At 47.0% G+C, this 70036-nt stretch overlaps 4 protein-coding genes across 5 annotated transcripts in view; 1 reads left to right on the top strand and 3 right to left on the bottom strand.

The window, feature by feature from the left end:
* SLC25A37 (solute carrier family 25 member 37) overlaps window positions 1-8293 on the top strand; it is an 11267-nt gene extending 2974 nt beyond the window's left edge. The window contains exons 2-4 of the mRNA XM_052701989.1: window positions 2189-2417; window positions 4310-4366; window positions 5229-8293. Coding sequence (XP_052557949.1) covers window positions 2189-2417; window positions 4310-4366; window positions 5229-5749 — 807 coding nt within the window. The 3' untranslated portion in view covers window positions 5750-8293. The remainder of the gene's footprint in view (window positions 1-2188; window positions 2418-4309; window positions 4367-5228) is intronic.
* A 5731-nt stretch (window positions 8294-14024) lies between these two features.
* On the bottom strand, window positions 14025-18025 carry NKX3-1 (NK3 homeobox 1). The gene is made up of 2 exons (XM_052702013.1): window positions 17747-18025; window positions 14025-16048 (listed from the first exon to the last, which is right to left on the bottom strand). Exons 1-2 carry the CDS (start codon window positions 17958-17960, stop codon window positions 15687-15689), a joined length of 576 nt encoding a protein of 191 aa, XP_052557973.1. The 5' UTR covers window positions 17961-18025; the 3' UTR covers window positions 14025-15686.
* Window positions 18026-19168: 1143 nt separating this feature from the next.
* Window positions 19169-22356, bottom strand: NKX2-6 (NK2 homeobox 6). The gene is made up of 2 exons (XM_052701973.1): window positions 22192-22356; window positions 19169-20538 (listed from the first exon to the last, which is right to left on the bottom strand). The coding sequence occupies exons 1-2, from the start codon at window positions 22301-22303 to the stop codon at window positions 20069-20071; spliced, it is 582 nt and encodes a 193-aa protein (XP_052557933.1). The 5' UTR covers window positions 22304-22356; the 3' UTR covers window positions 19169-20068.
* A 9155-nt stretch (window positions 22357-31511) lies between these two features.
* Window positions 31512-41736, bottom strand: STC1 (stanniocalcin 1). 2 transcript variants are annotated; one of them, XM_052702011.1, is made up of 5 exons: window positions 41448-41736; window positions 39181-39323; window positions 38213-38424; window positions 34683-34900; window positions 31512-33256 (listed from the first exon to the last, which is right to left on the bottom strand). In XM_052702011.1, the coding sequence occupies exons 1-5, from the start codon at window positions 41563-41565 to the stop codon at window positions 33180-33182; spliced, it is 768 nt and encodes a 255-aa protein (XP_052557971.1). In that variant the 5' UTR covers window positions 41566-41736; the 3' UTR covers window positions 31512-33179. The 2 variants fall into 2 exon arrangements, with proteins under 2 accessions (XP_052557971.1, XP_052557972.1); XM_052702012.1 differs by having other exon boundaries at window positions 31512-34900.
* Between the last annotated feature and the right edge of the window lie 28300 nt (window positions 41737-70036).

The following is a 70036-nucleotide window of genomic DNA, read 5'->3' as shown; positions in this document are numbered from 1 at the left end:
ATGTGAAAGCAGGTGGATGCCCAGCAGGAATGTAGAGGTGCTCGAGGTGCTGCAGTATTGCATGTTGCTTGCTCTATGGCACTGCATGCTCCCAGACATCTCTGATGCTCCGGCTCCAGATGCATGCTGCAGTTGCACTGGTTTTGAATGCATCCCAGCAATGCACTGAGCTGGAATCAGGCTCAGTTTTGCAATGTGAGGGTGGAGCTTTGAGTCTGCAGCAGTGCACAATCCCTGCTGCAGCTGGTGGGTGCTGCTGAGTCATGGTGACAGCAGCATGGGACCTCGTGCATGCAAAGCAAAAGATGCAAGCTGCTCTGCATCTATTTTTTTAAGCACATTGCGAGATTCAGAGCTATTGTTTCTTTTAGAGGAAAACTGAGCTTTTTAGGTTTGTTTCCAGTTGTTTCCAGTTGCCATGTGCTCTATACCAGGAAGCTTTGCTCGAGGCAGCGAAACTCCATTCCTCAGCGCAGCTCCTCCATGCTAAGCAGCCTGTGAACTTTCTCCAAACACAGGGCATGTTTTGCTGCAGCTGTGTAGCTCTGTGTTCACCTCATGCATTCTCAGCTGCAGGCATCTGTGCAACGGGACCACAACTTTTGCATATTGAGGTGGTGTATTTTCGGGGAAAGGCAATATGTGGTGCAAAAAGGGAGAGTTCTTTCAGTTGCATTCGTCACCCCAGATGCTTACAATCTGCAATTCTCCTAGCTGCTCACTCGCATCACTTTGCAAATGCAATTCTTGTGCATTTTCTAGAACAGCTACTACAAATGCAGTAGGTTGTTACTCACACACTGCTTTACTGCTCTCGTTAACAGTTTGGCTTATGATTCTGGGTTAAAGTCTGCAGTTCAGCCCCGATCCCTTGATCTCAGAGCAGTGGCCGTGGAAATGCCTTTCAATTCTCAGGCAACCAAAGGGATCCAAGGTCCAAATCAGCAGCACGTGGATTTGGTGTGTTCTCACCTCGAAGTGCAGCCCTGGGATTGCTGCTGGTTAATTGCAGAAGTGAATTGATGAGTCCTTGTGCAGAAGCACAGAGGGATGTGGGGGATCCTTCCTTCTGGGGCTGCTGTTTGCATCACTATTGCACTTCTGCAGAGCCAAAGATATTAAACCAGGGATTTCCTGGAGGGATTACTTGCAGTGCTGCAGCCCCACTTGCTGCGCTGCTATTGCAATATCAAATGCTGAGTAGAAAAGGGCTGATTTTCACCCCTCAGCAAAAAGGGTCAAGGTGTAAAGTTGGTGCAATGCATTTCTGGGCTTAAACTTGGTACAGAAGCAAAGCACTGTCTGCAGTGCTGAGCCTGTAGCAGCAGACCTGACCTTCAGGGCTGCCTGCTCCCTTATCTGCTGCTTATCACCTCATTCATGAACTGCTCTGACCCTAAACGGATGAGCTGGGTTCAGCACAGTGCAATGTGTCTGTGGGTGAAACTTTGCTCCAAAGCTTGAAGGTGTCCCTTGAAAGCTGCCGGCCTCTTGGGAAACTTTGGAAGGTAATTAAAAGGAAGAAAAACTCCCCAGGGATTTTTGAGGAAGGATGCAGGTAACACCAAAGCCATGGAGCTGGTGGATGACCAGAGGGCAGGTGATCTCCAGCAGCCATCCTTGGGTCCTCCAGGGGTCAGATTGGGCCTCACGCACCTGATATGGACAGGGACTCATCTTTTTGCCCTTCAAGGAAACCCATTTCCCAGTCATGTGCCCTATAGCTCCATGTGGGCATCAAAGCAGTGAGCAATTGCAGGAGGAACACGCTGGGGCAGAGACAGAGTGTTGCAAGCAGGAGGCAATTAGAGCCCTGGCTGTGTTTCTTCACCTTTGTCTTTTGAACAATTGCACTTAATTCCCCGTGCATAAACAAGAGCAGAGGTTACACATCCACCAGCAGAATTCTGACATGTTGGTGTTGCAATGGAAGCGTGGACTTTGTGGGGTTGTTCTGGCAAAAGTGTGAATAAATGGGACGTGGCTGCATTGGGGTTCTGTGGGCGCTCGGGGGGCTCTGAGCAAAGTGGGTTCAGCAAAAGAAGGCAAAGGATTTTAGGGTGCTCCTGTGTGGAGCCAGGAGTTCGACTCTGTGATCTGTTTGGATCAGCGGGGCCCATATGGGTGTGAATCCTGGAAGTCTTACATACGTGACTGAAGCCTCTCTTTCCTGTGTGCTTTCTTGCAGACACGGATGCAGAGCCTGCAGCCCGACCCCAAGGCCCAGTACCGGAGTGTGTATGAAGCCCTGAAGAAAATGGTCCTGACTGAAGGCTTCTGGAGGCCTTTACGTGGGATCAACGTCACCATGCTGGGGGCTGGCCCTGCCCACGCCATGTACTTTGCTTGCTATGAAAAAATGAAAAAGTCTCTCAGTGATACCATTCAGCATGGAGGAAACAGCCACTTGGCCAATGGTATTTTAACATCTATTTCATTGCATTAAAAAGTCCTGTGATAAACCTTCCTCTTGTTTGCTTTGCACCAAGCAGAGAGAGCTGGGTGGGCTCACACAATAAATAATTGGGGGGTTTTGCTCTGGTTATTTGACACAGAGGTGTAGTGACAGGCAGCATCCAATGAGGCATCCTGACATGTTGAAGAGGTGGTGCAGAAGATGCTGTTATCTCACAAGCATCCAGCCTTGGGCTTGCCTGGGCCACATTGAGTGAAGAGGAATGATCTTGGGCTGCTTATATGTAGGTTGCTCTGAATGTAACACCTTCTATTTATTCCCATGGAAACTACAACATCTACAGTAAGTGCAATAACTCTGCTTGACAGAGCAAATTCTTAGCTACAAAACGCTAGTTTGCAATTCAGTCAGCACTATCAGCTGTGTGTTTTCTCCAGCAATGAACAAGCCATGCTAATTAGCCATGCTAATCAAAGCCTGCACCAGCAGAGCTGCCCCCCCCCGTGGCTGAAATGGCCCACCCACCCCTCCCTGCATCACGCCCCTGTTTGGCCTTTGTAGCATCAATGAATGTCAGTTGGTGCCATTTTTTTCCCCCACTCATTTGTTCCACGTGCTTTTCTGTGTCAGGTGCTGTGTTGTCACACAGCAATAAAATATAATGGGGTATCAGAGGTTCAATAAAAAAAAACCAACATCCACCTCTGACATTGCAAGCCAACACCATCAAACTGGAGGCGTTACTTTTGGAGCAGCCCTCATTAAAATATGTAATGTATTTAAGCAACAAAATTTAATTTTTAAATTTTTTATTAAGACAATTAAAAAAAAAAAACTCAATGAAACCATAAAACCAACTGGATTTTGGATGTTGTTTTTGTGAGACTGATGCACCAATCTCTGGTTTGATGGAAGAAATTTCAGTTCTTAGTAAGGTCTCAAGAGGTTCATTAGAGATTTTTGATCTAATTTTGCTCTTCCTGTGCCTCATTGTTGACAGTTATTCACAAATGTACGTGCTGCCAAAAGTGATGACATGAATAAGGCAGACTGTGTGGCGAGGGATGTTTTTCTTATAAAAGTCTGGTAAAGAGACATAATGAGATTTTTGAGCTGAATACCTGATTGCAGCTCTGTATTCCAGTTGAAAAAGTGTATTTATTCGGCTGAAAATGGAGTTGCAAACATTGAATTTTTCTTCACAGTCTTGAAACAAATCCTCAGATTCCTTTATGGAAGCTGAAAGCCTGGCTGCATATTTTTTGCTGTTCACAGGGCTGTGTTTAGGCGCTGCATAAAAATGCATCAAATTAATAAAATCAAATTTGCCATTATTTGAGTTGCCGTGAGGTGACGGCAGCAATATGTGGCCATGCCCAGGTGATTTGACCCAACCAACTCAATGAAGAGCAGAATATCCTTTTTCCTTGCTGCTTTCCTGTGCCTGCCCTTCAAGTAGCTACAGGCTTTTGGTACCCATGGGAAAGCTGAGCTCTGCATTAGTAAAAAATGACTGAAAGTCAACGGAAACTTCAAAGGGGAAGGTGTGGCTCGAGGCCGTCCTGCAGAGTCGTTAATGGCTGGCTAAATGTTTGCAGAATCTGTGCAATTAGTGCTTAAATGGCTGAAAATGCCTAATTAAAGATGCAGTGAGCCAGTTCTAACCATTGCTCATTCTTCAGTCCGGTGTAGGCTGAGTACAGCTGGCGAAGTCTTGTGTAGGCAAAGCCCTGTGAGTTGCTGGGAGAAGCCAACGTGACGCGGTCGGAGCTGGTTTGTGTTGGGCTGCCCTGCTTGGGTTTTTCCATACTGGAAACCAATTGTGTTGCTGGGTGCTGTGTTACAGGTCACTCTGTGCTCCCTGGATTGCTGAAGGATGCTTTTGTCTTGCAGGTATAGCTGGGAGCGTGGCCACGTTGCTCCATGACGCAGTGATGAATCCAGCTGAAGGTAACTGTGACCTGCACAGAGACCCTGAGCAGCCTCAGGGCCACCCCAGCTCTTTGCTGGGGGATGCTGCTTATTTTCTGAAAGGGAGAAATCCTGCCCAGGACTGCCTGGCTGCTTTAATTGCTGGAGCCTGAGTCACGCCACGCTCTGCCCATAAACTTTGCTTGTAGTGGCTGTGGTTTTTCAAAAGCTCTGGGCAAGCAGAGCTGGTCATGCTGCCCAACCAGTAGAGCAGCAGTAGGGTTCTACCAGCTGATGGTGGACTTCGACCAGCTGCTCTGCCTTCCTGGGGGATGTCTGATGATAGGAGAACCAACAGTAAAATGCATCTAAAATCAATTGGCTGGACTGCTGTTGGGTGTTAGTGTACTCAGCTCCTGAGCTGGACAAAAAGCAGTGAAAAACTTCAGAAAAACTGTTTTTAATGCTTAAAATTCTTTTTAATCAGAATAAATAACCTTTTACTAAAGACATATGTTGCCACAAATGAGCTCTCTTGCCTTATCCATCCGTCCTAATTCCATTTTAGCCTGACATGAGATCTCCTTGTTGATAGCTGAGTGACACGTTGATCCATGAACGTGTAGAGCTACCAAACCAGGGCTGAGCTGATCCCTTCCCATGCTTTCTGGGTTTTAGGGCAGGGGATGCAGAGGGTGCGTGGATCCTTGAGCTCAAAGTTTGCATACATGGAGTGGATCACTGCAGGAATGCTTCTTTGTGGGTTTGGAAGGGGACGCTGGGTCTGCGTGGCTGATGCTTGGAGCAGCACTTGGACCGGGTGTCGGGATGCCTGTTAGCAAGACCCTCATCTAATTAATCTTTATTCCTTTGGTGCCACGTTGGATGTTCCCTGGAGCAGTGGTGAAGCAGCGGATGCAGATGTTCAACTCCCCCTACAAATCCGTCTGGCAGTGCGTGAGGACAGTGCAGAAAACCGAAGGCTTCGGTGCCTTCTACCGCAGCTACACCACCCAGCTCACCATGAACATCCCCTTCCAGGCCATCCACTTCATCACCTACGAGTTCATGCAGGAGAGGGTGAACCCACGTAGGGAATACCACCCGCTGTCCCACGTCTGTTCGGGGGCCGTAGCCGGAGCCGTGGCTGCCGCCGCCACCACCCCGTTGGACGTCTGCAAGACCTTGCTCAACACCCAAGAGAACAAAGCGTTGAGTTCACTTAACATCACCGGGCACCTCTCGGGCATGGCCAACGCCTTTAGGACTGTCTATCAGCTGGGGGGCATCGCGGGGTATTTCCGAGGGGTGCAGGCACGCGTCATCTACCAGATCCCTTCAACGGCCATTGCGTGGTCGGTGTATGAGTTCTTTAAGTACTTCCTCACAAAGCACAAGCTGGAGAAGGGCTCATCCCTTTGAAGGACGTGATGCTGTGCCCTCTACTTGTGCCAGGAACACGCCAGGTCCCGGGGGGGGATGAGGGGGGTCGCAGCTGATGCCGCTTTCCTGTGGTCCTCAGCCACGTGTTCCCCTCGTCGCTTAAACAATAGTTTATGAAATACTTATAATAATATATATATTTAATAACTTTATTTTGGAGAGCCGAAATAATTGATATATATATATTTTTTTCTTTAAGCTTGAAGTTGTAGTTTACTCCTCACCAGAAATCCTGGGTTATACAACCTAGGCTGTTTTGTTTTGTTTTGTTTTTACAGCAGAATACCCTATCATAGAACTTTTATATAAAATATTAAATAGTTGGATAATGTTTATCCTTTATTTTTCTATATAGGTATTTGGTTGTTGTTGGTTTTGTTTTTTTTTAATACAATTACAGCTAGATGCTGAGCTGCTTTAAAAGGGCTAAATTCTTCCCTCACGTGCAAGGAAGACATGAAAGCATTTATTTTTATAGCCTGATTGGCTTTAATTACACAGCATTTAGTCCCCAGGCAGTGGTATTGTGTGAGTGTCCAGGGACTGGGGAGACTTTCTAGGGGCTGGGGGAGGAGGAATGGGGACACCCCTGTGAGGGACTGAAGGACACCAGGAGAGGCACCTCAAAATACCTGGGGTGGAAAAAAAGCCAATTTTTTTACAAGGAGACTCATAAAGATGTAGAATTGAAAAGGAGAGTATTTTTCAAACACTTTTCTAAAGGTACATTTTTATGGTGTGTGATAGCTGGAACTGGCTTTGTCCTCCCTTAACTTATTTGTATTTTTTCACTGAAGCCCTGATTCCGCTCGCAGGAGGGAGGGTTTGGGTTTGCTGCTGCAAAATGCTGGGATTTGTGTTCAGCAGTGTTGTGCCTGCTCTGAAGGGGATCCGCCTTATGGCTCCTGCTGGGAATGGCTCTTTCCATCACATCCTTTGTAGAAATGCTCATTTTTGGAATATGGCCCTCGTGTGAGGGTGGAGAGCTCCAAAATTCCTCTTTCCCACTTTGAGAGGGCAGATCTACACCAGTTTGTTGGCTTCTCTCAACTCGGTGCCACGCCACGCAGAGTGTGGTTTCTTTGGATGTCTCAACCTGTTTCTTTGTGTCATCAGCAGCCGATGACAAATTTGATTAATTTGGAGGATAGGAGGACACCACTCGGCTGATCTTGATTTGCACCTGGGGAAATCTTGTTCATACGAGGAGCTCACTTTCCTGGCAGCAGCTGATGATTGGGGCTGGTCCCATCCCCTCACCGCTGTGCCAGTGGCAACTTCTGCTCTGCCACGGATGTGTTCCCAGCTTGTTTTTGACACGTTTGGGTTGGCAGGCATCCCATCAGCCGGGGTGACACGAAGCAGAGCCAAACCTTCCTCTCCGTTATTTGGAGAAGCTGCGTTGACGTGCATCTCCATGGGCGGTGCTGCCTGTGCCTTGTGTAATCACAGTTACCTCTGTGCCAATGATGCAAGGAGGTCCTCGATGCCTTTTTGTCACTTAAGCTGAGCGAATCACTGTGTTGAATGCACCCTTTGTCTTAAAGTGCAAAGCTTAACCTCAATTTGCAGAGTTTTGGCTGGAGAAAGTCCCCAGCTCTCTTGCACACCAGGGTCCTCTAGGCTGGAGATGCTCCAGCCAGCTATTGGGTTTGGATGTCTTTTTTCTTTTATTTCTATTTCCGTTGACTTTAGAAACCGGAGAGTCACTAACAGGAACCAGAACTGCACAAACGTTGTCCATTGGGGAGGAGTGGATGAAAATCTTGGGTCATTTTATTGCTAATTGTGGCATAAGGTGGAAGTTAACAGCTCTTTTGGTGCAGCTTTAGGTGGCTCAGCCCACAGTCCTTGATGCATCGTCCTCTTCCTCTGCTTTGCTTTACATCACTGTGGCTTTTCTGCACTTGGAGAGAGTTGTGGGTCAGGGCACAGAGGCTGAGCTCGTTCCATTGGCTGTGTGCTGAGCATCCCAAAATGAGCTCCCCATCTCTGCCACTGTCCAGAAAAATGCGTGCTTTTCTGGTTCCCTCCCAATTGCTGAGCAACCAGGTTGCGTTGGGAGCTTGCTGAGAGCAAGGAGCAGTTGGATGTTCATAGATCTCTGCAGATCACCTTGGCTATTGGGTAAAACCAGTTGGAAATGGAACAGCTGTGCCCAACTGGTCTAAAAATTGCAGAAATTTAATGGGTTTCCTGCTGTATCCCTGCATTAAAGCCTCACCACCAAAGTTCTTCATCTCTCCTTGTGTTGTTTGAAAGTTTTGCTGCGAGTCTGAACTTTTATTTTAACCTGGTATGTGAATCGTGTACTGCTGCTTTATCTGCACCAAACGCACATATATTTAAGGGAGGATGAGTAACTTTGTCTGCAGTTTTGTTGTTGTTATTTTTTTTTTGCCTGCCTCGGAATTTAATGTGTTCTCTTGATGCATATTTAACATTGCAGGAGTTCGTCTGTGAGATGCTGCTACAGTTGTGTCACTGGAACTCAAGGAAATAATAAAACATACATAAATGCTGGTTTTTGTCTTCTTGGCTCGGGGCTCGTGGTTGTTCTTGGCTGTGTGCTGGGGAACTGGTGCCTTCTAGTGGTGTCCCGTGGTGTGAAGCTTTTCACTACCGCTCTCAAGGAAGCAAATGCTGTTATTCATTTATTTGTTTTGTCTCACAGTAGTTTTGGCCTGCGTGTGGGTTGTGGGCTCCTCTGGGAGCTGATTTGGGAATGGGTTTCCTTCTGCTGCTGAGATATGCAGAGTGAAGATGCACGTTCTGGCTGCTGGGCAGCAAAGCAGAGCAGCTTTTCCCACGTGCAAGGAAAACAGATGGGGTAGAAGCACCAGGTGCTGCTGGGTTGAAGGTAACACCCATTTCAATGGGGAATGTGTAATTTGCAGGGCAGTTCTTCCCTCAAGAAAGTGGAGACGACGAATTCCTTGGTACAGCCTCCATGACCCATTGCCGTGGCTGTGCCTCTCCCCAAGATGCTGATGTCGGATCTCCCTGTGTCTTCAAACCATGGCTTTGGCATTGCCTGCTGTTTTGCAGGCATGGGAGGGCAGCTTGCATTTTTATTTTTTAACCTTCAGTGCAAACAAAGGAGGTGCAGCTGCCCATCAGTGTCCCAGGGTGGAGATGTGCTCATGAGACAAGATAAAAGATAAAGTGCTGTGGAAGCTCTGCAAGATGTTTTGGACTCCTTTATGTTTCTATCTGTGTTGTAGGGACAATACTGAATCCCCTTTCCCCATTGTAGTGCAGTGCTGAGAGGTGAGGTTTGGGTTTGGAAGGGCTGGTGATGGTGGATGTTGAGTTTGAGTTGGTGGATATTGAGCAAAAAATAATACATATATATACATATATCTGTAATGATTTAGAAAGGTGTGGGGATGCTATGGAGCTGGTAACAGACCTCAGTTTTCTCTTGCAGCTGCAAGGAAGGCCCTGTGATTTTTATCATCTGATTCCGCTGCATGGAGGAAGTCTGTCTTCAACCCCAAAGTGCTCAAGCATGGCTGAAAGCATGATGGGTCATTAGTGAGACAAAGCTTTCATTTTTCTGTGAAAAGTTGCATGTTCCAGAGAGGATTTGTTTCTCTAATTGACACTAATGGTTTCTTTGGAACCAGTACAGATTATTGTGTAAATATCCTTTGAGGGTACTTTTGTAATACGTGTTATTTATCCGATAGGCTGCAGCAAGCCCTTTAACTTGTAGGATTTCCTGCAGCAAGGAGCTGTGGGATGGTGGGTATCTGCTTTGCTCCATTCTTTCATTATGTGGAAGCACTCAGTGGGCACCAATAAATAAACCCCTTCCCCTTATCCAGTCTGCATTCTACCAACTCCCAAACTGATGTCTTTCCTTGGGGTCTGTAGGTGTGTGAGATAAGCAGAAAAGGAGAGAAATGCACACTGTGATGTTTTGGATGGTGGTGCAGGCCGTGCCCCCGTGGGCTGCAGTGCTTTGTGCCATGCTGCGCCACCAAAGCCTTTGGGGTTCCCACTGAAGTCATTTGATTAATCCAGGATCTGGGCTCTGTTTGTTCACCGCGTGCGATTATCATCTCGTTTGCCCAATTCTTTGTTTCTCATCAAATATTGTTCCTGCTCTAAAGGGTAATGAACATAAAGGCAAATATCTCACCTTTTCCCTCTTGAAATCTCATTAAGCTGCGTGTTTACCTTGGATGACAAGATGCAGCACACGGAGTGAAAGGTTTTCCGGCCACACCTTCCCCTGCTATCTTACTTTGTGCACAAAAGGAATAAAAACATTTGTATTTATTCGCCAGGCTTGACTCCTTTCAAAGCCAAGGGGATCCGTTTGAAAGTGTTTTCTGCTGGGCTCAACAGGTGTAAAGCTGTTGTAAAGCACTGCTGAGCCCTGGTTGCAGGTGGATATGGAAGTGAGAATTAATTTCAGCCCTGAATACTGAGACATTTTGGCAGGTCATCCACCATCCATGTGCACTCCCAGTGCAGAATCCTGGCTTTGCTTCTCTTACTGATGGAGAGAGATTTCAAACATGAGTCGTTTTGATGGAGGGCAAGAATTCAGGTTTTTTCCATTTTCCTTTGGATGTGTTACGATTTGCACAGCAAAATCGTTTGGTTTTTTTTGCCTGTAGGAAACTGAACTCCCCAAAAGATGGAGGTCTGCATTGGCCACCATGGCCCAGGTGCACTGGAGCACTTTGGGTTGAGCTGCATCTTCCAAAGGCATCACAAAGGCTCCCCAGCTCTTGCCTGTGCTGATGGAGCTGAGGTTGTGGCTTTAGGCTTCAACTGGGTCTGAGAAGCATTGCTGTTGGCTGCAAAGGTGACCATTGTCAGCTCCATGTATAATTAAGCTTATTGAGTGACTGGTCTTGGGCTGAGGTGGGAAAGTATCTGAATCGTGCTGGATTTGGTACCTCCTTATATTTGCATCATTAATGACATGTCATCATCAGCATCAATAGTCATAGGACAAGAGGTAATGGCTCTAAGTTGTGCCAGGGAAGGTTTAGATTGGATATCAGGGGAAATTTCTTCTCAGGAAGAGTGGTAATGAATTCAGCAGGCTGCTCAAGGAAGTGATGGAGTCGCTGTCACTGGAGCTGCTCAAGAACTGTGAAGATGTGGCACCGAGGGACGCGGTCTGTTGGCATGGTGGGTTGGGCTGGGGTTGGGCTTGGTGACCTCGGGGGTCTTTTCCAACCTTAATGACTCTGTGACACTACGGACGTGGTGGAGGTGGCTTGATGGTTGGAGATGATGGCCTTGGTGGTCTTGTCCAACCTTTATGATTCTACGTTTCTCATCTATGCCAATACCCAGCAGCCAGATAAGGGATTCATACACCAGGTTGGTGTAAATGGAGCTCATGCTCTGCTCGCTTCAGACCCAATGCTTAGAAAACACGTTTGATTGCAAAACCTGTTGCTGGCACCGCAGTGTTTGCAAAGCTTTCGGACATCCTCCCGCAGAGGAAGCTGTGCTGGGTGGACCTGAGAGCAGTTCTGCCCTGTGCAAACCCCACACATCTCCAACACAGCACCCTGCAGCCCTGGCTGCCCCCACCCAGGCTGTGTTTGCAAACAGGCTTGCCCTAATCCCTCTGCTTTCCGCCACGGCACAAGGAGGACCCTTTTGTGTTCACCTGCCAATGGGTGGGAAAGTACCACAGGAAACTCCAGAGCAGCGTGTTTCCTTGCTTCTAGCCATGCTCTGTGCTCATTCCCAGGGAAAACGGGCTGACTGAGCCCTCAGAGGTTGCGCTGCCTGGGGCTGAGAAAGAATCTGCTTTTCCTCCAAGCTGCTTGCTGCAAAAAGCTGTGAGCACAGGGAGTTGGTGGGGAGCCCGTGTGTGGTGCTGGCTCTTTGGACCCCAGATCACGGCAATGGAAAAGGAAAAAGTGGGAATAGAACTGAGCCAAAGCAGCCACTGCAGCAGCATGAGCATTACCTCCCTTATCAGCCCTCATTACTATTAGGCTGTGATTTCTGCATAGAGAGACAACATGATGGCTTTGGAATATGTTTTTGAATGAAGTGCCTAGATGCCCTCTGAGGGATTTGGGTGCTATAGTGGTTTGGATGTCCAGGTGGGGCCATAGAGAACTGACATGGTGCCCCCTTAGCCCCCACTGTCTTCTTTTTGGGATAACACAACAAAGCCAGAGCTCTGACTCCAAATATATGGCTCTGAAACCCTTTTTCTTTTCACTTTTCCTCCAAATCTGGAGATTTCCAACTGAAATGTAGCCCATTCGTGTTCAGTCCATAACAGAAGAAAGAGGAGGAATGTGCCTTGGATGCCTTTTTGTGGAAGACAATGAAGGAGATTCGCACAGGAATGCCATGGGGGCCAATCTGGAGAGCTGTGTTCTTCCACATCCCAAAGGGCTCTAAAAAAGTAGAAAAAACCATAGGTGTTTGTTTTCATTTTCTCTCCTTCTCTGTTCTTCACTGTGGTGAAAATCCGCTCAACTCTTCCTATGCCTCCATCACTCACCTGGGTCCCTGCGAGGTGCCTGGACCACACAGACGAGCTGAAATCCCATTGCTACAGCCAAAACTCACATGTCGCAGTGATTAGCAGTTCTCATTTCCCCAGGGCAGGCAGAACCAGCGCGTCCCATGTTGTGGTGGCAGCGATGGCACCTTGGGGCTGCCTTGGGGCAGCTCTGAGTGTGAGCTGTGCGGTGCCTGCCGCGAGACATCCTTGCTGCAGAGTGGGATTAGAAGGAGATTAAGTGTTTCTTTGGATGACAAGAGCATCCAGCATAAGAATAGTAAATATTGAATATCCTCAAGGGTTTTGAAGAGCTCTAAATCCTGGTGCTTTGTGGATTTGCTCACCTCTCTCCTCGGGGAGCATCCACACTCCACAGAAGATCTGCTGTTTTCCCCTCCGAAGCACCTTCCTCATAACTGGGTACCAAGACTGGGGGAATGCTGCTCTGATAACACTTGGGCATCCTTGCATTCTGCATCCCCTGCTCACAGCTCCTGCAGTGGAACCATTCCCACTGCTCTGCTTTGCAAACATTGCATAGGTCAAGACTAAGGTTGTTGTTGGCCTCAATCCCACGCATTCTTGCCAAGTATGTGGTTTATTGCATGCAAATGTTAGTCAGCAGTTACATTATCCAAAGGCAACCCTATTTTCTGTGTTTTTGTGCGTGTGTGTGCTTTTTTTTAAGCTTTAATAAATGATTTGGCACAGGGGAGTTAAAAAGTTATGTCAGCATTAGGCAGAGTTTAATCTTGATGGATGCGTTCGCGGCGGAGCGTGAGGCTAATTGACGGATGTTAAATGATGCTTTCTGTTTCTGGCCACGCACAAACAGGAGTTCCTTTTTGTTAGGGCTGATTAAAACCCTGTGCTTCCATTGGCTGGGTGGGATTTTCCTTTTCCCTATGAATCAAGGGGCTGGTTGTCACCAGGAAACCTGCCATGGTGTTCCCATTGGGGTTGGTGCTTGGATACTCTTGGGTTATTTGGTCATCAAAAGATTACAGCCCTATAGGATGAGAAGTAAGTGGCCTTAAGCTGTGGCAGGGGAGGTTCAGGAGTCACCGTCCCTGGAGGTGTTCAGGAAACATGGAGATGTGGCACTTGGGGACGTGGTTATTGGGCATGGTGGGGGTGGGTTGGGGTTGGGGTTGGACTCGGAGATGATCTTAGAGGTCTTTTCCAACCTTAACAGTCCTGTGGTTCTATGGGCATGGAGGGGTGAGCTGATGGTTGGAGCTGATGACCATACTGGTCTTTTCCAACCTTAATGGTTCTGTGATTCCTAGAGTTTGTCTTTGTGCTAAGAAAGGACAAAGCCCAGCTGCAAGACTTGGGCATCTCCCTGGCATCGCCTTGGGCTCTTAGGGCAGAAGGCAAACCTGGGAGCAGAGCTCTGGGCAGTGCTTTAGGACCAAAATTTGGAGGCCATGGTGACTGAGATTAAACTGTGGGATTGCAGGAAGATTAGGGGTGATAAGAACGTGTTTCACTCTTCCTTTTGGGGGAATGGTCACTTGTATAATGCTCACCAGATGAAGGGCAGTTAACGGGATGATGGATGAGTGATGTGGGAGTGCTTGGTGCTGGGGACGTAGGAACAGTGATGAGCAGTGATTTGCTAATGGTGACAGTGGTGCAACATTCACAGTAGGTATTTGTTTGAGAAGATGGTGGTGATTTCATGGCAGAAATAGGAACTAGTGAGAAAAACCAAACCCAGAGCAAGGAACCGACTGAGGCAGCTTGTTCTTAACAAAGGTTCTGAGCTGTTTATTCCAGAGGACAGCACGCATGGGATAAAACAGTATCAAAAAATATGTACAAAAAATAGCAACTATGTGCACTGGGCTTTGTATCAGCAAAGTGAAGTGTGGAGCATTTGGGTGCTGAAGCAACAAAGGGATGTTTTAAGGGGCTGAAACCACATGTGGAAAAAAGCTATGGCACAAGGAGGACAAAGCTTTTCCCAGTGAGCCATTCAAGAAGTTGAGTTGAAATCTACGTTTCCCATCGATGACAAATGGGGTCAGTTTGGTCCCTCCCAACACAGCAGTAGATTTTTTGCGGCGTCAACCCCATCCTGTTCTTTCTAAGGGTGCAAGCATCGTGTCCCTGCGTTCAGCAGCACCCCAGGGTGGATTCTGCAGGGTGTCCTCCCCTCGAGGAGCACAAGGACTCCTTTGTTCCAAGCAAAGTGGATGAGAGCAGGGCTGTGCAGGAGCCACATTGCAACACAGCCCGAGAGCAGGAGCTGGGAGAAAGCGTTATCAGCAGGTAGGAGTGACTTTGGGATGGCTCAGACCGCTGTCCTCCAAGCAGAGCCAACAGCTTTTACGGCGTTGGCAACTGAGTATCCACCTCAAGTTTTGCTTTGCACATTCCCTGCCCCATCCTCCTACCCCGCAGCTCCGTATTTGCTACGTGTGTGTGCGAGCTTTGCAAGCAGAATTGTCACCCTGCAGCCTTGGCCCTGGGAGGTTTGTGGAAGCTGAACTCTTTGAGCTGTTGCTATTTTAACCAGACTGTATGTGAGCGTTCCAGCAGTGGCAGCACCCGGATATGCAAAACCCATCTGTCACTGTGCTATTGTCCCCATTCCTGGAGCCTGCTGGCACGGATTCCCACTCTGCAATGGCACTGGTGGCATCGGGCAGCCCCAGCAGCACCTCTGTGCCCATTGGGAACCTGAGGGGCTTTATTGCTTGCAGCAAGGTGGGGCTGAATGCCCCATAAACCCAACACATATAGAAACCTAGGAGAAAATATGCCACGGATGGATTGGAGATGGAAATGCAGATTTTTTTTAAAAAGATAACAACTAAAAATCACATGATGGAATAGCTGGTGCACGGGGTGAGCTGTTGTGTTTCCCCCAGTTGGTGGGAGGAAGGGGGAGGGAGCAAAGAATTGCTTACAGAGGGATGGATGGGGAATTATTTCTTTACAGGCATACACCATTTCTTGCTTTCTGCCCCCAAAATCATGCAGTGTTCGATCACTGCAGGTGCTGTTAAAAGCTTTGGGGACGTTTAGTTTGTAGGGCTTGTTGTTGCTCTGGCTGAAAGCTGGCAGTGAGAAAGGATGGTGATGCAATGAGAGGGCGCTGAGCATCGCGTGGGATTCTTCGCTGCAGATCGAGCCTTTTAAAAGCTTTGGGGTTTTATTATTAATAATAGCAACAATAATAATGGCAATAATAATAATCTGGATTTTTAATTTTTGATAACTTCTGATTCTTTAGCTAAAACCCTCACGATGGCAGAGGCTGGCGCTGTACTAGAGGACACAGAGCATCACTTGAACTTGACGGCGCATCTCTGAATCAACAAAGCCAAGGGCAACATGGCAAGGGGGGCTGGGGAAAAAAAAAACACAACAGCATTTGAGGGGAAAACACACCAAGCACGGCGCTCACCAGGCAGCAGGGCTCCAGTAACACAAGCAGGGCAGGCAGCGAGCGGCCAGCAGTGGGGCTGGGGGCAGCACAGATGCTTTGTGAGTGGTCCCGACCTCCAACCCGGAGCCCCCCACTCTCCTCTTGGTCTTGTAGCGGCGGTTCTGGAACCAGATCTTCACCTGCGTCTCGCTCAGCTGCAGGTTCTGGGCCAGGTGGGCTCGCTCGGGGGCTGACAGGTATTTCTGGCGGCTGAAGTTCCTCTCCAACTCCAACACTTGGCTGTGGGTGAAGGCTGCCCGCGAGCGCTTTGCTGGCCGGGGGGGTCGGGGCAGCACCTTCTGGGGGGGGTCACGGCTGCATGGCGGGGTCTCAGCATCTGTAAGGGGAGAGGACTGAGCTGGGAACTCGGACTGAGCCCCGACCGCTGGGTTCTTTGGGTTTCCATCACCCAAATTGCTTCTTCCCTCAATATTTTCACCACCCAGACCGCCTATTTCCTCCTTTCTTTCTTATCTCTCCCCATAGAGTGAAGCATTCATGAGCCACTTTCCTCCATGCTTTCTAGTTGCCCAAACCCCTCATCTCCTTGCTTTCAATCACCCAAATCATTCATTACCTCCATTTTCATCACCCAAGTCACTTGTTCTGTCATTTTTCCATCACTGATTTCCTCACCTTTCTTGTTTTCCATTCCCTTCCATAGAGCAAAATATTCACAAATCACGTTTTCTCTTGCTTTTCACCACCCATATCATTTATTTCCTCTCTTTTCGTCGCCCAAATAAGTTGTTTTCTCATTTTTCCATCACCCAAATCTTCACCACCCCACTTTTTTCCTTTCCTATCCTTCCACAGAGCAAAACATCCTCACTGCCTCAGAGATCCACATTGAACTCTCCTCTTGATGGAATTACTCTCATCCATTTGGGAGCTGTTTTCTCCCAAACAACCCCTCTCTTAGCTCCTACAAGGAAAAACCAACCCCCAAAAGGGCCATTTTGCACTGCTGGTGACATCTCAAGGTGCTGCTGTTGCATACAACGTGCTATTGGGATTTTTACAGCATCACCAGTAGCTGTGCAAACCTCTCCAGCCCTTTATTTACACCGCAATTCTTTTCCTCCCAGTGGATTGCAGCCAGTTTTTGTGTTGGTTTTTTGCTTTTTTTTTTCCTCCTTTTGTCACTTCTGAGTCTATTTTCTTAAGAAGTGAACATAACACTCGAGATGGAAAAACAAAGGGCTGAATTCCAGCCCCATTGAAATCCCCAAGCTGCATTCTGGGTGATTTCCAAAGGCTTTTAATGATTTTTCTTAGTAGCCACCTGGGAGGATGTTTCAGAACTCACTTTTTGTAGGAGCTTCTTTTAATAGAAGCGACACAGAAAGCCCAAATTCCCCTGGCAAGGTCTCCCTTAGCAAGCTCCATTTTGCTCTTTGCTCCCATTGCACAGCTCAAAGCTGCATTGCATCTGGCTTTTCATGCAATTGCATGCAATTTGCAGCACCCTGCTTCAGCAAATTTAGCCACTGCATGCTAAAAGGAGGTGCTGCTGGGGTTGCTTCTGTAGTAAGGCTGATATGCATAATGCACAGTATGTGCAATGCAGCAGAAAAGAGCAGAGCATTGCAACTGGAGCTGAGAACCAGCATATACAAACAGTCTGCAATGCAACAGCTAGGAGCAGAGCATTGCAACTGGTGCTGAGCATGCAGGAAAGCAAACAGCAAGCACAGCAAAGCCCTGCAATCAGTGCATGGCGAGTGCAGCTGCAGCAGCACCACCCAACAGCTGCACCAAGGGTTGCATTTGCATTAAAGGGAATCTTAAGTTTGCTATTGCAGAAATGCACCCTCTGGGCTTTTTATTAACCAAAGGTGCAGGCAGCTCCTGTGCTTTGAGTTATCTGAAGTGCCTGAAGAAAGCCTTGCATGCAGTTGCCATTTCTCTCAAATGCTCCTTGCATTTGAAGCCTGGGTAACTTGGTTATGCGTGGGTTATTGAGGTTGAGGGACTTCAAAACTGAACCCTCATCCTGCCCTAAGGGTGAGCATCCCACAGCACCCCACCTTACCTGGATTTGCATCGTGGGGCTGTGCTGGGGATACTGCAGGGCCATCCTGCTGCTCCCCATCCTCTGGTATCCCGCTTCGATCCATTTGTGCTCCCCTCTCAACCCCATCCCATAGGATGTCCTGGATGAGGAAGGACGTCCGAGGTCTGGATGAGGTCTGCTGGGGGCTGCTGGAAGCTCTGTGCCCCCCAGGGCTCAGCACCCCGGTGCTCATCCTCCTCCTTCTTCTCCTCCTCCTCCTCCTGCTGCCCGCGGGCTCAGTGCCTCCCCACCCTCCAGCTCAGCATTTATTGGGCCCATGGCCAAACCTCCGGGGCCTGATTGGAGACTGGGACGTGTCTACGCCCTTTGCTGGTGTCCCAGCTCTGCAGGATTTCTGCCCAAGCACGGCAAAAAATCCCTTCTGCTGCCTTGCTCAGGACGCCCATCCCCATCGAACCCTGCTGGGATAACCCCAGGGCTTTTATTCTCCTCTTAATTCTAAAAGCAAGGTGCCCAAAGGGAAATTCATCTTTTTGGGGTGAATGCAGGGTTTTGGGGGTTCAAAATAGAGTTGCTAGGATATGATGGTGCCGCCTTGGATGGGTGAGCAGAACACTTCTTGCATCCCCACCCCAATCCCAGTGGGATGATGCTCCATGTGCTTCGCTTCTGAATGCGGTTTAGACCCAGGGCAAACCCTGGAATGCTGGAGAATGGGGAATGCTGATTGTATATTTTGAGAGTTTTCTTCAAAGCCCTTTGGAAAAAATGGCGAACAATGTATTTTAATCAGCTTTGCAAAGCGGAGGTGCAACGGAGAGATCAAATCGTTGTGCAGGAAGGTGGGGAAAATCAACCCAAATCCCAAGGCTGATTCCTCCTGGGTGTGGACCATGAGTTGCAGAGCAATGCTGATGTGAAATAAATGTAATGATGGTAATGATCATAGTAATTAAAAAAAAAAAAAAGAGCAAAAAGCTCAAGAATAAAAACTCAGTAGGTTTGCAGAATACTGTTATGTGATGTTATGTGTTATCATGATTGCATTCTGTTGTTGGGTGGCTCCTTGAGTTGGACCAAAGGAGCTGCATGGGTTCCTTCCAACTTGGGATATTCTGTGATGTGATGGTGTGATATTGCAGAATATGCATCTTCTCATTTTGGGCTCTTGCACACACGAACAAAACCCACGAACCACCCAAAAGCTGGGCAATGTCCCACTTTCCAGTGAGTCCTTTTGTTCCAGTGATGCTCATTGCATTTTCCTGCAGCTGGACCATCAATCCTGGTGATGTTGGAGCTGTTCATGTGCTCAACTCATCTGTCCATAGGTCTGCCCTCATTGCCTGGCTCAATCCTTTTTTCCTTTCACTGCTGACTGCAGAATAACTCATAACACTGGTCCAAAGCCAGAGGTTTCGGGTTTGCAGTGACAGGGACCCCCTCATGGCCATTTATTGCATTAAATTTTGGCTGATTTGGGTTTTGCGGGAGAGATCTGCCTCATTTTGCAGTTGAGCAGTTTCTAATTTGGGCAAGAAACAGGAGACATTCAAAGCAATGTTGGATGTACCCAGCAGAGCAATCCCACAAACATTGGGATTTTAAGCATCTCCTGACCTCAGCCTTTGGGAAAACCACTCCAAAGATACACAGGACTATAAAAGACATCTTAATACTTCTTAAGTCTCATTCCCAGGCTGAAATACATGTAAAGAGAGATGTACATAGAAATGTACATGTATGGTCCTTTGGTCCAGCAAAGCATTCAGTGCTGGTGGGTTTGGGTCCCTGCTGGCTCAGCACCAACACTTTTTTTGCTTCAGATGTGATTCTCAGATGCAAATTGTGGATGGAGAGGTTAAAATGCTGAAAGGGAAAGCTGAGAGAGGGGAAACACGTATTCCCACCTTTTTTTTTTTTTTTTAATTGCAAATAATAATCATCATCAAGACAAAAGTGAACACCTGCGCTGGTAAGTCATTAAGAAATACGGATATCCCAAAAGATGAGAGGAACTCAAAGCCTTAAATAGAGCATTCATGGAAAAGCAAAGGCACAGTGGTGTGCACAGACCCTGTTTCCTTAGGAAGAAGAGCAGCATCCCATCCCTAAGCATCCCACAGGAGCATCCCTATAGGGTGGGATGGGATAGAATCTGTGTTTGTGTCCTAATAAATAAATGCCTCTGGTCCTGAGGTCCCCGGATCTGAAGCACCAGAAATCCCTTTCCTTGGGCTGGTTGGTGGGGACGGAGGCACCACATCCTGCTGTCCATTACGGCTCCAGATGCCCCCATCCCTTTCCTGGGCCACATCCCAACTGGTGCTGAGCCCAATCTCACGGTATGAGCACCCCAGTGTAGCCCACCCCATAGCTCACCCCATAGGCACCATAGTAGGTGCTATAGGAGTAGGGGCCGACGGTGACCCCATAAGGAGCCAGGTGGGGTTGGGATCCCCCAAAACAAGGATTGCCATCTCTGACCAGCACCGGAACAGCCACCCTACGCGGTGGCAGTGGGTAGGTGGCCATCTCCAGGGATCTATCCTGCCTCTGCCTCTTGCATTTGTAACGCCGGTTCTGGAACCAGATTTTCACCTGGGTGGATGTGAGCTGGAGCACGTTGGCCAGGTGTTCCCTTTCCAGAGCAGAGAGGTATTTCTGCTGCTTGAATCGCCGCTCCAATTCCGACACCTGAGTTTGGGAGAACAAAACACGGGGTTTGCGCCGCTGCGGTTGCTTGGGGTGGTGGCAGGGCTCACTTTGCTGCTGGTCTGTCTGCAAGGGTTGGGAGAGCAGATGTTGTCCTGCAGAGGGAAAAGCCCGAAGCAAAGTGAGACCCCAGCATGATTTTGCTGCCAACAGGGAAATAAATTGGGAACGGGGCCCCAAAAACCCCAAATGTGATGAGATTCCGACCTAGTCCTGCTGCCTCTGAGTTTCCAAAGAGGGAGTCAAATGGGGAAAGAGGCCTCTGGGATAACTTAAATGAGTTTTTCCTATGATATTTAGTGGAAATTCAAGAAAAGAAATCCTTCGTTTTTGCGATCTGTTGCATGAATTTTGGGTAATGCCTCATTTCTGACTTTCTTACCAACGGGTGCTGCACCCGTGGCAATCACAGCCCAGAGAGGCACAGGGAACATTGGGTTTGCTGTAGGACAATGTACCCCAAACCTCAAATCCCCTTCCCCACATCTTACCCATGGGCATGGAAGCACCCACAGTGGTGGGAACACCCCGAGGGATGGAATCACCCACACACAGCCTTCACCTCCAGCACCCCAACCACGTGGATCTCCGAATTTAAGCAAAAAGAAGGATCTGGGAATGAAGGAAGAAAACCTCAAAGATCTAGAAGAAAGTGGAATTTAGGAGGTTTGGTTGGTATTATTATTGCTGATGTTATTATTCTTATTATTTTGCTGCTCAGGGATTGCTGTGCAGTGATTCCTCGCTGCTAAGATGCGCTCAGATCTCTTGGAAACCCTATTATGGTTTGGGGAGATTTGGGGGCAAATGTGATGCTGGAAGGCTCCGGAGTCCTTCCCTGCATGTTCCCACCCTTCCCATCTCTCTGCTGCCTCATCCCAGTGCCTCCCAGTCCTCGAGCTCCTCTCTTAATGGTTTTCCCGTTAATTCCACTCCGCAGCCGCCGGGCTTTAGGGAAACACGAGCAAAGGAATCCTTGCCCGATTTAGCCAGAAGGGAAAGAGGGTCCCCATCCGATTCCCTCTCTGAGCTCTCAACCTCCGAACACCACAGGACGGAAGGGGGGAGGCGGGGGGGTGTCCCCTAGCGCAGTTTTCCTTCTCTCCCCGCGGGGACAATTTAGAGCACATCGAAATAAAGCGTTGTGTCAGCACGAACCGCTCCGAATTGGGATTGTTAGGCAGGATCAGCCTCAGCGCTGCCCGTCCGGGGGAGTTCGGGTAGATCTGGGCATGCGGGGGTCCGGGGGCGACGCTGCAGTGGGGGAACGGGACAGGGTGAGGGGAGAAAAGGGTGCTTATGGCCCCCCCAAGGGAAAGGGATGGAGATGGGATGGAGATGGGGCTGCTTTGTGCCCCCTCCCCGTGTTGAATGGGGTGGGAAAAAGCCCTGAAAGAAAACCCGAAAGAAAACGGAAGGCGGAATAAGGGGGAAAAAAAAGGAAAAAGAGGGAAGAAAAAAAAAGAGGGGGGGGGGGAGGGGGGAGAAAAGAGGGGAGGGGACGAAATGAAACGGGAGGGGAAAAAAGGAGAAAAAAGGGGGAAAAAAATGTAAAAAGGAAGGGAGAAAAAAATCGGGGGGGGGCGGGGGGGGGGGGGGAGGAGAAGAAGGAGAAAGGCAGAAAACGCCGTTATCTCCCACCGGCAGCACCGAGCGGTGCCACCTCATCGGGGCTGAGGTTCCACTGCCCTCAGTTTGTCCGCTCCGGCTGTCCGGGGGGCTTCGAGGGTCCCGCGGCTTCCACTCACCCGACTGCGGTTCCTCCTCCCCGGAGGGGCTGCGGCGGACCCCGGGGGCTCCGGGAGCGCTGCTCTGCTCCAGGCTGAGGATATCCTCGACGGAGAAAGGGGTGGGCAGCATCCTCCGGGGGGGGATCGGTGTGAGCTCCTGGCCTCTGCCCTCCTGTTGCTGCGGCTCTACCTGGGGGTCCCGAGGCTGGGGGAGGGTTAAGGGAGGGCAGGTCGAACCCTTGAAGGGGGGTCAGGATGATTTACCCTAAGCTGGGCCCCCCTATAGCCCCTTTTTACACTCCCCACTCAGCTGGGTGGGAAGGAGCTGGCCCCCTTCCCCTCTGTATTTCCAAAACAAGGGGAAGCGAGGAGGAGGCAGAGCTGCAATAAAACAAATCGAGGCGATTTGAGCTCCATTAAGGTCACATTAGCGAGTGGCTCGGGGAGATAAGGGCTGATAAGGCGGCGGGGCGCAGACCACCTCGATCCTGCTGGTGGTGAAGGGAGGGGGATGCTGTGCGAGCCTCAACCACTGTCGAATTCCCATGCACAGCCCCAGTGCCTCCCAGTCCATTCCAGTGCTGCCCTGATGGGACTGGGCTGGCAGCCCTGCCATGGGTCCAACACGAGCAGCCCCAGTGTGGGGAGTGAGGCCAAACCTTGCCCGTGTGGCAACGGGGTGATGCTGGGCCTTATCTGGGCGTCCGACTCTTTCAATTAAAATTCCTGGGGCTGGTGTTTGCTGATAGCCCTGACAGAGAGGGTGGCTGGGTTGGGCCGGTATCTCCCACACCCTAACCCGTCTGTTTGGAGGGGCTGGACAAAGAGCAGCCCCAATGCAGGGCTGGAATAGGAGGGAAAATAAATGCGGTGGGCTGGGGAGAGAGAGGTGCCATAGGTTCGTCCTCAGCCCTGTGTAACACATGGGTTTGTTCCATCCCTCATTCAGAGCTTGGCATGCATCCATCACTGTGGGACAGCCCCACCACTGCTCTATTTCCCAGTGCAATGGAAAGGTTTGGACTGGAACTATTGGGCTTGCTTTCTTGTGAGGATTTGATAGTGATAAACACCGGGAAATACCCGGAAATGCTTCTCCCTCCTTTTCGTTTCCCTGCATCCCAAATGTTGCAGTCCATTCCAGAGAATCACAGAATCATTAAGGTTAGAAAGACCACTAAGATCATCCAGTCTAACCATCGACCCATGCCTACAAGCACTCTAAATCATTTAAACCAACTGAACCTCCTCTGGCTGGGGGCATCCCTGGATTGTCCTACCCATGGTACCCCGTGGCCAAGTTTGCTGCTGCCCCATCCCCTTAAACCCAAGGAACCTCAGCCCCGCTGCGCTCATTGCCACGTCGAAATGGGACCCAAAGAGCACCAGCAGGCAGAGCAAACAGGCAGTAACATTACACCTTGCCTTGTTGATGGCAGGAGGCAGCCGGCGCCAAGGTAAAATGCTTGGCTGAGAGCGAGACAAGCAGGAAGGAATTGGAGTGAGAGCCTTTATCCGCCCCCAGCGAAGGCACCCAGCAGAGATTGATGGCACTTGGCTGGATGTGCTTTCAGGGCTGCTGGCCTGGGGGAGCAGAAAGGAAAACAGCAGGGTCCCTGCTCCTCATCCCATTCCATGCTGAATTTTATTGCATCCACTCAGGGATATTGATATTGCCTCTTGCTTTAACTAGATTAAGTGAAAGCAGGAAGAGGATCCTCCTGGCTCATCTGAACTGGGTTCCTGTGGAGGTTGCTCATGTGGTTTCTGCTTTCTGGTGTTATCATCGGGCTCATCGAGGTGCTGTTGTGCTGCCGGAGAGTCTGAGGCTCTGGAAATGAGGCTCTGGGATGAGGCAGGAGGGTCTGCGCTCAGAGCAACGTGGGGATGAAACTGCAGAAGGCTTTCAATGGGCTGAAACCACAGCCGGGCAGCGCCGGGTGGTGAAATGTGGGCAGGAGGGGTGCAGGGTAGAATGCCCTCTATTTATCTCTCCCCAACCCCCAATTTTAGCCAAGTTGCTGAGCCAAACCAGAGCTTCTCTGCTGCTCCACGGTGCCATCACTCAGCGGCTGCGGGGCTGCTTCTCATCACCACCCTTTATCTATTCCTTCTGGATTTTGGAGGGGGGGCGAAGGGGGGAACTTGTTGAAATCAGCGCGATTACGCAGACGGATGAGATCCCAGAGCCGAGGAGCGGCGTTGCCCGAACTTTTGGGCAGCAGTGCCCTCTGCTTGGCCGCTGGAGAGATGCAGCTCCAGCCCTGCGAGAGCTCAACACTGAGCAGCGAAGGGAGAAGGGACCAAAAATCCTTCCCCTCCCTCTCCCCCGTGCTCTTTTTCCCATATGAAATGAGGCTGCGGGGTTTGGGAATCACTGAGCTGCACTCAGGAGATAAAAGCACTGCTTGCTGATGGAGAGCAGCGAGTTCTATTTAAATGGGAGGTTTTCGTGTTAGCATGAATAATTCGGTGTGCTGCTGGATGGGAAGAGTTCAAATTCCCCTCTCCAAAAACGACATTTTCAGTGCTTGGGAGATGAGCAGAGAGCAGAGCTTTGTCATCTTTGCTTTTGCTGTGATTAAACCCCGTTCCCGAGGACGCTTGCAGTGCAATGCAATGCAGTGCAAGGAGGGAAGGAGGGATGGGAGCTGCAGGAGGCAGTGCTGAGTGCGAGCGCTGCTGCTTGTTGCAGGCAGCCTTCAGTCGGCAGATGGCACAAGAGCTGTGGTGGAGCGAGTGCGGCAGCTCGGGGAGAGTCTGATGCAAAGAGGAGAAAAAATGGTGAAAAATGGGGAAAAAGGGGTAAAAAATGGGACAAATAGGGAAAATGGGAAAAAGAAAGGGAAGAAGTGGGGAAAAATAGGGAAAATGGGGAAACGATAGGAAAAAATGGGAGGAGATGGGGGGAAATGGGAGAAGATGAAGAAAGTGGGAAAAAATGAGGAAAAATGGGGAAAAATGAGGGAAATGGGAAAAAAAGGGGGGGAAAGGGGGAAACAATGGGAGGAAATGGGAGAAGATGGGGAAAGTGGGAAAAAATGGGGAAAAAATGTGCGTGTCCCCACAGCTTGCTGGAATTCAGCTGGGATGCTGGGATGATCTCCATCCATGACTTATCCATGATACAAAGCCTCTCAACTGTATCTCCTTGAGAACAAAATCTCTGCATCCTCACTTATGAACCTGTGGTACAGATTTACCCCAGTTGTCCCCTTGCGTCCCCATTGCTCCCAGTGCTGTGGTTGGCAAACACTGAGTGTTGCACAAGTGTTTGTCACTGGGGTTTGCTCTCTGCATTGGGACAACGAGAGGTTCATCACATGTGTTTGGTTTGCGGGGCGTTTTGTTTTATTTTTTCTTCTTTTGGTAACCGGAGATATTTATTTAAATCCAGAAGAGAGCATTTGGGTGCTGAGCCAAGAAGCAGCTGAACGAAGGAGAATTGCTTAATTCTCTCTCTGATGTCATCCGCGGAGCCTCCAGGAATGACAGCACTGAAGTGAAACTCTGCTTCGTGTAACTCACAGGGCAGGGGGAAATGCATCATGCATTATCAGCTACTACATGTCAGAGATTTCCTCTCTGTCGCCCTACCCACCCTTAAAGCACACAAAGTGGCTGTGAGCAACTTCCTCCGGCGCTGGGAATGGGTGAATCCCTGCGAAGCGGCTGTGCGGTGCTCTCTCCCTCCTGGCATCTTCTTTGTGATCCCTTTTTAATTGTTCTCATGGTGATTAACAGCTCCACCATCAGCCGTGCCTCCTTCGTCTCCCCGGCACAAAGGCTGCCAAAAGGAAGATTCTCCTTACGAGCACAAGTGTGTGGATTGTGCACATTGGAAGCTCCTGCATCTGTGACCTCTGGAAGCAGAGGGCCAGGGATGCTGCAGGTCCTTTAGACTGATGCTTCCCACAGCAGTTTCACTGCGTTTAGTTTTGCTTTTCCCATTTTTGTGGCCTGGGGAAAGCAGTGGGGCCAGGTTACAGGATGGATCTTTCAATGTCCCACAGATTTCCCCATCACCCCCCAAAAAAAGCCCACTGGGCAAACTTCTGAGGGCTCAGCTCACTTAAAAGACTTTTAAAAATATGACCAAAAGTTTCTTTACATTATTTAAAAGCCTCTTTAAAGAGCAGCTGCCTCCTATTAATACCTCTTGGGCCGATAATCTCTGCTCGGATCTATCTTTAGAGCTCTGCCAGCATTAATGGGGGCTGGAGGTGCAGCTGAACACACAGCAGAGGGAGGAGAAGCAAAGAAAACCATGGTTTTTGGGGTGGGTTTGGAGAAATCAGCCCCTGGCTTGCACAAGGAACCCCTGGCAGCAAAGGTGAGCTATGGTTGCCACAACTTCCTCCCCTTTCCCAGGATGGGTTTTTGGCAGGGAGAAGCACCGAGCCAACAGAGCAATGCTCAAATCCCAGACTTCTGAGATCTCATCAATAATTGTCTTAACACCAAATTTCAGCAGAGCTGGAGGTCTGAAATGCTTTGCAAACATAGAGCAGAGGCTGAGCCCATCACCCAACAACCATCCCCCACTGCCCATCGCCCATCACCCGTCACCTTATTTTCTTTCCTGCAGTTCCTTAAACGAGACCCATCCTTGGCTTGGCTTGGTTACCTTCATCCCAAGGGCAAATGTGGGGAGTCAGGGAGCTCAGATCTCAGCTGGGCTCTGCAGTGCAGGAGGTGGCCAGAAGCTGTCCCACGTCTCCTAGCGCTGACTTGCACAGCTCATGGACATTCCTCTGTCCGATGGCTTCTCAGCATGGGAAGAGCTCATGACCGTGTTAAAACAGCATCCACAAACTGTACGACAAGCAGCCAAGCACATCCAGGGGTGCATGTTAATTTAGAAAACCGTGGCATTATTCATCCCTTCGTATCGTGCCCATCAGGGATGCTGGAAAAGCTCAGGCACGTCACGCCAGGTCCCAGCTTTGCCTCCAATGCCTGCTGGAAATACAAGATACAAGAAAGATTATTTTTTTTCTCTCTAGATGGCAAACAATGCAATTTTCCAGCAATTTGAGAGCTATTTGCTATGCTCGTGGCAGATGAAACATTTCAATGGAAGACCTTAAAGATGAGCCAGGTGCCAACACATGCAGCATTTCCATGGCATGATAGTGCTTGGCAGTGATATTTGGGAGGTGCTGGCCTTTGGCAATGCCATTGTGAGCAAATTGGACTGGGGTGACCGTTGCAGTTGGCTTTGGCCAATGGGGATTTGCTCTTTTAGTCTTGCTGGATACCTGTAGGCTGAGAATTTGCTTTTATCAAGGGGGACAGTGTGAAAAATCCGATGTATTTATGGAAAATTCCTCTGGGTGCTGCCCTTAATCAAAGCACCGATGGTCTCTGAGCAAAAGGTCTCTTGTATTTGACCCTCATTAAGGCTTAATGATGGTGCACGATTCAGGCTCCCAAGACAGAATCTGGCTGCACAATGCTGGGAGCAGAGCAGGACACCTTTCCACGCCAAAGAAAAAAACCAACATTGTCCTTTTGGTAATCTCATTTTTTCAGCCAGCCCGTACCACTCCCCATCCTTAAGGGAAGTTTGCTCCTTGACCTGGGAATCCAGCTGCAAGCTGTGCATCCTCAGGGGTGGGTCTGCCCTCAGCTTTTTCCTCTGATGCCATGATAAAATTTCTGCTCTCTGTCAATCAGAGGGGCTGCAAGTGTGCCTGGCCCCAGTGACGAAGAGGAAAGGGCTCGTGCGTCGTCGGGATGCTCCTGACTCACCGATGGCAGCTCCACCTACATGGCCTCACATTTTCCCATAGGGATTTGCAATGCTGAGCAAAGAAGCAGCGCTCGTCATCGGTCCCTCTTCCTGAGAACAGTGCCTCTGCTCAAAGGAAGGAAAGATTTCCCCCCTTGGACAGGAAAGATCCACAGCTTCATGGCAGGATACGGCGGGCTGAAGGGGGAAGGAAGGGGTTTTCTGTGTGAAAGCAAAGAGAATGTGACAAATCTGAGCTGAAATCGTGGCATTTTTGGTCTGTGGTAGAGGTTGGTGGGCAGGTGCATGGGGTCAACCTCAAGTATGGACCTTAGCATGGGAGCAGTGAGTGAGGGCATGGGGGGAGGGATAAACTCCACAAAACAGCTCAACTCCTCTCTTTTTGCCCAATAATTGATCTTTTAAAATAGTTATTTTGGGGTGCTTTGATGCAAGGCCATGCTCTACCCTGTGGCTGTAGAGATGTATACTAGGTATATAGGGATAATTCCTATATATAGGAAAGGATACGGAGGACCTCATCTAGGTCATTAGCCACAAAACCTGATTTGCCACAAATATGAAACTCAAAGCCCACAGATGCCACATTCTCATCAAAGTCATAGCCAGAGAACATAAGTGAGGCTGAGGAGCACATGCGGAGCTTTAAGCAAACACTGCCATATTTTGAAAAAAAAAAATAATATATATATATATAAACTTAATCATACCAGGTTTTATTATGAGCCCATAAATAAGAATAAATAGTCATCTGGACTGCTTAAGTTCCCCAGCAGAGAGGAAAATGGTGTTGGGCTGATGGCTCCATGGAGCCCTGGGCCAAGCATCGCGTCCGGAGAGGAGCAATGATTTTGTTCTGTAGCAAAAACAATTAAGCTCCAAGCCTTGAGACGAAACAAAGCCCTGAAGGAAACTCATAGGAACCAACAGGATTTTTCTCCTGTCTTCCATAAAATGGGGTTTTGCTTTTAAATCACCATTGTGAACATCTGCCTTTGTGCCCTGAGCTGCAGCATCCATCCCATAGAGGTGTCCCCATGGCCTGGCTCCTCCCCCGGGCTACACTGGCATCTCAATCTGCCAAAAAAAGGAGAGCCAAAGGGGAGTGAAATGAGAAAAAAATTCCCATCTGTGTGAAAATAATTACATCTCCCCCATGAGCTCATTCTGGTTTTACGAGTTTTTCCAGCTGTGGGCTGGAATACAGCCTGTGCCTATCTCAGGTATTTTCTGCCTCAGGTTCTTGAACTTGCAGCACGGATCCCTCTGAATTGTGGAGATAAAAGGGGTTCACACCAACATTATCCCTCATGGCAAAGGCAGTGTTTTCAAGGGAGATGCCAGCATTGGAAAACAGAAATCTGTGGGCTGTCAGCACGGTGAGGAAGAGGCATCTTGGTGGAAAATGCTGATATATTGAAGTAAAGTAATTTGTGTGAACAGCTTATCCTGCTGGATATCTCCATCCATGAGGTAGAAGTGCTGTGTGTCCCTCCCTCAACCACATGCGGGATCCCAAGGGGATGTAATCCCCCAAACCCATCCCCAAGACTCTGGCACTGAAATACATTAAGATATCAGTTGGGTTTCTATAGCTCAGCGGTGAGTTCCCTACGTTTAACCTGCAAAGCCTGCATCCATTTGCTTTTTTCTGCCTTTTCCTTCTTCATCTAACCTTGCACGATGGGAACAACCAGTGCAGCTCAGTTCGTTTGAACTTTGGTTATATTTTTAGCATCCTGCTTCTTTCATATTCCCAGTCGTACCGGCTGAATCACGATGGCAAAGACAATGTCCTTTATTATATTGTGGAAGGGTGGTTTTTTTTTTCCTTTTTTTTTCTGCTCTTTATTTTTCTAAGCTCGCAGGAGGCAGGAAGTTCCCAAATTTCACTCCCAGCCGCTTCATACGGTGTCACTCCAAGTGCCAAAGATCACACTCCTTCTCCTCTGCTCCCAGTCTTTCTTTCTCTCCCCTTTCTCAGAACAGCAAAGCAGGAAGGGTGAGGGCCAGGAAAATCTGAAATGATTTTCCCCTTGTTTTGTAACGAAACTTAAAAAACAACGGCGAAAAAAGAAAAAGGGACAAGACAAGAACAGCAGTCAATCATGTACCTTGGGCCTGGGCCAAATCAAATTAACTCCTGGGCAGTTTGTTCCATGCGAAGGTGACAGCAGGACTTCCATGCGCTACGCTCGCCATCGCCGCGCTGAGATTTCCTCTCCTAGGATCCATTTCTGTGCAGAATTTCCACCACGGTGATGACTTGGATCAGACCCCTGTTGCTGGCAGCTCTTAAAATCAAAGCTCTCGTTATTAGCACTGGTCAAAACACATCTTTTTAGGTTTTTTTTGTTGTTTTTTTTCTGAGTAACTGGTGAGAAACGGTTGCATTTCAGAAATATTGCTGCAGTTGGGGATAACAAGGTAGAAATGTCCCATAAATGAAATTTTCAATGGTAATAATGATGATAATAATAATTACAAAACATCAAAAAGCTTGATTATCTCCTTTATTCTTTGGAAGAACTTCACTTGACTCGTGCTGCCTGCTCTATACACTGTGTGAATGAACTGTAGACATTTTTTACCTATAGGATACGTAGTCCCACCAAGAAGTCAACCTCAAATTGAGGAGAAGAAAGGAAAATCGGTGTTACAGTGCTGCAATCTCTTGTGGAGAACAGAGCATTGTGCTGGAGAGCTCATGTGTAACTCACCTCTTCCATTTGGGGCTGGAGTTCAGCACTGATGACTCCGTGCCCTCATTGCCTGCTTGAAGTCTTCCTGCTGTGGGGGGCAATTATTGCAATAAAAGAGACTTTCAAGCAGAATTTGTTGGGTAGGGTGACTCCATCCATTCAGGTGAGGTGCTCTGTCCCTGTAAAACCTCAATTCTCTAGGAACAATTTCATTTTATGGTCGATGAGAAAGCCATACGGGCTGAAATCTATGAACACTGCGTAGGAATAGTACTCGGTATTGGACAGAAATTATTTATAATGGTTATTAATTGCAAAATAGCTGTGAAACTCAGCTTTTAAGTGTAGCATCTGTACTACTCCCAGAGCTCTACGCTTGCAAGAGCAGAAATGGGAGCTTTCTTTTTGGAAACATATAATTCACTGTTTATCTGCAATTTCTTTTGGTCAGTTCAAATTGAATGCTGCTTCCTTTGTTGCTTTGGCTCCTAGAAAATGGAGTGGGTGGGTTCAGTAGGTGCACGTGTTCAGAAAGTGCTTTGGGGGATTACTACTTAAACCAAAACGTCAGACAGAATCATTAAGGTTGGAAAAGACCTCTATGATCATCAAGTCCAACCGCTGACCCATCACCACCATGCCCACTCATAAGTTGTTCAGGTTGGAAAAGAACTCTATGATCAAGTCCAACCATCAACGCCCCCACCACCACCACGTCCACTAAATCATGTCCCTAAGATGGTGACACCCAATCTCCACGCCCTCTTAATGAGACAACCAAAAGGCACTTGCACAGCCAGGTGCAATGGTGTGCTTGTTGGGCATGACCATGATCACAGTGAGGTTCAATGAAAGAGCCAGACACAGAAAAACTCCTTAAATTTGACATTTTATTTCATTGCAGAAGAAAATCCAACATAGGCCTCATTATGTTATGCATCTTCAATTATAAAAATAAGCAAAGAAAATAACTTGCATCTTTCTCATTACTATGATATGTTTCAAATAACCTTTATATGAACACACTGAGCTTTAAAAATGTAATTTAAACAATAAATAATGACATATACCAGATATGCTCACTGTTTATTCCAGTACTCAGCAAAAAAACAAAAACAAAAAACCAAAACTCTCTCCCCCTTCTAAGTATCTTTAAATTATAAATACATAATGCAAATTTATAATGGCACAAAACATCTAAAGTGCAAACAAATCACAATGAGAATCATGCAAACATTTCTAGATAAGCCCCTCCCCGCCTCCGAGAGAAATCATTTCTGCAGTGAACGCAAGATTAAAAAAATAAAGCATCAGAGATTAAATAAAGTGTGAAATAGCTGGACTTACTGTTGAGAATCATTCCCCATCTCCAGGGGGATTTCTCTCACCTAATTCAGACCATACCCATGGGGCACCGTTCCCAATCGATGGGAAGCGCCACCATGTCCCCCTCTGCTGATAAGGGAGAGTTTAAGTGACCAGCTTAGGCTAAAAGTTTGGCAAGGTGAACCCCAAGTCTTTGGATTTTTTCTGTGCTTGCAGCTTCCTCACTGAATCATTGATGTTGGAAGACCTCTAAGAGCATCTGGTCCAACCACCAACCCATGCCCGTGACCTCGTGACAAAGCCAAACAAGCCTTGGGTTCCCAGTGAAAAAAAAAAAGATAAGTGAGGAGAACCCAAAAAGTTTGGGTTTGGACTCCCAACCTTAAATCAACTTCGTAAAGCTTTGGGTTTTCATAGAAGTGCTGCACAAAGCAGCATAGAAATCAATTGCCACCAGAGCATCTAGACGAGCTCATTGAGCTCTACTGGCATCAGCCCACGGGGAAGTCAGCTGGGAGCTGCTTTCTATTGCCCAGAGCCATCCTGCTGGGACACTCCAACCAAGTGACATCTTTTTGGAGCCACTGCCCCCCCCAAAATACACGCACTCAATGCACAACCCCAGCAGATCTCCCAGTTGTGGTGTAACGCTGCACAGCGCACAGCCCCAGGGCTAGATCTTCAGTAAGAGCCAAACTTTTAGGATCACGGTGTTCAAAGGGACTTTGGTTTTCACCTTGCAAAACTTTATGGTGTCGGACTCTATATACACCTGACTTTAAGAACGAGCAATATTGCATCTTGTTTGTCCTGGACTGCACGATTCTGAGTACTCAAAAACAAAACAAAACGAAAACCCCAACCCTCTACCGTCAGCAACATTTTTTGCTGCTTACAATTTCACGACAGCACTTTTGGGCTACATTTAATGAAGACAGCAGTATGAGAAATGCTGCCACTGCATCTGGTTTCAATATATTAGCAGCAAGTTATTGTTTAAAGGCTTTGTGGTTAAAAAAAAAAAAAAGAAAAGAAAGAAAGCAAGAAAAAAAGAGGAAAAGAAAAAAAAAAAGAGTTATATTGCTTTAGATTTCGAAAAGAAAAAAAATAGATACCTCCTTTATTAGCTCTCTAACTAGTTGAGCAAGAGTCATCCACGCCGCAGACAGGCTCCAGCGGGACAGATTTTGGAGCTGGCCGTGCCGATCGCGTGCCACAAAGGGCTACTGTGCAGAGAGCGGCGTCGGGGGAAGGCCCCCATCCGCGGCCGTGGGACCGGCCCTGGTCCTGTTGGCGGAGGCTGCGGGAGAGACGGGTGGGAGGAAAGGCAGGTCTGAGAGCTTCATGCATGCGCCTTGCTTTGCTGCAGGAGCTTACGATACTTTTTTTCTCAAGATTTCCTGCCTTTCCCCAGAAATGACCTTTCTATGGGAAGTTTTGCCTTCGGGATCCCAAAGAACCGCCTGGCGTTCCCCCCAGCAGCTCTCCAGCAGCCTTGGGTACAGCTATGGCCACTCTGAGCTCCTTTTGCTTTTCTCTTCCCCATTTCAGCTACGAAGAGAGGTTTGTTTCTGGCCAAACGTTTTCTCTCTTCTGTTATAAAAAGGCCACAGAGTAGAAGGTGAGCTCTCAAATATGACAGAGATACTATTTCCAGGAAAAAAAAGAATAGCTAACTTACAAAACTAGGTTTATGCAATAAAGTTATTATATTCTGCTCCTGTCAAGCAGACTCTCATGGAATTTATGTACAGTACATGACAGATTTTAAAACTATTTATACCACAGTTAGAGCAAGACCTTTAATACTCTTGTCTTAAGACAGGGTTTGTTTTTGTTAACTTCTCTTAAAGCTTTAGACAGTTAAATACAGTACATAGATGTTAGCTTTTAAATACAATGCAATATTATGTAACCTTCTGACTAGCTTTAACCATAGACTGGCACCGCTTTTAATCATTTCCGTAGTACAAAATGTTCCTTTCCTGATTTTCTGTGTATCGGGGGAGGGGGGGGTGATTTGGGCTCATTTTGCACTGTGGTGCCAGGTCATGGTGATGAGAATCACCCACAGCTAGTGAGTTTGGTAAACCAACCAACAGGTTCGTAAACCAACGAGTTAAAGGAGCTGTGTTGGAAGAATTAGGGACTGCATGACGCTAAGAGACCAGGAATATGACATTCATATTCGTCCATGGCCAGCACAGATTCATAACACGAATTCCACTGACATCATTAGGATGTGCAATAGTTGTTAGTGCATCTATTGTCGCCTACCAGCTTGCTACGAGCGAGAATCGGCGATTCTCCTGGGTGCCAAATCTTCAGACCTCAATGGTGTTAGTGCTACAGTACTTTAGGGTTTGGTGTCTGAAGGCCTGACTGCTGCACGGTTCTACTTGAGACTAGGATCGTTTGGGATCACTTTTTGTGGGGAAGAAAAGAGGGATGGAGACATTTTGACGGCGGGAAAGCTGAGACACTGAACACAGACCCATGCAAAAGTTGGTTGGAGAGGAATAGAAAATATCAATGACTAAATCTAAAACCAGTTCCTAGTTGTTATTAAAACTAGCTACAGTACACTTGGTTTGGGTGCATTACTCTTCTAGAAGAGAGACTTCAGCTTTGGTAGTGCTTAGCATCCCTTACACCCATCGCGCGGCCGAGGCGTTACGCGCTTTCGGCAGAGCTGCGCTTGGCGTGGGCTGGGCTGGACCCCTCACCTCGGAGGTTCCTGAAGTAGAGTTTGAGCTTCTGCGGCTCGGTGATGCGTCTCCTGGCGAAGTCCGTGCGCGGGTGGCCCTGGGCGCAGTGGTCTGTTTGCAGCAGGTGGAAGAGGCTCGCCATGTTGGGCCCGATCTTCTCCATCAAGCTGTCCTTGATGGTGCTCACAGTCTCTTCGTCGCACTCCAGTAAGCTTCTCACCAGCTTGTTGTAATACCTGCAGGACAGACTCTGTTACTCAGTCTCCCTATGGCGTGACCAAAGAAATGAGGTATGAGCTGATCCCAAGCCAGCAGCACTGCCCATGCAGCAAGACTACGGAAAGCAGAGTTTTAAGTCGTTCAGGATACGTTCATAGAAACACAGGGGCTGGAATCTTAGAATCATAGAATGGCTTGGGTTGGAAGGGACATCAAGGATCATCAAGTTTCAACCCCCCTGCTGCATGCAAGGCTGCCAGCTACCAGATCAGTGCTAGATCAGGTTGCTCAAGGCCCCATCCAACTTGGCCTTAAACACCTCCAGGGACAGAGCATCCACAACCTCTCTGGAAAGTTCCAGCACCCCACTGGAATGGTTCAGGATGTGTTCATAGAGTCAGAGAGGTTGGAAAAGATGTTAAGATCATAGAATCATAAAAGCTTTTGAGTTGAAAGAGACCCTTAACAGCCATCTGGTTCAACCCCCCTGCAATGAACAGGGACAGCCGCAGCTCCATCGGTGCTCAGAGCCCTGTCAGCCTGACCTTGGCTGTCTGCAGGGATGGGGCATCCACCCTGAGGAGCTAAGTCGGTGTAACTGGCTTAAGCATGTGTTTTATTCTGCTCAACACCTCAAGCTTCTAAAGCTTCAGAAAGAAAAATAATCGCTTCTTTCCAATAGGCAGATACAGCCAGGATGGCCTTTCCTACAAAGGAATCCATCCCTGTGGATCTGGTCCCACAGCTCTGGTCCCATCCCCTTTTCTCCTCCCTTCCCTTCCATGTAGAGAAGGACTAGAGGAGGGAGAAGCAGCTCAGCTCAGAGCCTGACAGATGTGTGCACTCCCTGGGGACAGATCTTTGGGACATACAACTGCCACTTGCAGTGAGCTGACTATGCATTAAACCACACGTGAGGACCTTCTGCTTTCCCCTGTTGCATGCTTGCCCACTGCTGCCAACTCAGCCCCAAGCACACGTTCTTTGCAGGAGAAGGGACCCAGGAAATTGTGCTGACTGGTTTCCCCAGCACTGCTTGAGCTGAGCGGAGCATGGAACTATGGCAGCACGCAGCCCTGCGTGCACCTCATGCATCTCCCTTACAGGCAGAAAGTTGGGAAAAGAGGGGCAGTCCCATATGTTCTGCCTGAAAGGACAACGGGGAACTTATTTTAAGCCTTTAAGGTCACCGTGACATTTTTCCACGGGAGCAGAGAAGAGAACAACCTGCAAGAGGAGGAGGGGAAGGAAGAGGGAAATGGGACTTTGCATTCAAGCTCCTTTCCTTGCGTTCAGCTCTGCCCTTTAGAGCTGTCAGTGGAGGTCAGGTGAGGTTAAATTTCTCCTGCATTCGAAGTACAAAAGGAGCAGAAGCATGGCAGTATTGTCATTGGATCACACACAGATGATGGTGAATGCATCTGTGCAAACCATACAGGGCACGAAGGACAGATCCTACCCACTGCCCAGCACCATGCAATCACATCAGAGTGCTTTCCACTGCTGGAGCTGCAACCTGGCGGCTGCTGATGCCTCTCTAGGCTGAGAGCAAAAGCAGCAAGGCTTTCCTCTGCCCATGCCATGAGATTAAATCACAGGAAGATGCTATGACCTTTAACTACTTCCTCCTGGTGTCCCAGGCCAAGTGGCACATTCTTATTCTGACGCTATGTTGGGACAGGGGCTGGGAAAGCAGGATGCTTTAGGAGACCTTCATGTAAACTATTAGCTGGGAAATCCTGCTGCTTTTGTTACTCAACATGTCATAATATCCTTTGGCTTCGAGGCGGGCTGGCAGTGGTGGGGGAGGCGTTCCCTCTGCCTGGGGACAGAGCAGCTCTGCGTTAGGCATGGGAGGAACATCCCATCCACACGCAGCATCACTGCTGCTCCCTCTATGGTTCTTGTCCCTAAGTCCCCCTTTGCCCCACTGTCCCGCAGCCCTGCTATCCCTGGTGCAAACAGTGCAACGTGCTGCTGCTCTACATCCCAACTCACATTTATCTGGGGGAAGAAAGAAGAAAAAGCCACACTGGAGCTCCTGGCTTGGTGGACAATGAGTTCAGTCATCTATCAACTCCCTTCTTGCTGGAGGAATTGCCTTCCCCAGTGTATGATTTTCTGGATATCTACAATGCAGTTTTCAGTGATGAGTTCATCCTGGACAGAGATGAAACACCTATATATCATCATCCCACCTATGCTCACATAGGTCTGAAGGCTTAGTATGCTTCTTGATGAAGTCAAACAGCCACCCCAGAGGAGCTCCAGCAGCTAGCCAACGCGTTATATTGCAGCTCGGTCTGTTTGCACTCAAATTCTAAGAGCATATTTACTCAAACTGCTCAAAAAGATCCCTTTTATCCCAATCACAAGACTCAGCACTGATTGTTCCAGGATTTAGAGGAAGAAATCCCTGCCCTTGCAGCGTGACTGCGCAGACTGCAGCAGCTCCCTGAAGCCTCTCTGTCCCTTGTCCTTGGAGATGGGGACAGGTCAGGTCTGTGCTCAGATAAAGCACAGAGAGCAGCGTGACGTGGCCATTCCTGCAGGCAGCCCTTGCTAGCAAGGAGGAACAGGGGTGAAACAACCCTAAAAGAGATCATTAGGAACACCAGACTACTCTAAAATATGTTCTACTGGCTCACGCCACAATAAGGTTATAGAATCTGTTTACTGGTTCCATTTCAGCCTTCCTAATTCTTCATATCTGGACCTTCATTTGACATCAAGCTCATTTGCCAGGTACCAGAAAACCAAAAAAGAAGAGAATGAAGTTGCAATAGGTTGAGTAGCTCTTATGTGCTCAATCTGATGGATGCTATATTAATCATACTGGATTGGTACTGAGAAGGTCTGTTTGCCTTCTGCATTCAGTGAAAAGTCTTCTGCATTCAAACCAAAAGAACCAACATTTAAACCAGCTCCAGGCATTGAAGCAATGTATGTCAATGTCAATTTTACAGCTCTCCCCCGGAGGTGTTTATAAGTGTATTTATCGAAAAAAGAATCAGAAGAATGCTGGTAAAAATTAAGGATTTGAAAAGACACAGAATTACAGAGGCTGAGCTGCATTAGGGCTCATAAGAAGTTAGAAATGTGAGGAATCAAACTGACCTTCTCTATGCTTACTATTTTTGAGTTGGATCGCATGAAGGGTTGGATTGGAAGGCACCTCAAAGATCGCAGAACCACAGGATGGGATGGGATGGAAAGGATCTTAAAGATTATAGAACCGTAGGAAGGGCTGGGTTGGAAGGGACCTTAAAGACCATCCAGTTCCAACTGGATTTTCGTGTTGGATTTTGTGTTGCATTCTGGCCACGTACCGGTTTGAGAACTGATTTGGGAGCTGCACGACCTCTGTGATGGCTTCAGGATTCCGCTTTGCAATGCCACACATGTCCAGCTTGCTGTAGCACTCCTCCTGCACTTCGGAGATCATTCTTTGGAACGTGGAGCACCTCCGGATGGCGAGGAACACCTTGGATGTGACTCCATTGGCGATGCATTTCAAGCTTTCTTTCACAAAAGCTTTTCCCTGCAAACAGAAGAAAACCCTTAAAATGCAATAGATTTCATAGAAAGGGATGTAATAACAAACGCTCTGCTATGGCTGGCTGCTATTAATTACCCTTCCTGCAATTACAGACCTGCTGGAGGCCTCTTACCAAGCATGGCAGGGAGCTGGACCACAAGTGCTCTGTTATTGCAGCGTAGTTAGGAGGCAGAACAGCGAGCTCCTGTTCCCAACAGCTTTAAGCAATGGAAGCATTGGTGTGAGCAGCCCACAGCTTTGGGAGTACCAGCACCAGGGATGGACCTAATCCTGCCCTCCACTCTGTACACCAGGGGCTGGACGCATGGGAACACATACACTTGGGGATGGAAATGATGGAAAAGAATCTCTGGGAGAACCACATAGCTGTGATATTCTCCTATTCATCCTGCTGCAGCTCTGGAGGGGCTGATCTGGCCGTGCATTCCCAGACCCGGAGACTTCCAATTCAAACCCCAGCCCCGTGCCAGGTCCCACAGTACGAGGACTCACTTTGTTCAAAGAACGTTTATATTTCCTCCTGAAGAGGAAACTTCGCTCTCCGCCCCACTCAACGCTCCCTGCCAAGTCCTCACACATAGAGTACAGTATGTGGAAAATGTACTGCAGAAAATAGCCCTGAAGGATGCGCCTGTGGCCAAACCCCAACACTGTGGTTCAGAGGAGCGGCCAAGAAGAACTGCAAGAAAGGAAGGGTTAAGCCTGCACAGAGGAAAGAGAAATGAAGGCGTACCATACCTGAGTGTCAAATTTAGCAGCGCTGTAGAGGAAGGACTTGCAGATGTCGTACATTCCATCCGTGTCACACGTGGAGTTCTCCAGACAGGCAAAAGCCCCACAGCCCACCTGGAGGGCACTGTTCAGGCAGCGAACCACCTCGGCTGCGGAGAGAAGCACAAGGTTAGTGCCCATCACCAACACCGAGCTGTGGGCCGTGTCATGCCTAACTGCTGGGCAACTGTTCCTTGGGATGGGGAGAGAGGGGACAAAGAGAGGCAAAAGGCTCTGCAAAGCAACAGAAATCGTGGAACTGCAAACTGAGGAATAGAGCCTTCAACTACCAAAACATTCAGCGGGTTACTGTGGATTAAAAGAGAGGTGGGAGCTGTTGGTTTTTGGGTAGATGGAGACTTGGAGGTCCATCCTAACCTAATTCTCATGGTGTGCACCCATAACATTACTCAGAGCTCCCATGGACAAGGGAGAAGCAAGGAGAATGGCCCCTTGAGGTCATCCCTAGGGTCATAACGGAATCATACAGTGTTTGGGTTGGAAGGGACCTTACTGATCAGAGAGCCATAGGACTGGTTGGGTTGGAAGGGACCTTAAAGATCATCTACTTCCAATGCCCTGATGTGTTAATTTTCAGTGCAACAAAGGACTTGAACAAGCAGCTTGGTGCTAATATGGTACGCAGCAACGCACAAGCGTAGCTGAGAAAGGTTATGCAGCTGAAGATCTGCACAGAGAAGCGACATGTGGGCACAGAAAGTTAAGGCAATGAAGATGACCATGCATAATTAACATCTGTGAGGCAGGAGCCGATCTGCGCAGAGGGATATCCATGTCATCTCATCTTTTTTAGTGCAGATAGTATGCATTTTAACAATGAATCAGCAGTATTGCCACATGATTGCCCCGAAGTTAGTAGGGATTAACCTTTTTTGGTAAACTGAACATCTGTCCCCTTATGTGTCTGTGCAAGGCATATTCATTACTTTCGCAGATCATGTTACCAGACATTCTTTAGGAAGAAATGCAAACCCAGAGTCTCCCATCGAGATCCTAGGTGTGGGAAAAGTGAGGGTTTGCATTTAGTGGAAGAGGAAACACCTTACACAGAACTAAGTTGTAGCCTAAAGATGTATCTCATACCTAGGAGAAAATAAAATTAACAAAAATCACCCAATTAACCCCTCCTCACGCTCTGCCCCTGCTTACATGCCTGAAGGGAGAAATATTTGGTAAGATCATCCTCTTCCCAGTTCATAACCTCACAAGTCATTCCCATAATTATGCTTCCACAGGTTCAAATTATAACTTTGCTTTCAGCAGACTTAGTATGCATTAAGCTTTTATTGTTTTAGGCACAGTGCAATAGTGAGACCCTATGTTTCTATAGCAACCAAATACAAAAGGAAATTGAGCAAACACCCTAGTATAATGCTGCAGAGCCTTGCAGATCTAAAATAAGACATCTGTTAATGAGCTCTGAATTAGAGACATAATATCTTTTCAGTATACTTAGAAGAGAGATTTTTAATTTCCATTGTTCAAGACAATGTGTCCAACTTATCTACGCATCTATAGTGCTCAAAGTGGAGAGACTCCAGTGCTGACTTGCCAGCAATTTTTTTTTTAATCTATTGTAAAAGCAACTTTGCTAAATGTCACAAACGTATTTTTACAGTACCATCTAACTGATAGCAATCAGTTTGTGGAAATAAATGCTGGCGGCGGACAGTTTCTAGGTTACTGCATTCTTCAAAGTCACACATCTCCCCCCCTCTCTGAGCAGACAGATGTTTGGCAGAACAATGGTTCAGCCAAATTTCCACGGATTTTATCAACTTCCTAAAAAGCAAAGAATTTCACTGCAGGGGAGTTGGACCGGATGACCTTTAAGGGTTCCTTCCAACTCAGGAGATTCTGTGGTTCTATGGATTTAAAGTAGAATTGCGATGGGAGAAGAGAGAGATACATGCAAGCAGAAGGGGAAAAAGTGCACAGAACTCATTTAGTAGATGGGGGAGGAGGCGAGAGAATGAATTACATCCTGCAAGCAGAGCACACACCGGTTCCTGACCCAGCTCTGAATGAAGCTATGCACCAACATCATCCTCAACCAACCCCTTACGTTAATGCTTGCTCCTACCAGTTTACAAGGAAAAGAAGAACCAAAAACAAAATAGAGGAAAAGATAAAAATAAAAATCAGCAGGAGATACATCTGAAACAGTGGAACCCATCGGGGCTGAGGCTCAGAGCCCTCCTTCTGGCTGTTACCTGAGTTCTGGGCTGCAACCCTGGGCTTCCTGGGGCTCACAGAGTCATTCTGTTCAGCTTCGTAGGACGCGGACGCACTGATCACCAGCAGCAGCAGCAAACCAGACTTTAGGAGCATTCTCTGACAAGTTTCCGCTAAGTGTGGCTTTTTGGCTTTTTTTTTTTTTTTTTTTTTTTTTTGGTGTATGTGTTCTTCCACTCCGGCTCGAGCAAAGATGTGGAGCTGGATGGGAATGCAAGGAGCGAGCCCGGGCTTGGGGGGGGGGAATCGCTGCCCTGCAATGCGTGGTGACCCCTCCGGCTGCGCTCAATGGGGGACCGGGAGCAGCGCTGAGGGCTTTTATAGCCGCCCTTATCGGTCCCCCGCGGGCTGCCGAGCCAATCGCGAGGCGTTGGGCAGAGCCAATGGCAGAGTGGACTCATTCAAAGCCCTCCGAAAACTGCAACTTCACAGGAAGAATATTTTCCAGCCCATTAAAAGTACCTGCCAAACGACGAGCATCAAAAAGTTCATCGGTGGGAAAGGGGAAAAGGGAGAGGGGGGTGGGGGGGATGGGAGGGCACTTCCCATGGAGGATTGAGCTCAAGGAAATGACAGCGCGGCCCGAAATCTTCCCCCACTCCTAAAAAGTCACCTGCCCTTTAAGGAAAGATATTTTCCCATCTGTTCGCAGCGATCCCGTGGAAAGAAGGAGGGAGGGGGCTCCGGGCAGCCCCATGGCAGATCCGGGTCCATGGGTGTAGGGAACGGCATCGCCCAGTGCTGTGTGCTCACCCCAACCCCACACCCCCCGCGGCTCACGTAGGCACATGCAAATACCCCAAACCCTGCTCCCCGTGCTCAGTGCTCCTTATCTCACACAATTATGTTAATAAAATCGCGCGTTCAGCTCAGACCTCAACACGATCCTATAGAGCTGCTCCTGCTTCGAAGCGAAAGGATTTGGGGGGGTTGTTTGGTGGTTTTCCTCCCCCCTCGCTCAAGTCTGTTCTTCTGATTTCATAACGGGAGGAGGCAGCCTGGTGCCTGAGTTAGGCTTCGTTTTAATGGGCACATAATGAGGATTAGCACACGACAGAACTGATTATCCTATAGCAGAGACAATTTAAGGCTCTGAGGATTTAAAGGATGAAGGTATGAGCAGCAGTCAGGCTGAAAAGAAATCCTGAAGGTGCTCGGAGACAGATTTATAGATAAAAGAGTCAGAAATTCCGTCCACTTTCAGTAAGTGAAGGGATTTGGATACCAGCTATTACTGATCAGAGAAGAGACAAAATACTCTCATCTCTACAATGGCCGTGACACAGATCCAACAGATTCCTACACGCATCCGTGCACAGAAGTCACATTCAGCTCGGAGGAGCTGACAAACCTGCCCTGAGCGGAGGTGCAAAAACCCTTTGCCTCATTCATGCATCCAGGATTATGAGCGGCTCGATGGAAAAGCCAACGAGGAAGGAGCAGAAAGGAAAAACCTGGGTTTGACAGCTCTGCTCGTGACAGTGGGGAACACTCTGGCTCCAAGCACTGGTGACACTGTTGGTGTCAGCTCCAGTTGGAATAGGAGCAGGAGCGAGGTTGTGCCCCTGCCTTGGGGTCAAAAAAACAGCTGGGCCAGATGTTCCAAGAGTGCTCCAAAGGCACTGAAACAGAAGGGTTTCAGGTTTCGGCTCAGCGTTGTGACACTGAGCCAATTTCATTAAATTAGAGAAAAAAAAAAAGGAAAAGGAAAAAAAAAAAACAAACCCAAAAACAAAAAAACAAAAACCAGCCCTGCAAAAGCACTGTGGTTTCTCTGTTTAATAGGACCAGTCCAGTTTGCAAGTGAGAATAATCCCATGGGGTTTGATTCTGATTAAATCAAAAGCAACTCTGGCATTGACTTCAATGGGGGATGAATCACCACCCTATCTAAGTCCTATTTGGAGTGGAAGCATTGCATTTTCCACAAAATTGAATTTCAAATTCAAAGCCCGATTCCTCCACCCCTTCACCCCCAAGGTGAACATTCCTCCTGGTCTTTTTTCAGTGTTTTGATCTGAACTGGAATAGTTTGCAAAGCAAAACAGATACGTATACAAGCACGTATACATCCTGATTGGAGTCCAAGCTACGAAAGAGTTCCTATAGATCCCATAATACCTCCAACACATTTTCTACTCTTTCTCCTATCGTTATTCCAGGGCTGACTGACTCCTTTAGGGCTATACATGCTATGGAGTTTGTACCTGCTGTAGGTTCCCAAATCAACCCATTCTGAGGATGAATAGCAATAGAAAGAGATGAGATGCAATGGCAACAAGCTCTACAATACGCAGAAAAACTTGCTCAAATCTCCAACCTATGAAGGCAGCACTTTCCCTACTGCTTTAAGAAAGCTGGAAAACAAATTTGGGAGTGAAGGACCCACACTGAGTTGCTGTAGTAGAAAATTATTTGTGTTCTTTAATTCCAGAGTGCATTTGCATTGGTTATTTTGCATACTGAGGGCAATGAGGATTGTAAATCCCCATGAAACTTACATTTTGCCAATGGGGATTGGATTCTCTCTTGCACTCTGAGCTCCAAGAAGACTTTGGGACACAAGAAGAGTATCTATCATGGAATATTTAAGTGTGGAATATTTTTTATGGAATATCTATTATGGAAGAACATTTTCCTTATAAGTCTTCCTTCCTCTTATTAATACCTGGCCCAGATCTGAGAAATGCCATCAGGAGAGAAAAAGCCCCTCAAAATAGTAATAAATATTGTAATTACAGGGGTCTGACTCAGCATTTCTAAAGGCTCAGCGTAACCTGCTGGAAGGATTTCCTCCTTCCCTCCCCTTTGGATAAATGCTGCCCCAAAGCAGAAGGATTCCTATTGCAAACCTTTCTTTTCTGCCTGATACATGTAAGGGGGGGAAAAAAAAAAAGGCACTGTTAGTCCTGCACAAAGCAGCCCCTCCGTGCCGTTCCCATTCAAGAGATCCCATTAAATCAAACACTACTCCCCATTGTACCACCCTTCGCCTATTCCCAAGGTGTTATGATTTTTGTCCAACCTCACAAAGAAACACAAAGGCAGGAGGGAGGAGGGTGGGGGGGGAAGTAGGGGAGGAAGAGCAAAAGACGACGAATAAAAGAGGGGGACCCAAAGCCAATCATCCCCCCTCACCCCCCCCTCCCTGCTTTGTGCTCAGCTGCCTTTGTGTAACTCGATGCCTGCCCACCTTTCAGCCCCCTCCCCAGCCCGGTCCCATTGCATTCGCTGCTGCTGCGGAGGGACGTGAGCAACTGCAGCACCTCGGAGTTATCCACGCTCGGTTGCGTCGGCCCCGCACGTCGGCTGCGAACGGCACGGCGACACTTTGGCACACACGTCCACAGCCACCCCACCCTTTCCTCATGGCTCAGCCGGCAGCCGGCTCGGTTACGGTGCTCCAGGGGACGGCTGCGGAGCCGCGTCGTGCTGCGCTGAGCATGCGTCCTCTGGTTGAGATTGCATTATTAAGAGGGATTTCCCAATGGAGATGGTGATCAAGCATTGGGATGGCCTTCCTAGGGGAGTGGTAGAGTCCCCATCCCCGGAGGTATTTAGGAGATGTGTGTACGCGGCACTAGTGGACATGGTTTAGTGATGAGACTCAATGGGTCTCCAACGAGACTCCGGTCATCACCTCAGTTGAGTCACTGTCAATTGGGTTCTCCTTTTCTTCGGTGGCCAAAACGAAGCAAAAAAAATAACTCATATTGGGCGTTTTTGTGAAAAACACAACTCCACGGCACCCAGTTTTGTTGGGCTTTTTTTTTGCCCCATTCTGGCCACAAACTCAAGCTGATGGCTGGAGTCTCACTGGAGACCTATGGAGTCCAACTCAAGCTGATGGCTGGAGTCTCACTGGAGGCCTACGTAGTCCAGCTCAAGTCAATGATCAAATGAGATGCTCTGGAAGGTCTTCTCCAAACTCAACGATTCTGTGATTCTATGCACTGAACGTCATGGGAAAGGAGCAAACTCTGGGCCTTGACAGCTCGCCAGCCGCCCGTGCACATCTTGCCAGACCAGCTCCTCAACAGGTGCACATTAGGCTAACCGCCGAATTCAATATTCGCCCTTCATCTGCGCCATCCTTCTGATGCGTCACTGCATGCTGTCTGGATGCGATTCCTCGTTGTGGAGTTATAAACCAGGAGTAGCTTCAATTACACGGACAGTATAAAAGCAAAGTAAGGGAGAGGCTAAGCAGAACCTTTTAATCTGCTTAGCCCAAATGAATAATCCCGACTGCACCGGAGTCAGTGATGTCAGAACTTGTTCCAAGAGGCAGGATGCAAGTTGAGTTACCTGGGTGTCTGCCCCAACAAAGCTACTGGGATCCGACTCGTTGGCCTTCGCTCCACAAACCTGGCAGCGAGGAGAACAAAAAAAACCCACCAAAAAACAACAAACCTGCTCGCAATTTTCCTGCTAAACAAAGGGATTTAATAACGCTGGTTTATATGCAAAAAGTCAGAATAGGTTTAATTGGGTCGTGACCGCTGTATGTTTAATGTACAATTGCTTAATGCCCAAGACAAGGTTGCAACTATTGTCTTGTGCTGCATTTGGGTTAATTGTTAAAGCAAGTTAAAGGTGTTCTCGTGTTGCTGTACTACATGATTTATTCACTCCATACAATTTGATTTTTTTAATAAAAGCAATTATGTATTTTAGTATATCTCTGCTAGGCTTGTTTTATATCTTGTAAATGCAGTATGTACGATGAAAAGCGATTAATAATAATAACCCAGCATTACTTGTAATCCCATTCTCTAAATCCCAGCTGCCTGTTTCAATGGGATTTTGATTAAGCCCGGATGTGCACTATGCATTAGAAATTAAGAACTTTCAACACTCAATTCGCAATACCTGGCTGTGATTTGGCCACTGGAAGTACCCCTCAATGGAAGGTAAAACCAACCCCCTGCCTGCACTGCAGACAGCTTTCCTCCACTATTACCACATGTCCACGGCCACCAGCTTGGAGAGAATTCTGAAACACAGAGTTAGTGCAATCCTTCCAGCCCCTCATGTTTGCTTTCCTCTCTTGAGCCCAAATCCACAATTCATTTAGCTGCAGCAAGAGTCAATCCTAACCCTGAGTTGAGGGACCCCCACATCTCCATGCGACCCCCATTCTGCCCCAAACCTCACCGTAAATCCTTCCCCCTCTCTGCTCCACAGCCTGATGACACCAGCAAATATCCAAATAGTTTCTTGCAAAGGCTTGCCTTAACCAGAAAGAGGATCTCTCATTAAAGCATAAAATTAAACACTTCAGAACAAAGATATTGGCACATTAATATGGAGATTCTGCCTCACCCCCCCTTTCATCAAAATGTATTAGCCCTTCATGTGCAATTTGCATTGGAAAGCGTAGGAGCCACATAGCATTAACAGCTGTGAAATTGGTGTCATTCTTAAAGGTTAAAATAAACCCAGCTATTCTCTAAAGCTGCCAAGCATTTCTTTGCAAGATCTATGGCCAGAGCCTTCATGAATCATGAAATTGCTTTTTCTGCATGATCCTTGGGAAGATCTCTCCCCTGTTTACAGGCAGGCAGGAGCAATCCCTGCTCGGCTTCTTGCAGGGTGTCCTCAGCACAAGGTGTGAAATGAGGCAGGCAGGAGTCAGCCAGCAATATACATTTCAATTTGCACAACAGCTTTTTAAAAAATAGGGGAAAAAAAAAGAGAAAAAAAAAAGGGAATGACATGGCAGCATTCTCACTTCGCTCTTGAGAAAGTCTCTTGAAACTCTTCTAGTCAATAGTTACTGGAATTTGTTTTGCAAGAGTGTCATTTTGTAGTTTTTATTGCTGTAACAAGTTACAGATCCTAAAGTTGATATATTAAACACGCTGGTTACCCTACTGACAAGAGCATTTAACATGGGAATCATTCTTTCCCCACGATTTTTTCAGAAGCTAGAAAAATTATTCTCATGGAAAAACCATTAATTGCTAAGCCCTAAAGAACACAGTGCTTGTTAAGTAATGGGGAGATGAGTGAGTATAATATAATTCAAAACATATAGAAGCAAATGGGAAAGACCCAATGGGGATTACAGCCCCGATCTCTGTGCCAGGGGCTGACTAGCAGCCAATGCAACCCTACGGCTGGAGGTCCTTCTGGATTTGGGGCTCATCAGAGCACAGATTGCTGGTTGCTCCTTGTCCCAAATGAAAACCACGAAGGTTTTCCATATTTTCTCTGAGGTTACACATGAGCAATAAATTCTGCTCCTTTTAGGGCTGATGGTAAAACCACGAGCTCAGAGGTGGTCTCAAAAAAAGACAACCCCTACATCCCCACCCAATGTGAATTCAGACCCAACGATGCTGTCTCGTTGCCCATGGAGACTTTGAGGGACACAGTTTAGTGGGCATGAGTGATGGTTGGATCTGATGATCTCGGAGGTCTTTTCCAACCTGAACAGTTCTTTGATTCTATGGGAATGGTAGGGATGGGTTGACAGTTGGACTTGATGATCTTAATGGCCTTTGCCAACCTTAATGATTCCACGGTGTTATGATTCACCATTTAACACTTGTTAAACCACCTGGAGGAAAAGGCAGCACCATCCTCCTCTTTCCTCCCAAAACCATGCAGAGAGGATCGGGGCTGCTTTGCCCTCAATTCCCCCATTGCCATGCAAAGTCCTGAGCACAGTGTAACCCCCGTTCACCCAGGAGGTTAAACCCAAGCAGAAACACAGCTCGTTCCCAACTCTGCTCTGCATGCAGTGCCTACAATCCTTCCCATCTGCTGCTTTGGATGGCAAAACCTGAACATTGCTAAATAAGTAGGGCTGTGAAGAGCTGCGCGTTGCCTGGCTGAAGTTCATGGATTGGCCTCCAAGGGAGATGCTAATGAACTCAGCACTCAAACTGGGCATCGAGAAAGGCTGGGCTATGTCAGAAGTAAGCTGGCTTTGAATCATGCAATCATTCGTGTTGGAAAAGACCACTAAGATCATCAAGTCCAACTTTCAACCCATCACCACCATCCCCACAGAATCACTGAATTATTAAGTTTGGAGAAGACCATGAAGATCATCCAGTCCAACCACCAACCCACCACAGGGCATCCGCAGCCCCCCGTCTTCAGCCCTGTAGGCAGGTTCAGTTCCAGCAGTGCTTTATCACTGCACCTCACACCCAGCAAGCAGGAAAAAGAAGCAGAGAGCTCTGAGTAACGCACTGTGGTTTCCAAGCTGATTCCTTTTTTTTCTTCCCCTCTCTCCCCCATCCTCTTTTTTTGATCAAAACTGAACTTAAAATAGAAGAGGAAAAGGGCTTGCATAAATATCTGACAGCTGCTTGGAGCTTTCTGCAGTCACCAGGAAAGCAGGGAAGAACCTGAATTTTTAGCTTAGTCAGAGAACCTACTCCAGACTGGAGAAGGTGTTACCAAGCAGATGGATGATTCCTAAAAGAAACTGAGACCAGGGGAGCAGAGCAAATGGGAGAGAAAAGGATAAAGGATGCTAAAGAGCAACAACGATGGAAAAGATGTGAGGATGTCCCCTACCTGCAAGGGGAACATGGGTAGTGTCACCTCTACCCAATTCCTAAAGGACCACTTCTGTGGCTTCAGTTCACTTTTTCCCCACTGTCCCTCTGCCCAGTGATGCTGAACCATCCTGCAGAGCCCATCCAACAGCACAAAGGCTTCACCCCCAACTCTTACACAGCACCACAGTGCCCATTTCGGCATCAAATCAACTGAGCCAGAGATGGGAACAGAGACATCACTAAATGGGACAATCAATTTGCACAGAAGATAACAGCCCGGACTGCAGCACGTTATCTTCTGAGAGAACAATCCCTTTGTAGTCCCAAATTAAGATTTGTCTTCCAGATTGCTGCTGCATCAGATGGGAACTAAAACCAGAGCAGCCACAAATTGATTGTCTTTTCTAATTGTCACTTATCTGGTGTTCAGCCATAGGAATATGCATTCAAAGGCCTCATATGAACTGGGAGTTTGCCCCAGTTCATGCCAGCACATGGACGAATTTGGCTGGGATTTCTCGTTGACATCCGCCAGCAGAGCAGCAGCTTTGTCCATCACAAACACCTAAAGCTCAGGGTGTTTTTCTGGGAAACATCGCTGTCTCAGCTCAGTTTTAATTCTAAATAGAACAAAGGAGTTCTTTTATCCCCATGAAAGAGTTGGGAAACTGATACAGGCACTGATACACAAGCGGAAGGTGAATATCAAGCAACCAACATCTCAGCTAGAGCATAACACAAATAAATCAGGATGTTGGTCCTGCTCTGCCTGCACTGAATGAGCCACGATAATGCCCACAATCCTCATTTCAAGATGAGCAGAATTTTATCGTGCATGTTTTTCATTCCAAACATCCCTATAGGGCTCTATGTACAACAAAAAGCCAAAAAAACCCAGACAAAAAAAAAAAAAAAGCAATACTCCCCCTAAAAATAAAATGAAAACAAAGGAAAATTCTCCAACCCACTAAGTTAATAAAAAAAACAATGAAGTTCATAAAGCCTGCCTTGATTTTCAAATCCATCCTTGGTAATTTTAGCCTGATTTAACAAGGTGACTTTTCTACAAACACTGCATATGCATGGGCATGGGCACTTTTCTGATCATTTTAATTCCCTCTACACTTTCAGCTGTGTACGATGGAGTTCCTGACCACCTCAAATTTGGGGACAATAAGTCGCAAGCAAGGATAGCTGTTGGAAGACAACCCTACAAACCACTCCAAACCTACAGAACCTGAGCACCCCATGCTGGACACCAGAGCTCCGGGGCAAACATGGGGGAAAGGAGAGAAGGAAGATGTCAAAAGCCCCAGTTGTGGGAAAAGCTTCCCTAGCAATTAACAATTGCCCACACGACACAAATCTGTGGGAAACCAGGCTTTGTTAATCCCTGTGCTCAAGGAAATATCTCTTCATACCCTGAGGAAGGGGCCCGTTTCCTGCCAGCTGCCTTCCCACTGACAGGACCTGCTGGGTGTCACCACGGCACCATCCAGCCATTCACCAACAGCTCACTTCAGTTCTAAACATTGAAGACCTGGCTGGGCACGTTACACACATAATTTGAAGCTTAATCTCTTGTGACATCCAAGACATGGATGGACAAAGGCTGAGAACACTGGAAACCAACCTGTGCTATTCAGAAAGGTGGGTTAATGACTGGATAGACTTGACCAATTTTATCCTTCTTCCACCTTTTGGCCAATTTGTTGGTGAAGTCTTAACTCTCCCCCCCTCCCAAACTCTCCCCATCCTTCACTTCACTGCTTCTGAGCTGGTGGCAATGCTTTGAAATCTCCAACGTTGCAGATAAATGATGCCATGACGTGTGATGGAACTGTCTACAAGATGGGTCTACAATGGCTCTACAACATCACGGAGCCATAGAAGAAGCTCTGATTAATGCCCCATCAGCCTCAGATCCAGAGAAGTGCTACGTGGTGACCAGCGTATCCTACTGAACAGCTAACCCCAAATGCTCACCAAATCTTTGAAGAGCTTTTAGCAATCTTGTAGCAGAAAGCTCCTGACTTCCCAGCTGAGATCGTCTCTTCCTATGGAGAACTCCCAGCGGTGGAGGAGAGCTATTTGCAGGTATTATTTTAAGGGTTTTCAGAGCTGTGCTTACCAGATAGCACTAATGAGAGAAAAAGGAGCAATTTGTGAGCATCGCTCAAATCTTTTCCAGAAAGTGCAGGCAAGGAGAAAAGTTTTGCTTTGAAATTAGAGTTCGGGTGGAGTCACCTTCCCTGGAGGTGTTCAAGAACCGTGGGGGATGTGGCACTGAGGGCCATGGTTGGTGGGCATGGTGGGGATGGGTTGGATGGACTTGTTGATCTTAGGGGTCTTTTCCAACCCTATTAATTCTATGGTTCTATGAAATTCCACACCTGCATCCAGGGTAGAAAAGATCTCAAGATTTGCAATGGAGACTAGCTGATTAGCAGCAATTATCAGACGGCTAGAAGTGTTGTGGGTGCAACAATGTAATACAAGAGCCTGTGTCACAGAAACCAAAAATCCCTTCTCTGGGGCAGTTCAGCTTTTGGGGCTAAGCCTGGAGCAACAGCGCAGCCCAAAGCAGTGAACAATAGGGGGAAAAAAAAATTATGAAGGCAGGAAGCTTTTGAGAATGCTCTAGTTCTAAAAATAGGCTGGAGTTTTGGTTATTTTAGTGTACAATGCCACCAGGCAGCCAGCTCACAGCAAAATCTGCAAACTCATTCCCTTCACACCAGCTCTGCACTTCAGCGTGGCTTCCGGGAATAAAAGTGCAAATTTGGGCAAGGATGCAAAGAATGCAGAGTTGCTCAGCTACTCTGGTTATGAGAAGCAGTGGAAGGCCCTAATACAGGCACAGAATCCCATCTAAATATATAGACAGAAACTGAGAATAGCCTGAGACAGCCCTGCTCCAAAAGCCCACTCTGAGCTCTCGGAAAGCCTCTCTGACTTCTGCAGCTTTGGGTCATGCCCTGTCCATACCGAAGGGCATGTTAAATTGGGTGTACAATAGCCCTTTTCCATCCGACGGGCAGGCAACGCCTCCAGGAACCTATTGACTTTTCAGAGGCAACGAGAATAAAATTACAATTTGGAACCGAAATCGCCGCTGCGACTGTGATGGAGACCAGAGCTATTTAGGGATTAGATTAACACAGAGACTTTATGAAGCATCAGCTGTATGGCCGTGTGAGTGAATCAGCAGGCTGTTAGCCTGGGGACCAACTGTTAATTGAAAAGGGGGGGGGGAGGGGGGGGGGGAGAAAGGCTGGAGTTTCATATCTGACAGTTAAATACATTTCAGTTGCTGGTCCAAACTCTTCAAAGGATTTGCCAGACTTGTGCCTGCCTTCCCATCCCCCCGGCGGCCTCAGCTTTCTCATTAAAAAGGCTGAATAGAGCTGCACTTTTCTTTTCTTTTCTTCTTCTTTTTTTTTTTTTTTTACACTTTCTGTCTGAAAAGGCAGCATCAGCTCCAGCATCCAGACAACCCCGCTCCCTTCCCAAATTCATCCATAGGATCTTCATCTGCGTGGCAGAAGGCAAAATGGATCGTTCATCTTTGGATGGGTGATGCTGCAGTAAAACTTACCCTGACACCTAGACTGCGTATTAGGAAAAGATTCTGCACTGAAAGAGCTGCCCAGGGAGGTGTGGAGTTGAACAACTGGAGTGAACAACTCCAGGAGTCCCTGAAGGTGTTCAGGAACTGTGGAGATGTGGCACTGAGGGATGTGGTCAGTGGGGATGGGCTGCGATGGGTTGAGGTTGGCATTGGGGATTCTTGGAGGTCTTTTCCAACCTTAGTGATTCTATCATTCCATGAGTGGCCATGGTGGGGATGGGTTGATGGTTGGATCTGGCATTGTTGGAGGTCTTTTCCAACTCTGAAGACTCCATGGGCACAGTGAACGTTTAGACTTGGGGCTCTAAGAGGTCATTTCCAATCTTCACGATTCTGTGACTCTATGGATTGCACAGGATGTGGGCACAGGTGTCCTCATCAGAATTAAAATCTTTACACTGACGTTCGGTGACACTCTGCTGTGTTGGGTATTCTCCAGGTGACCCATTCCCCAAGCAACCTATTAATGTCAGAAAGCAGTTAGCACACTCATTTTTTGCACGTTAGGGAGAATTTTTCAGCACGGTTATGGTTACAAGCAAGAAGCAGCAAACAGGCTGTGAATTTCTGGGCAAGAGATGCCTTGCATAAAGTTTTTCTTGCAATATATTATGTAGCTGCCTGAAGCCTCTAAGGGTTATATTAGAGCCCTAGACAGTTGTCTGACAAATTCCTGGTAAACAAAGAAGACAAAGCTGGAACTCAAGCTATGTGCAAGTCTATTTATGTTTGTTAGTTGCAAGTTATTTCTTTAGTAAATGATTCCTGTTTAAGAAACATAGAGATTTTTAGTTCAGTGTGCCTGCAGCAGAGTGCCCTTGTACCCTCACTCAGAAAAAGCAATTGTCATTTCCCAGGTTATGTTGCTCAGACGCAGTCCTTCTCATATATCAGAGGTTTAAAATGAGTCTTTGAGAGATCTTATCTGCAATATATGTATTTTTTTTAATTAAAGAGGCCTAACCAGAAGTTACTGCACCAAATATACTTCCAGGAAATTGAAAGCACTCATCACTGCAAAGTTAAGCTCTCTGAGAATAACTCACTTTCAACTTAGTTATTACATAAATGCACTCTGTGATGGACAGTTGCTATTGAGAAATAAACATACATAAGCTGTGTGATATGGTAAGCACGTGGTTCTGCTGAACATGCAATAGAATTTGATTTTACCCTATTTGCATTCAAGTGCTGATTCAGTGTGCCTTATTATTTCCGAGGGGATAAATACAAGCCAAGTTAACCTTAACCACACAGTGGGGAAGACAAGAAATAAAGAGGTCAGTATCTCCAGATAAAGAGGTCAGAATAAAGAATAAAGAGGTCAGAATCTACGACTCTCCTCTCCCCAGCACTGCTGAATATATTTCATGAATGAAGTTCCACAAAACTTTTTTCAAGGGGAACCTTCTGTCCATACTCCATGGAGGCGAAAACTGATGCATAGCTGTGACCAGAACTCAATGAGGATCCGAGCATTCTGCTCCATGACTGCTCACCCACTGATCAAAATCCATTCCTAGAGCCACAAACAAAACCCCACAGCCCCACTCCCATGTAATCACTGCATCCCTTTTCTCCCAGCACTCTGCCATCCCAACTTCTGTCTCTTCCCCCTCGCCCTCCTGACAGTGCTGCTCACTGGATGAAGCAGCTGCTTCATCCTTATCAACTCCAAAATCATCTTCGGTGACGTTCTAACAAAGCTGTTTGCCTTTGCATCCATGAGCACATAAGATGCAACCCCTCCCACATGCGCTTTTGTTCCGAGCCAGCCAATATCTAGGGGGAGAGACAGCTCTTCAGCCTCCCACCCAGAGCGTTGCTGTGGTCCCAGCTTCCACACAACATAACGGCATGAAAGGAGCAGGGAAGCAGCTCTCAAAGGCTCTGCGCCTCCTGTGTCAGCAGAGCTGTGGTGAGCCACATGCCACTGCTTCAGTTCAAAGCATCCTCGCCGGGAAGAGGGCCAGCAGCATCCCAAATTGAAACCACGTACTTGATAGCGAGCACCCTCATCAGCTGCATCTCCAGCTTTAAAAGAGAAAGAATACAGGAATCAAACGGGCTCGTTTCTTGGGCAGCTGGGTGAAGGCCATACACCAAGAAAATCACTTTCCAAGGGCCCCTCTCACAGAGGGTCCTGCTTTCCATCAAACTTTGGGATCCGGAGGGTCTGCATCCTTTACTGGATGATGCTCACAGCGTGAAAGATCCTTCTGTGCATGGCTGTCCTTCTGTTCTCCCTCTTGGGCAGGGCAGGTTTTGGCAGTCAGGCCACTGAGTGCTGCACGTGCTGCTTATTAAAGGCAGAATGCTTCTCACCTAATCGCTTCTAGAAGTCTTTAGAAATAAAACATAAAAGCCCTTTTCATTTTTTATCTCAAGTCTTAAGGAGATGTGCCAACAAAGGACAAAACACAGGTAGGATAACAAACTCTGCTTTATGCAATATTTCTTAAGGGATCCAAGCAAAGCAGACAAAGTATATGATACATTGCCCTTTCCCCTTCAGTAGAGTGGGGCTGGAGCATATTCTTCATGCAGAAGTGAGATGGGCTTGGAGGAGCTGCATGGCGATATGGGAGGTAGAAACACACCAGCTGTGAATTTGAATGGAGCTGCTTTGCAAGAGAGCAGAACGCTGCTGCTATATTTGGCTAGTCCCTGCGAGATTGTGCTGGGAAGGAGCATCTGTTTCATTTGATGCGGTGCCCATCACCCCCGAAATGACAGCATCTTGCAACCAGCCATCACCAAGAGCTATTCAAAAGGGGCTGACCTGTTGCCAGTCTAAGGGAAGAGACAGGGACTGCAGAGAATGAGGATGGGGATGCTCTTGGCCAAGTGGGGATGGGATGCTCATATTTGCATCACCACCTGCCTGAGATGGAGGAATGACTGCAAGGCAAAGCAATACAATGCATCACACCCACAAGGCAGGGTGGAAAACACTGAACTGTGCCTTATTCTTCACTGGGACAAAGACATGAGATAATGGCAAAACCTGTTTTTCCATTGGCTTCGTGCTGTGATGAACGTGCAAGCGATACCGTTCCCTGCTCTACCTATTTCATCTTGGGGCAGATCCAAGGTGCTGAGTGTCTTTAAATTACAGCAGAGAAGAAAGGAGTAGGCAGCCACCTCCAGAAACCTGATAGTCACAAAGCTCTCAACCAGGGCATGCACCACGTGCACACAGCCTCTCATCCCTGGGGCCACAGGTTTGTCCTTTCTGGTCACCATGTGGTTGGTTGGTTGGTTTGTTTCTTCAAAACTCATTCAAAACAGTGATGCAGAAACAGCGCAAGGGGTCAGAATTCTATGGAGCATTCAAATTTTAAGTAGCATTGCCTTCAAATGCTTCCTATGTAACCATACTTACTGCAAACACTGCACCACAAAACTGAATTTGATGGAACAATGCCAACATCTGGGAGCCCAGAAGAGAAATGTGGGGCTGTTCATAGATCACAGAATCATAGAATATCCCGAGTTGGGATATAAGCAGCGTGTGCAGAAGGGGTATGCCCTAAAGCACGACAGCCTTGAAGATCCCACAACAAGGAGGTGATGCGCTCACCACGGTTGGGGTTGGACATCTCAGCGGGGTTGCACATCTCAGTGGGGTTGCACATCTCATCTCAGCAGGGTTGGACGTCTCGGTGAGAGCAAGCCGTTTGCTCCCAATAGATGGCAGCAATGCATGGAGGAGCCACAGGCGCTGCTCCCAGCGCTGTCCGGCCTCAGCTGCAGGTGAGCAGCCCCCTGCCTTCCTCCTGTGCTGCCGTTTGTGTGCTTCCATCCCAAAGCCCTCCCGTCACCCTCCCCTGCTCCATCCTCCGCTAATTTTGTCCCTCTGTTACTTTAGAGGCTATGAAACGCTGGCCCGTCGCAGCAAGCACAAGCACTAGATGTACTCTGAAAATAGACCATGTCAATGGAGCCGAGGTTTTGTTCCTAAGTGTCCCAAATCGAACTCTTTGTGACTTAATCACACTTTTGGCAGTGGTGTTAAGAAACAAGGAATGAATCAAGTTATTGTATTTCCTGGATTTTTACTCTGCTATTGTCGTGCGCGACCCCAGTGAATTTCCCGATTCCACTTCTTCCCCTGGGTTAATTCCTCCAGCCAAAAGGGTTTTTGGACAGCACAATTTCGTTAACATTATGCGGTCCATAATGGTTTGAAAATCCCATCGAGAGCTGCTAAATCTCTGCAGAAGGAACAGGGGGGAGAGCAGAAAGGGAAAACGGAAAAGGTTCAGACATGTTGCAAGCTGGGAATCCGGGGAAAGAAAAAGCAGCAAGAAGTTGCTTTACAAATACAGGCCTCCTACTTTGTTAACACATTTAAGTAATGTTAATTACAGTGCACTGCAGTATAAAGAGGCATTTGTAATTGATTAATCTATGTTTGCCATTTTCTAATTAAAGAGAAAAGAAACCCTAATTATTCCACTCTGTACTAAGCAGCGGAACAGTCATTATAGAAGAAGCAATTTTCCCTCCTTAGACATTGGGTTCCCCTATTCTCCCACGTTACATAAAACCCTCACTGCACCACGGCCGATTTCTGCTCGTTAAGCACCAGCGCCGCTGAGCTGCTCAGCATCCCACTGTGCAGGAGCAGGGGGGAAGGCCGAAGCTCCATCCCTCACCAAGGATGGCTGTGTGTGGTTATCCGAGCTCCTACATCCTGATGGAAAATAAGATCAGGGAGAAAGATGAATATAAGGACTCGGTCCTGTCACTAGATGGTGGAAAGAAACCAAGAAGACCATTAAGAGGACCGTTGTCCCTGTTCATTGTATGGCATTTGGACTAGATGATCTTTAATTGACTAGATAGCCACTGACTACATGATCATTGACTGGATGACCTCTAATTGACTAGATGACCACTGATTAGACAGCCATTGACTACATGACCTTTAACTGACTACGTGACCATTGACTACATGACCATAGTTGCTTCCAACTCTAATATTAGAGTCTTTCATTCTATGATTAAAAATAAAAGTGTAAGCCCTAACAGAAGGCCTGCATCAGGTATAAAGAGAGCACATCAAGCTTGAGCTGCTGCTTTGTTCTGCGTCATTTGAGCAACAGAGAAAGGCAGAAACACCATTTGCTGTCCTAAGAGAGCAAAGCACCATGTGTGGTCCATGGTGATGGACTCTCACTGATGGAAAAAGCCGTCAGAAAAACAAGCTCTCTTCTCCTCTGCTTAAACAAGGCAGGATGGAACATTTTCTCCTTAATTTGGAAGACGTGCTGGTAACATGGTGCTGCTGATAAATCCTATGCCATTGCCTGCCTTGAGGAGCTGGGAAAATTACAATGGACTAATCTGCTGCAATCACACACCTGCTGCACATGTCGTGGTCATCTCAGAGCTCTCCTCTAGAAATGGTTGAGCTGCACCACTTTGCATTTGAAACCAGGACTCAGCATAAAGCCATACACTAATCCCTGGCTTTATTCAGCTGCCCACTGCAATATGTCTGTCTGTTCCTGTAAGAGGATGATGATGCTCACTCACCGGAGCAGAATTAAGAGTTCTTGCTGAGGAGGTACTGTGAGGTTGGACTGCACTTTTTTTTTTTTTTCCCCCCTTTTAATGACTTAAAAAAAGCCTTGAGAGAGAAAAAAAAATCCATAATTAGACAGTGGGATTCATTATTCCAAGATATTGTTGAAGACACGTAGGAGGATTTTTCAAAAGAGCTTAGACATGAATAAAGATAAAGAATATTCAGCATTAAGCCAGGGAAGGGTTTAAATGGGAACATAAAATCCTCATGCTTTAAATTGAGACCCATTTTTAATAATTGGGGGCTGAGAGGAGTACTATTTTCTGCTGTGCACCAATGTTCCTCTCTTTGCTCGCACATCTTAACGAGTGGAAGAAAGTTTTTGTCAATCTCACACGGAATCATAATTCCCAGCCTCAAAGCAGACCCAATGCAATTACATTACACAAAGGGAACAGAAGTGGCAGAATGTTTTAAAGTGAAGCCCTTTTGGGGTGCATGAATAAAACATGGTAAGGCTGTTTGTGCTCCTTGGCTGGAGCAGATCCTAAAAAGGGATTTCAGAGAAGCCAGAGGTGCAGGCAGATGCCAACGATGGCATCAGCACAACTTCAAGGCTCAGCTTTCCCCACGATATTATTGCAGAGGTTCCAAATAATTGCAGGTATCTGTTGTGCTAAGTGCTGCACAACCTCCAGATGCTGCTGATAAGATTGTTTTAGTGCTTACAGTGAGTTGCACAAGCATAGGAGGTGCTGCTGCCTCCAAGTGAGATGGGCCCGGTTCAGGCACAGAGATTGAAGATCCAGTTCTCTCTATCCATACATGTGTATTTGATTTTAAGCGTGAGTAATCCTTTAAATCACAGACATTAAGGAACCACTCATGCTTAAAATTAAGCACACATGTACGTGCTTGCAAGGTCAGGCCTGGAAGATCATTCGCCTCAGTTTCCACCTGTTAGAGGAAAGTCCCTTGTCAAATGGGTCCCTTCCCACTTGGGATACTCTATGCTATTCCCATTTTTGCCATTCAGCTCAGTTTCGGCTACTTACTGCCCCTGGAGGTGTTCAGGAAACGTGTACACGTGGTACTTCAGGACATGGTTTAGTGGGCAATATGGGTGGTAGGTGGGTGGTTGGACTAGACGATCTTAGAAGTGTTTTCCAACGTCAGTGATTCTGTGATTGTATCTTGCCCATATGTGGTACAGCAGCTAGGATATGCTGGTCCTTGTGTTGGGGCCACAAGAGGTTTCCTTTATACAAATAATGCAATTAGTCCATAATCAGTAATCTCCTGAAGAAGCAAAACCTAAAACTGAAAATGCAGAGTAAATCCAATACAGCCTCCACCATTCTGATTCACTGCCAAAAGCGCTCTGAGGTGAATCCGTGTTGGACACAGATGGAGGCTGTGGCATCACTCCAAGGATCAGGGTAATCAGGAAAGTGGAAAGTTGAAGGTTAAGGGAAGACCCATGCCATTGTCTCACTGCTGGAGGACTTTAGGGCTAAGTATCAGCACGAAGCACCACCTCTGGAGGTGGTGAAAAACCATGGAGATGTGGCACTTAGGGACATGGTCAGTGGCATGGTGGGATGAGTTGGGGATGGACTTAGAGGTCTTTTCTGATCTTATTGATTCTATGATTCTATACTTGCTTTTAAATGGCAGAGGAGATGATGGCTGGCAAGCTCCTGCTTTCTGTCTGTGATGGTATGCCTGAGAACAGAAGCAAGATTGCTGCTTTATTTCCTTTTTTTTTTTTGCTGAGTAGCAGACCCTTAAAATAAAAATTCCAGCTATGACCTATTAATGGAGCTCCCTGCCCTGCTGATAACACAGCCAACCTCTCTTCTAATGACTACAACGGCCCTTTATCATCTCAGGCTGTTAATATTACCTGCCTTCCCTTTATGAGCAGACTTATGTTCTTGTACTTCAGATACATGTATTTCATAATCTCAGCCACACATTCTGGCAAATGTAGTATCTGAAGACCAGCCAGCCCATTAGCAGTACATTTATGATTAACTACATTCAGATAAAGGGTTTATTTGAACTGAAAATTGAATTTTATTTGTTCCCAAACTGAGCCAATGTTTGCATGGAAACAAAAATATCCCTCCCTTAAATGAGACATCAGAATATTCACGCTGCAAAAGTCACATTTAGATCCACACCAGGCAGCAGCCATGGGGCTGTAAATATTCACACAGCTCACCATCAGTATTTCAGAGCAAGACAAGGCATTATGAGACCCATGGCCTATTTCTCGCCACACTGCACATCAATAGGCAATTTATATCATTTTTTGCACCTTTGTTTTCCCTTTCTTTCCTCTGTCCATCTTGTCTATTCATAGTTTAAGGTGTTTAAGAGGAAAATGCATTACAACAGATCTTAGAGTTTCTCACCTGAGCTCAGGGCTAAATTAGACCAGACCCCAAAGTGGAAACCAACTGGTCTGGGGCCAGAGAGGCAACAGGACAAAACAGGACTACAAACAAATCTTTTTAGAAGCCATCTCTTTTGAATTCTAAACTCTAAACCTGGTAGATCTTCATCTCGCTGCACCTTGTGAAGCTACAAATTAATATTTTGCTCAAGGAGTACAAATATGGTAGATAGATGGCTAACAAACCTGGGTAATGTGAGTGGAGGAGGAATTCTACGTAGCAATTGGGGATGTTAGCAAAGAAAACTGTGGATACACTTGCTTTAGCATTCAAGTAAATGCACGTGGGCATTCTTATGGCCATTGGGACATTGCACTGATCTTGGAGTCGGAGTTCTTCAGTGACATTGCCATGGGAAACATCTCCAAGGGGACTGATGGGTGAGTGGACAGTGGGTGCCCTCTGGTCTTCCTAATGGAGGCTGTGCTTTAACCTCTGGACAAAAAGCCTCCAAGTGTCTTTAGAAGTGTGACAGCTTTCCTTTATCCCCGCTGGATGTGCACTGAACGTGTGATGGAATCTCAGCCACGTTTTCTGCACGGTTCTTCATTTACCCTCTGCTCACTGCTGGAGAGACTGCCTGCCCTTGCCCTCTCGCTGTGCAAAAGATGCAGGAATGAAGGGGGAAATAACGGAACCGCTGTCTTTTTAGTGATTTATGGAAGGAGAGAAACTGTTGAAATCTCCCGCTGTGAAGCAGGTGATTCATCCCCTAGCTGTCAGCTCGTTCCATTTCAGGAGGATTCTCTGCCCCTCTGCCCTTCTGCTTCGTCCCACGAGCAGATGTAGCCCCAGGTAGAGCAGTGGGATCTGTCTGACTCTGCTCCACAGCCCTGAGATGTCACCAGAACACAGTTCTCTGCAGAGGGAACTAACTGAAGGAAACCACCAAGAATTTGGCTCCACATTATCACCCAAATCACTAGTAAATTATCTACTTTGTTTTAAGAAAGGAGTACTTGGAGCAAAGAAAGACAAGGAAGTTCATCCAAACCCTTGATCTGAATCCCCTTTGGGCACAATAAAAATATGTTCTGGCTTTCTATTCCTTTATAGATTGTAGGCAATGAAAGCTTCACATTCACCAACCCTCCACAGTGCTTGGCTTCAATCAGCATAGATGGTATCTGGGGCTTTTGGGAAAAAATTAAAAGGGCTGGAAGATGTCTGCAGCTCTGACACTATTATTTATTGGCCTTCAATGAGTTTGGCTGGAAAAATAATCAAGAATGGGAACTAAGGGGAAAAAAAGCAAACAATGAAGCTCTAAATGTTTCATTTTGCTAATATAGGGCCCCACAAAATTAAGAGACTTCTGACCCTCTGTAGGGTTCGCTGCAAGATTGTAAGAAAGAAGGTGACAGACTCTTTATAAGGGTCTGTTGTGACAGGAGAAAGAGAAGTGGTTTTTAACTAGAAGAGGGGAGAGAGAGACTGGATATAAGAAATAAAAGCTTTTTTATGATAAGGGTAGTAAAGCACTGGAATGGTTTGCCCAGAGAGATGGCATGGAGACACCCAAGGTCAGGCTGACAGGGCTCTGAGCACTGATGGAGCTGTAGGTGTCCCTGTTCACTGAAAGGGGGTCGGACCAGAAGGCCTCCAAGGGTCCCTTCCCACTCAAGTGATTCTATGATCACTGTGTTTAAATGTACAGGCAGGGCTGGTATCTGATCAAAGGGGTAGATCTCATGGGCAGGGTGGGGATGGGTTGACAATTGGGCTTAATGATCTTGATGGTCTTCTCCAACCTTAATGACTCAATGGTTCTATGATCTCAAGAAAAAGAATCCTTGGTGGCAGTGGGAGCAGCAGTTATTGAAGCAGGTCAATCCTTTTTTTTTCCCCACATATTTTAGGCAATCAGAAGATGTGCCAGGCCAGTATTACCTATGTCAAAAGCACAGCCCATAGTGAGCAGAAAGCCTGAAACTCCAACCAAAACGGGGACAGACACAGTCTTGTGCTCTTCTCCTCCCTGGAGATGCATCTACCCATGGAGAGAACAGCATCCAAAACAGCAGGATTCTTCCCATGGTCTCAAAGCCTATTGGAAGTGGAAAAACTATTTTAAAAAAGCAGATTTATGGCCTCTGCTCCAGCAGCCCTTTGGGGACATCGCGTTGAGTCCCAGACAAATTTATTCTGGAACTCTATGGGTTGTTCAGAGCAGCCTCATGCCTTGGTGAAGATGAGCACTGAGAGCCCGCTGAGAAGGTGGTACTGATGGTCCTTGCAGAAGACTGGCAAAGCTTTGGCAAGAGGACCAGCAGTTTCCCACTTGTGGGGACAGACTTATATGGGATTCAGAAGTTTTCTCATGCTTCCACAAACAACTGTCCACATCCAGAGCTCATCTCTGTGTCACACTGAGGTTTCTCACCCCCCTCAGCTCCCCCAACATGCTGAAAGCAGAAGTGAAAAGGTTACACATTCATCTTATTTCTTCGTCTCCCGGGACTTGTCTTTACTTTTCTCCTATTTCCTCAGTGCAGGGGAAGAGAAGGAGAGAGAGAAAAAACAAAAAAAAAAGAAACAAAAAAAAGTTCTCCATGGAGAATTCAATTCAGCAGAATTACACTGCTCTTACGTCCGCTTCGAGGCTCTCTCCCACGCACAGCCTGTGGCTTCCAGCACAATATCTGCTCAGCCCCAGCACTGTGTCAGCTTTGATAAGAGCCCCTGTGTAATCAGTGCAGTACCAGTTATCCGGCTACAATACCGTATGATTTCCTCTTGTGGCTTCTTCATTCCTGTTTATAATTAAAGAAGGACTTCTTGCCATGCCAAAGGCTATATAAAAATAAGTAATAAGTAATAAAGTGATGGCATGGAGCCAAGAGCTTGCTGCTGCCGCTCTTATTCTTGCGACACGGTAATACCCAGTGGTGGTTAGCAGTGTTAATGTTCTGGTCTTTGATTAGACCATTTGTTTTTAGGAGTTACGAAGGATGGAGTCAGGCTAGGTGAAGAAAAGGGCTGATGTGGTTTCGGGTTACTGGATATTTAGCCTTTATATTCTGAAAAAAGTTGGGCTTTCTTCATGGTATTGTGTTCACTCTGCTGCAACCAAGTTGGCCTAAAGTCATGAGCAGGGCAGGTGGTTAGAAGCTCAGCTCTGGAGCCAGAACTTGTTCCATCCATTAATTATTTGTGTTGGATAATTAGCACGAGCGCTATGGAAATCGTGGCTCCATTGTGTAAATACATATGGTGCCCCCAAGAGCTTCGGATTTAAATAGACAAGAGAGACAATGGGCAAATTAGCCAGCACTACACAACAGGTCATCCAGAGCCAGCAGTCCCACCCGACTTCCCATTTTCCAGGACAAAGTGTTCTCTTCATTAGCCCATGCAACTTCAAAGTGCTCCAACTCGGCCCCATGCTTACAAATTCCTGCTCACCCCCAAATGCCTTCAGTCCCTGTCTCAGTCAAAGGGACACAGGGACGAGGAGGACACGTCCTGGGTCACTTTGTTAAGCTGTGTCATACAAACTCCTTCACAAACCAGTCTTGCTCTGGTTGCATGTGGGAGAGGAATCCTCTCTCCCAGCCATGTTCATTTGTGGAGTGTAACTGTTGTGCAATGTACTGTTGTGTATTCTTTGTTCGTAAGTACATTTGGAAGGCTGTGAAATCAGCACTAGGAACGCTGACACCACGAGGTCATTTCTCCAGGGCACTGCAGGTGTTGCCACTTTGCAGATGAGGGTGTAAGATGAAGCCATTTGGGATGGCTATGGAAAAAAAGAGTCCTGGGGTACTTAGCACCATAACCACAAGACCATTTCACTGCATTCAGCAGCCCCATGATGTAAGAGAACCGAGCTCAGAGCAGACGCAACCCGGGACTGACCCGAAAGGAGCATTTAAAACACTTGTGTGAAAAACCCAGGGTGATTTCTGCACCTGTCTCCAATATGTTTTATCTGCTGACCTCACTGGGATGAACTCACTCAGGGAGTTGCAAAGGTTTCCAAACAAAGGCTCCTACCCATTCCGGATTACACATGAAAAACATTGCTCCCTGTCCCTCTGAGTCACTCCTGGCTGCAGAGCCAAGCGCAACCAAACCCCACCAGCACAGCTTGGGGAGGGGGTTCCCTGCCTTTGATGTCTTTGGCTGCAAACAGCCTTCCCTTTTCTTACACCTGAGAAAACATTCTGCAGAGAATCTCTATTCCTTTTTACTTTGCTGCTGTTTTTAAGGCTCCTTTTTCTTCCTTCGCTTGGTCTGCTTTCCCTAACAGGAAAGTAAGTGCAATGCTGCTGTGTAACTCTGAGGATCTCAAAATACTTAATGAAGATGGATTAATTAAATTTATAATCCTGCATGACGTAGACAACGTGGAACCATCTCCTTGGAGCCACCTCCTATTGCTCTGCAGAAGGACCGCTCCTCATGCACTGTTGGCATTATGTGGGTTGCTGAGAGCCCCTAAATGCAGCTCATCTCAGCTGTACTTTGGGACCCTCTTCTGATGGAAGTTTCCCTCTTCTGAGGGAAGTTTCCCCTTATTTGAGCAATTTGAGGAGTGTAACATGAAAAATTCTCACATTCCTTCACAAATGTTGCATAGGGTCTCCACAAAAAAAAAAAGGTACTTTCTAGGTACATTCCCTTTTTAACAAAAATTGCAGTCATCCAGGGCAAACAGCAGGCAGAAGGGACTGGATGAGACTGGTAACAGTTGGGATCATGCCTTTAGGATGGCTCTTATTTTATTACCATTATTATCCCTCTGCTTCCGCGTGTAAAAGGCTGTGGAGTATCAGGTTGCTCAGAAAAGTTTCCATTATTAGGCCTGATTTTGTACTCATTTAGGAAGACACAATGCCGAAATTGTTGGAGCTGCATTGCTGTAAATACTTCTGGAAGTTCAATTCAAAGCCCACTGTGGTCAAAGCCTCACCCACATCGATTTCAGGCTGCGTTGGACCAGAGGTGTGATGGGGACCTACTGGGGCTTCTTGCAGGACTTTGACGCCCCATTCGGCAGCTTGTTTCCTGCCTCCAACTCATCCCTGTGCTCATGTGCTCAGCACCTCAGTGGTCAAACAGGGCTGCAATTTGCCCTTGGCAGATCTCTTTGGGAAGCTGTCAGTGCAGGCTGCTTCTAATTTCTGGGCTTTGAGTAAGACTTGCTGCTCCAGTGTATCCAGCTTGAATGAGAAGATAGATGTCAGCCGCAGCCTCTTGTGGTTTCCCAAATGCTTTGGTTTGAGACTCCTTTTCCTCCTCTGCCTGCAAAGATGCAATTTAATTCTGGAGACATGGAAATCTGCAGCGCAAGCTTCTTAAAATATCAGATTATTTTTGGTGGGGATGGTGGTAGAGTGAAACGGATCCTTATTGGTTCGAGTGAAGCTTTCCCAACTGAAGCCAGCCACAAATATGCAGTTGCCTTCCTGTGAGCACAACCTGAACAAGAGTGGACATGTGGATGCAGCCACTCAACGCCCTGGCCAAACAGAGCACTTACTGGTGAATCACAAGCAGAAGTTGCATACCTGGTTGCCCACTTCTCACTTGTGTTTACTCTCCACTTCTCTCCCAGCCAAAGGCCAAAGCAATGGCCAGATCCAAACCTCAGTGAAACGAAGATGAATAGTTCCTCTGTTTTCATTGGTTTTGGGGATGTGGTGCGTTTAGTTTATCAACTATTTTATGTTTGCCATCTTAACTTTATGAATCCGTCCTTGAAAGAGGTTGAAAATAACAACTCAGAGCTCCAGGTGGGATTTATCTGTCACGTGGATTTACTTTGGCATCTGAATCATAGAACTACAGAATCATGAGGGTTGTAAAAGACCACTGAGATCATCTAGTCTAAAATTTGACATCCCAGGCTTTAGCCATATCTATCCTCACATCACCCAGACTAGGGCTACGGATGTCCTCCTGCTCAGAAATGCCCTCAAGATCATCTCGATGTCAAATTTTCTCCCTGTTCCTCACTGCTTACCTGTTGCTCACCATCAGACCTGTTTTTGGGTTGTTTTAGGGTGGAAAAGCTCCAGCAACACCTTTGCACTTGACCCCAGACAAACTGCCAACCATGATAGGAACTGGGGCGCATAAACCTGCTCCTGAGCTTGATACAGCCTCTAATATTTGAACAAAATCAGAGTCTTGACAGACAAAGTAGAAGTCCAAGGGCAGAATCTTGTTCAAAACGAGAAGTAATAGTGTTAGAGCCTTTCTAACAGCACAAGCTCTGCAAGGAAGCACGATGAAAGCTGTGTTAGATCAAGCTACAGTCTGACCTCAGGCACTTTGAATAATGCAAAGGTAATGACACGTTTTGTCTTTTTGACCATGTTCCTTTAAATCCCATCCAGCTGTGCAGATAAAGATGATTTATGGCACATTTCACTACTAATATCGTTTATCTCATATTCCAAGAGGTGATGACATATTATCTTAAGCCTTTTTTTATACCTGATCACTGCCTCTTTCAAACAGATGAACTAATGAAAAGGTTGAAGCTGATGGATCTGTAAGCAGATGGGTGACAGAAGCGTAGAAAAAGTGATAATGCAAGAGGAGAGGCTGTAATTTTGTGCTTTGATTCAGAAAGATACAGATTCTATTCAAAAATCAGGAATTGCCTGGAATGAGGGGTTTGTCACCACTTGCACCGCTCGTAACAGCATTTCAGAGAGATTAGAGCTTTGCTTCCTTTATCATGAAATGCTTTTATCACGTATCTGGTTTCAACAACTGTGTTTTCAGTGAAGATGAAGCTAAGTGTTACTGGCCAGAAGAAAACAGAGTGATTATGGAACAGAAGAACTATCTAATCTGGGCCTTGTGCAAGGGCGAACAAAATCTGAACATCTGCTGCGTTAACTCTGACCACTGCGTAGGTATTTCCAATGAGTCTGACATCACCCCTTGCTTTAGCACTGCAGTGCTTATCATGAAATGAATGAACAAATCTGAACAAATCTGACTCTTCAGCATAACGAGGAGGGTCAGGAAGGCCCACGTTTAATTCTTTTGTTATTAAACATGAAGCAAAATGCCACTTCCATATCTCACGGACATGAACAAATTACAGCTTCCTCCAGAATCTAAATCACAACAAGGTCCCATCTTAGAAAGTGACTTTATGTTTCACATGTGATGTTATAGATCACGTCCTATGACACAATGTCAAAGTGATAGTTAATTCGATGAGTATAAATTATATTCTATAGAGGAAGAATCCATGTTCTTACACATATAGTAATTCCTGTGGGAGAGGCCTCATCTAAAAAGCAACCTCGTCGTGTCTGGCTTTTATTATTTATTGAACAATGCCCCATTGAGTCTCAGATCCTCTCCAGACAGCTCATAAACAAGGCCTGTAGTGCAAAGTTTAGACAAGGACAAAGATTTCTGCACTCTGAAGCATAACACAGTGCAGTGCGATTACCCACACCGGAAGGAATGGATAGAGCTGGAATTTATAAAACAGAAATGCAAGAAACGCAAAGATAGATTTTCTCAAAGAAAAAAAATAATAATTCTATGAAAACTTCAGTTGTTTTTTTTTCCCCTCTTTCTTTTTGTACACTTGTTCCAGAAGTGTTTCTACTGCACTCCTTAACTCTTGGTTGTTCCAAAACTTCTTGCCCTGAGGAACATCCAGCGGATTTCTCTTGGACCTGCACACACTTTTCATAACCTCTGGTAGAAGGTTTCCCCATGTAACACGAATCTCACTAAGGAGGGTTCTGTGCAGATTCTGTGACAAAGTCAATGTCATTGGAGGCATCACAGGCCTGAAGAAGATAACCGTCCCAACTCGGTGCTCAGATTTGAGATTCCCACAGGCACCATGTATAAGCTCTGAAATTGGCTCACTTGCTTGGAAGCCAGTCCAGCTCCTAAAACCAATGGAACAACTTTTGTGGCGGTCACATCTCCTTCCATCCAGCTGTTAAATCATTTAAAGGCAGCTAAAACTACATTCAATTCCCCCTCATTACCGTCACTTCCCACGTAAGCACACTGCTGAAGCTGCCTCTCTTTCCAGTGGAAGGAGAGGTGGGGTCCGTGGGATCATGTTCTCTGCAGAGAATCTCAGTACCAAAACATCATCCACCCTACGAGAAGGGTTGAGAACCCCTTGGCCTCTATGAACCCTGGAGGAGCACTTCCAGCAGTGGTTCCCTCTGTTATTTTGTCCTATCCTGGCTCTTGTTCTAGTTAATGATTGTCATTTCTAATCTTTTGGCAACGTGCATGGTTCAAAAGAAAAAAAAAGAGAGAAAAGTTCCTCTGAGTTGGCTGCATCTCAGCTTCCTGGCTTGAGGGGTGAACTGCTCTGCCCCAGATCCAGCTCTTCTTAATATCCAAAATATGCTGCAAGAAAGGTCATTGGAAGGGAGTGGGCTAATTCAAGGCACAGTTGTACGGGACTTAAAAATATGAGGCTGATGAACCTATTTTCCACCTGATTTTGTGGAAGTGTTACAGTCCCACTGAGGATTCTGTACAGAATCCTCATAAGCTTAATGACCAAACGTCAAAATTAAGACTTAATATTGCATTTTTTTTTTCTATGTCACTGATATTTTTTACCTTGCTTTCTGTTCCAACCTGGATATTTCACCCTCTGGTGTCACCCAAATGGGCCACATTCACAGCTGACCTCATGGCAATGCACTCCACGAGCCCTGGCTAACAACATGGCACACTGAATGGAAGCTTCTGCTTGGTGGGACATGAGGCACGCAGGGACCGAGAGGAATTTGGCTTAATTACTTCATTGCCTAAGTTTCCTACTTCTGGTCTGGGCTTTTAATCAGAAGCAAATACATTTCTCTTTGAAAACCCAGTAATTTCTGTGCCATCCATGACATCCAGGTCATTCCTTTATATGACACAGAGAAGTCCAGCGTCGTCTCCGTCTTCAGAGCACTCAATGCTGTACCCTTACATGTTGGGCTATGAAAATGTGCTTCAAATTGGCAGGAACAAACGCCCCAACAACTCCAGAGGAGATTTCGTAAAGCCTTCAGGGTCAAAGATTTCTTTCATATCAAGTAACAACACCAGTATGTGATGATATTCATACCCAGAACAGCTATTTCATTTCAAATGCAAAATGGACTGTGGTCATATCTGAAATTGATGCAATTATAAAAACTTCCTAGTTATCCACTCTTTTAGCATGATTATGCCTCCAATCGGAAATGGTTCCAGATACTTTTCCGTTGCTGGATTCAGAATATTCTGGTTTCTCAGCTAAAAACTATAATACTGAACCCTACCAGACTCTAGAATTCACTTAGGCATCTGGGTCGTGTTTGGGTTTTGGCTTTCCTTTATAGAATAGCAAAGAGCAGCTGGGAGGAGAATGGAAATCGTTGGGATTTATCCCTTGCTTCAAGACAATGAAGTTACATAATAAAACAGGAGATTT

The sequence above is a fragment of the Tympanuchus pallidicinctus genome, unplaced genomic scaffold (genome assembly GCF_026119805.1).
Source record: "Tympanuchus pallidicinctus isolate F22 unplaced genomic scaffold, pur_lepc_1.0 scaffold42, whole genome shotgun sequence".
In the NCBI taxonomy this organism is placed as follows: Eukaryota; Metazoa; Chordata; class Aves; order Galliformes; family Phasianidae; genus Tympanuchus; species Tympanuchus pallidicinctus.
Note: the sequence above shows the minus strand (reverse complement) of the source record. Positions and strands in the feature narration are given on the sequence as shown.

Excerpts from the sequence above, each read along its gene's own strand:
- NKX3-1 (XM_052702013.1), bottom strand. The coding sequence starts at position 17,960 with ATGAGCACCGGGGTGCTGAGCCCTGGGGGGCACAGAGCTTCCAGCAGC. Across the intron at positions 16,049-17,746 it reads GCCCCACGATGCAAATCCAG|ATGCTGAGACCCCGCCATGC; the intron begins GTAAGGTGGGGT and ends CTCCCCTTACAG.
- NKX2-6 (XM_052701973.1), bottom strand. The coding sequence starts at position 22,303 with ATGCTGCCCACCCCTTTCTCCGTCGAGGATATCCTCAGCCTGGAGCAG. Across the intron at positions 20,539-22,191 it reads GGAGGAGGAACCGCAGTCGG|GACAACATCTGCTCTCCCAA; the intron begins GTGAGTGGAAGC and ends TTCCCTCTGCAG.
- STC1 (XM_052702011.1), bottom strand. The coding sequence starts at position 41,565 with ATGCTCCTAAAGTCTGGTTTGCTGCTGCTGCTGGTGATCAGTGCGTCC. Across the intron at positions 39,324-41,447 it reads GGTTGCAGCCCAGAACTCAG|CCGAGGTGGTTCGCTGCCTG; the intron begins GTAACAGCCAGA and ends TTCTCTCCGCAG. Across the intron at positions 38,425-39,180 it reads CTGCTAAATTTGACACTCAG|GGAAAAGCTTTTGTGAAAGA; the intron begins GTATGGTACGCC and ends TTCTGTTTGCAG.